Source organism: Trichechus manatus, unplaced genomic scaffold, assembly GCF_000243295.1.
Source record: "Trichechus manatus latirostris isolate Lorelei unplaced genomic scaffold, TriManLat1.0 scaffold00338, whole genome shotgun sequence".
Taxonomy (NCBI): Eukaryota; Metazoa; Chordata; class Mammalia; order Sirenia; family Trichechidae; genus Trichechus; species Trichechus manatus.
The window spans coordinates 109,820-177,644 of record NW_004444274.1 but is presented as its reverse complement, the minus strand read 5'-3'; the positions used below and the strand labels follow the sequence as shown (position 1 = coordinate 177,644).

Sequence of the window (67,825 nt, the reverse complement as noted above, 5' to 3'; positions counted from 1 at the left end):
CACTTTTTATTTTGAAAAAATCAGACAGAAAAGTTGCAAGTGTAGTACTAAGAACGCCCACCCACCCTCCATCTCTATTCAGCATTGTAACATTCTGCCTCATCTGCTTTGTGTTTTGTGTGTTGTTATGATTATTATTTAGCTGACTCACTGGAATGTATTTGCACACCTGAACTCAACCCTTAAAAGCTTCGTCATTCTTTTCCTAAGAATAACGACATTCTTCTATATAATCACAGTACTTTTACATACCTAAGAAAATTATCACTGATTCATCTACTATCTAGTCCATATTCAAATTTCTCAAATTGTCCCCAATTGTCTATTATAACCACTGACCATTCTGACAGGGATCACAATAGGGGGTCCTAGACAGAGCGAGAGGAAAATGTAGAACAAAATTCACATTCACAAAAAAAGACCAGACTTACTGGTCTGACAGAGACTGGAGGAACCCCAAGACTATGGCCCTGGATATTCTGCTAACTCAGAACTGAAACCACTCCTGAAGTTGACCTTTCAGCCAAAGATCAGACAGGCCTATAAAACAAACAGTAACACACGTGAGGAAGGTGCTTCTTAGTTCGATCAAGTATACAAGACCAAACGGGCAACATCTACCCAAAAGCAAAGCCGAGAAGGCAGGAAGGGACAGGAAAACTGGATGAATGATCGGGGAACCCAGGGTGGAAACGGGGAGAGTGCTGACACATTGTGGGGACTGCAAAATATCGTCACAAAACAATTTATGTATACATTTTTGAATGAGAAACTAATTTGCGCTATAAACTTTGAACTAAAGCACGATAAAATTAGAATAAAAAAAAAAAGCCTATTATAGCTGTTTTTTTTTTTTCCCCCCCACACTGAGATCCAGTCAAGGTTCACACATTCCATTTGTCAGTCGGTGTCTTTTCAGTCTCTTTCTAATCTAGAATGTTCTCCGCTTTTGTTTCAAGTCATAAGCTTTTTGAGGAATCTTACCCACAAATTCTCATCTCTCACATTTAATGCCATCTCTCTTGTACTCAGATCCCCATCGGCACTCCGACTTTCAGCTTTCCTCTCCTGCTCCAAGTTAGAAACTTCACTACCGACGGCTTAAACTGTCTCTCCGATGATATGCTTCTGGTAGTCCCAACCATAACAGCAGCCTAGCCCTGTTCTGAGCGCTTCACGTTGACCCTGAGAAGTAGGTACGTTACCATCACCTCCATTTTCCAGATGAGGAAACGAGCTCAGAGAGGTAAAGCTCCTTGCCCCAGGTCACACAGCAAGACTAGGGTCTGAATCCAGGTGGTGTGGCTCACTCACCTGACTGGAGATGTCCTCCTGGCAGGGTCTTCTTGGCCACCTCAGCCAACGCTCCCAGCCCCAAGCCCACGGCCAGTCCTAGGGGGTGAGAGAGGAGGCTGAGTGTCTGCTCGCCTGGGGCGTTCTCCGCCAACCCTCTCTTCTCAGTCTCTAAGCACTTGTCTCCCCGACTCTTTGTTGCCAGCTCCCTGCATCCCTGTGTCCCCACCTCAGTCTCTTACTCGCTCTCTCCTTGCTAGGGGGGCTACTTCCAGGTGAGGCCACTTTTTTCTCTAGCCCTCTCTCCAGGCTTGTCTCCTAAGCCAGCAGTTCTCAGCCCTGGCTTCACAGTGGTCATCTGAGAAGCTTTTACAAGTACGATGCCCAAACCCCATCCCTGAGATGCTGATTTAACTGACCTAGGGCCTGGTAATTTTTTTTTCCTAAGCCTTCTAGATGGTTCTAGTATGCAGCCAAGGTTACCCTGTAGCCCTTGGGTCGATTCTGACTGGTAGCAACCCTACAAGACAGAGTAGAACTGCCCCATAGCGTTTCCAAGGAGCAGCTGATGGATTCAAACTGCTGACCTTTTGGTTAGCGGCTGAGCTCTTAACCACTGTGCCACCAGGGCTCCACGGCTAAAAACGCCTCAAAATGACGCCCCTGGGTCTCTCTGTTGTCCTGTGACTTCTGTTGCTGTTTCCACCTCCGTCTTCATGCTCGTCTCTCCTTCCTAAGTTAGTTCCTTCTCCATCTTGCCCTCCTCTCAAGCCGGCACACCTGTCGAGGCCTCTGTCCCTCCGTCCCTTCCTTTGACATTCTCTCTCCTGCTCTGACTTCCTCGCTGTCCTTGCCCTAAGAACTTCTTGGGCCTCTCTGCCTCTTTTACTGTCACCATCTCTGTAAATAAGTATAGCTGTTGTTTTCTAACTGCTTTCTACATGCCAGGTACCGTTCTCAGTCCCTGAGTTACATGCATTAACTCATTTTATCCTCACATCGGAAACCCTGGTGGCGTAGTGGTTAAGAGCTCAGCTGCTAACCAAAAAGTCGGCAGTCTGAATCCACCAGGTGCTCTTTGGAAACCCTATGGGGCAGTTCTACTCTGTCCTATAGGGTCACTATGAGTCAGAATCAACTCGACGGCAATGGGTTTGCTTTTTTTAATTCTCACATCCTCATGAGACAGGTTTACAGAAAAATGTCCATTTTACAGAAAACGAAACTGAGGCTCAGAGAAGTTAAGTAACTTGCCCAGAGTCACAAAGTGAGGGCTCAGCAGAATCAGACCTTGAACACAGCCAAGTACCAAAGCTCTAATCACTGCACTCCCCTCTCTCTTTATACTGTTAATCAGTATCTTTAAAACTTGACCCATGATCCGTAGTAAAGACATCTGTATCATAACTGGTACAGACTAACGTATATGTAACGTTTCATGAAACAATACTTTCCGTTACTATACAGGTACACTCATATTTTCTATTCCTTTTCTTTTTTTTAAGGCTGGCTGCAACCCACTAAATTATCTCATGCAGGTTGCAACCTAAAGTTTAAACAATCCTGCTGTATGACCTCAAGGCAAGTCACCTCACCTCTGTCAGCCTCCACTTCCTCAGCTACACCATGGAAACAGAGACTCATAGATTCAGTGTAGTGAAATAATGTGCATACGGGGCCCTGCACCTTCCAGTTCTTCAATAAATGTTGATATCATATACATTCCTATTTCTCTTGGCTTTGTGATTCTCTCCCTCTTCTGTCTTCCCATCTCTGATTCACTCTCTCTCTCACTTTGTTCTGTAAATGTTTAGGTCACAGTATCCCCCAGTCACACCTACCCCCAAAGTTGGCCAAGCGGCTGATGCGGGAGGCAGGCACTTTGCGTTCTCGAGAGCGGTCACTCAGCTGGGAAATAAGGGGAAGGTCTGAGGGTGGGAAGGTGGGCACGCCATTCCCCAAGCTCAGGAGGCCAGCAGCCCTCATGAGACTTCACTAGGCTGGGGGGGGGTAGGGGACAATGATACCTGGAGCCGGGGTGTCTTCCTAGGCCGGGCCTCCCGTGCCCTGCGAATGTCCTCCTCACCCAGGCCTCTGCCAGGCCCGTCCTGATGAAACCTTTGGGCCTGACAACCCCCACAAGTCCCCTGTGAGAGACATGAACTTTGGTAAGGACTGGGGGACATGGAGTCCTTCTAGCCCATTGTGACCCCTCCCTTTTTACCCCCAGAAACTTCCCTCCTCTACCTCTTTCTCATGGGAACCCTCCTCAGCCTTACCCACCAGTGGAGCCCAGGCCCCAGGGCCCCACAAGGCAAACCAATAGTACGGCCCAGCTGTCCACAGGTCCCCCGCAGTAGGACCCCCACCTCCAGCCACATCGCCTGAGGGAGAAGAGGAGGGATTATTCAGGTAGGGGGTCTGGGCTGGCCTCCCTGCTCTGCCAGGCCCCACACTCCTTCTGTGTCCACCCTCTGTAAGACTCCCACTCCCCAAAGACTCCTTCTCCGTTAATAGGCCCTACCCCCCAGTTTCTCCTGGCTCCCCCTCTCGTTGCTAGGAACCCCTAGCTCTTCCTGCGCGCCTCCCAAAACCCACTTTCCCCCAGTCCCACCCCGAGCCGTTGCTAGGGTCCTACCCCGTTCCTAGACACCCACAGATCCTTCAGGCTACCTTTCCCCTTCTCTAAGCACCCCCTTGTTGCTAGGAAACGCCTTCCCCCTGTTGCTAGGCACCCACAATTTCTCCCGTGTCCCCCCCACTCCATTACTGGGTACCTGCCCCCGTTGCTAAGCACCCACGCTCCCTAGCTCCGGGTCCGCAAAGCACGGGTGCTCTTGCGCTTCCGGGAGCCTCAGAACACCCGCCCCCTCCGGTCAGCTAGCCAATGGCGGGGCAGAGGCACACTGGCGGGCACGAAACACGCCCCGCTGTGCGGAAGGGGGCGGAGCTGAGGCGCTAGAGCGGGACCAGAGAGTGGGCGTTGGGGCCTGCTGGGAATTGTTGGGACGCGGCTTGAGTACACACGTGACCTTTTATGCCCTTCCAGTCACCTCCAAGTGCCTTGTACGCGGCAGACCTTTCTGTTCCCTACACCGTCCTTTTTGCCAAGATCCCTCTCCGTTGCCAACCACCTTGCTCTTTTTTTTCCTGGCATGCGCAATACCTCTCCTTTGAACGCACACACTTTGCAGCAAACATACCCCTTGCACATGTAGCCCCTCCACTTTGCACACCTACCCTCTGCTTCAAACACCCACATCCTGGTACCCAACCTCTTCCCTTGCCCATATAAACGCCCTGCCTTTCTTTGCCAACTCTCTGTCTCACACCGCTATGTCTCCCGCGTACACTTAGACTCAGCCCCTGCACACTGGCCCCGTTCCCTCATACGCCTTGCTTTCTCTCTGCTCCCCGCCCACCAAGGGGATGGTGTGAGTGGGAGCCCTGCTTCCTGTAGGCCTGACATTTCCCAGAACGCACTCAGCCAAGATTCCCAGTGCTGAGTCAGGAGACTTGGCATCCTAGAAAAGCCGCTTCCAGCCCGACTGGGGGTGTGTGTGTGTTGGGCGGGGGGAAGCAGGGTTAAAGCTTACTCCTCCCACATACAGGCTGACTCACCCCTCTTATCAGTCTGGAATAGAAGCAGCTGGCTGGGGCACCTCTCCCACTGGGAAAGGGAGGAATGTGATGCTTTCCCCAGTCCTCCCCCTCCTTGTTGGGAATCAGGCCTTCCTAAATGTCCCTGTGCTGTGTGACCTCAGATGAGTCCTCAGCCCTCTCTGGGCCTCAGCTTCCCAGCCTATATGATGTGCCAGGGGGCTCCTGCCTCTGAATTCTCATTGGTCTGTGCAGAGATGACTCATTTTATAGCCTTGCCTCTGTACCTGTGTCCTTCCCTGGGTGACTCAGTTTCAAGACAACACCCCCACTCCCCTCCCCGCCGACAGTGAGGGTCTGACTCAGGAGCTGGGTGACACCTCAACCTTGGGAGAAAAGTATATAAAAAGCACCTATGACAAAAACCAACCCGCCAGGGCTGTGGCTGACTGTGCCAGCCCTGGCACCACACACTTCAAATATATGAGGTCATATCAAATAGCCTAGCTGCTACAAGCAAAAGCTTGAGCATGGTAGACCGCTGAGCCTCAGTGTCCTATTCTGTAAAATGGGGCCATGGCATCCCCTCTTGCTCAATGCTGGTGAGAAAGAAGTGAAATAACTTCTGTAAAGAGCTCAACAGAACAAGTGCTCTACACACGAGAGAGATTTCTTACAGAAAATTCATTCCTTTCAAAACTTTTATCAAGCACTGTGTGCATTTTTAGGCGCAGCGCACACAGCGGAGTCCTAGTGGCACAGTGGTTAAAGCAACTGACTGCTGACCAAAAGCTCAGTGGTTTGAAATCACCAGAGGATCCTCGGGAGAAAATGTGGCAGTCTGCTTCCGTAGAGATTTACAGCCTTGGAAACCCTACGGGGTCACTATGAGTCACTATGAGTCACTATGAGTCGACATCAACTTGACAGCAGTGGGTTTTGGTTTGGGGGACACAGCAAGGAACAAAATAAGCAAAAATCCTTGCCCTTGTGGTGCTGGCTTCTGGTGGGAGACACAATGAACAAAATGTTATTGTTAGGTGCCATCAAGTCTGTTCCAACTCAGAGACCCTACGTACAACAGAACGAAACACTGCCTAGTCCTGTGCCATCCTCATGACGGTTGTTATGCTTGAGCCCATTGTTGCAACCACTGTGTCAATCCATCTCATTGAGGGTCTTCCTCTTTTTCACTGACCCTTCTACTTTACCAAGCATGATGTCCTTCTCCAGGGGCTGGTCCCTCCTAATAACATGTCCAAAGTATGTGAGGCAAAGTATCAGCATCCTTGCTTCTAAGGAGCATTCTGGCTGTACTTCTTCCAAGACAGATTTGCTCATTCTTCTGGCAGTTCATTGTATATTCAATATTCTTCACCAACACTATAAACAAAGTAAGTATATATAAAGAAGGTGACAGACATTAAAGAGAAAAATAAAGCAGGGAAAAGGCAGGAAGTGGAGGGAAGATTATGACTTTTAAATAGAGTTGTCAGGGAAGGTCTCACTGAGGAGGTAAACAAAGACCTGAAGGAGGTAAGAATTTCTGGGGGAAGATCATTCTAAGCAGAGGGAATAGCCAGTGCAAAGGCCCTGTGGTGAGAAAGTGCTAGGTATCGGAGGAACAGCAAAGGGGTCAGTGAGTGAGGGGGAGAGAGGGAGGAGATGAGATGAGGTTAGGGAGGTAACTAGGGCCAAACCACAAAGGGTATAATGGACGACAGTGTGGCTTTTAACCTGCGTGGGATGGGAGCCATGAAGGGGATAGTTCTAGCAGAGAAGGGATGTGATATGATTTACAGAAGATACTTCCGGCTCTTCCTCCAACACGCCCCAGCCTGAAAAGCAAGTTATATCACCAAAAAAACCCAAAACCAAACCTGCTTTCATCGAATCGATTCTGACTCATAGTAACCCTATAGGACAGAATAGAACTGCCCCATAGTTTCCAAGGAGCGTCCGGTGGATTCGAACTACCAACCTAGTTGGCAGACGTAGCTCTTAACCACCACGCCATCCAGTAAGGATCAAAAGCCCAGGCTTTGGATTAGACGGGCCTAGGTTGGGGCCTGGGTTCGAATCCACACAGCCTAGAAGTATGATCTTGGACCCTGTTTTGGTCTTTCTGTGCTTCCGTTTCCTTGCTTGTGCTGTGGGGATGATGATCAGCGCTACCTCACAAGCTTTGGGGAATGAAATTATGAGTTCAGTGTTTTCCACAAAGCAATGTGAAAATGTAAATAATTCCCGTAACAACTTTGTGAGTTAGTTATCATTTCTAGCCCCTCTTTACAGATGAGGAAACTGAGTCTCCGAGGGGTCAAGTCTGTTGGGGAAGATCACACAGGAAGTGAGCGTTGAAGGTAGGACAAATTCTTTCACTTCTCCGGGCTTCAGTTTTCCTGTCGGTAGAAGAGTGTGCCTCTTGTGGCATTGAAAATACATTTTTCGAAGCAACTACTATAATGTATTCTCATTTTACAGGTGAGAAAACTGAACCTCGGGCGGGGGGCGGGGGAGGGCAGCGTAAACCACTTGCTCAAAGGAACACCACTAGAAAGTGGCAGAGACCAGACTCCATCTCAACGCCTATGGGATTCCTAAATCCTTGAACGTCCGCCCCGCCACTGCGTGAAGAATGACCGCGCGGTTGGACCGGGGATTGTACAGAGACTGAATTGGTCCCTCGCAGTGTAGGGAAGTTAAATTAGTCACGGGGGTTTAGGGAAGGGTCTTTTGCCCCGCCATCTCCTAGTCCGCGTACGGCCGGGACCCCAGCGACCCCACGCCCTCTAAAAGCCAGTGTCCCCCTCTCCCCGGCATCCCCCTCGACGCAGGTGGGCGGAGCCAGGCTAATCCTCGCCCCGTTTGCGTCACGTCCGGTGGGGCGGGGCCTTGGGGCTTTCCCCCAAGAAGGGGGAGTATCGGTTAACCCCTGCGTGGCCGGGCTGGCCAGAGCTCTGCGGGCCGGAACCCGGGACTCGGGCTCCCCAGCCACACCCCTCGCGGGACTTAAAGGGGCTGGAGGGGCCGGGTCAGGCCGAAGTCCGAACCGAGGGAGCGGGTATGAGGCGCTGCCCGTGCCGGGGGAGCCAGGGCGAGGCGGATGCCGGGTTGCTGCACCGAGCGGCCCGCACGAGCCTGGGACTGGAGGCGCCGCGAGTCGGGCGGTGGTGGCAGCCGAGACAGCAGCGACCAGGGCCCGGCGCTGGGGGCCTGGCAGGACGGCCGGAGGGGGGCGGACCCCGAGCCCGGACCGAGGAGTCTAGCCTCCACACCGAGCCCGAGAAGGCCGGCGTCGGGCCTGAGCCGGAGTCAGGCGGTCATCGGACAGAATCCTGGACGGACGGACAGGCTGAACTGCAGGCAACTGGCCTCGGAGTTGGGACTGAGAGTCCCAGCCAAAAGACCGAACCAGATAGGTTCAGGCTCCTTTCACATCCAGAAGGAAGCAGCCACTGGTCAGAGCTGGAGAGGGCCGGGGGTTGGACGCAGATTGGGAGAGATGGCTTTTGGACTGACCCACACAGGTCTGACTTCCAATCTCAGACAGAGCGGGGCAGTCTCCGGACACAACCAGGGGTTGATGGCCCCTGGGCAGAGCTAGAAACAGATGGGCAGCAGATTCGGCCAAAGAGGGGCAGGCCCTGGGCTGATGGCCTCTGGATCCACCAGAACAGCTCCAGTGCCTTGACTCAGCTAGGGGGGGCCTGCCCCTCAACAGAGCAAAGTGCTGATGGCTCCTGCAAAGGACTGTACACTGATGGCTCCAGGACACAACAGGATACCGAAGGCCCCTGGACAGAGCCGCACACTGTTGGATCCCAGACGCGCTGGGATGCTGAAACAGGCTGGAAACAGCCTGGCCCTGATGGTTTCCCAATACAACAAGATACCGACGGCTTCTGGACACAGCCTGGCACTGATGGACCCTGGACAGAGCCTGGGAAAGACTGTCTTTCGGAAGAGCCCAAGCAGGATGGCCCATTAGAGGAACTAGGACCTGGAGAGTTGGTGACTCACCTGAACCCTCACCTGAGGTGTAGACCCCTGTGCTCTGTGCCCCGCCTCATCATCACCCCTGAGACCCCTGAGCCTGAGGCCCAGCCCGTGGGACCCCCCTCGCAATTTGAGGCAGGCAGTGGCGGCTTCTCCTCTGCCTCCTCTTTTGATGAGTCTGAAGATGACGTGGTGGCCGGGGGTGGAGGTGCCAGCGACCCCGTGGACAGGTCTGGGGTGAGTGGGACCCCCTGCCCCTGAGCCACATCCCCCGACCTCTTGTCCCCCTGCCTGTAACTGAGAAGTTCTCTATCGGTTTCCTCTCAGCTCCCCACTAGTAATTTCATCTCCATCCACTGACTGCCTCTCTCTGACTACCCTGGTTACTAACCGTCTGCAGGGACCCCCCACCCCAAGTCTCTCCTCTCCTTTCTCCCACCCCTTCTAGTCCTGGGTTCTAAAACGGAGGGCCGCCAACCGACTTCAGGGCGCCTAAGAACCCCTGAAATTGTGAGATTGTATGTGCGCACGCTGATTTTTGCAGCAAAGGTCTGTAAATCCCATCAGGCCCTCTGGAGAGTCTGTGACCCCCAAATCGGAAGAACACTGGAATAGGAAGACAGAAAGGGTGCGCTTTCTATCCCAGATTTCTTCATCTAGGGCCTGTGGCTGCCTTAAGGGGCCCAGGAGCCTTCTCCACCTTTTAGCCCACTTCTATGTTTTTCTAGGGAGTGAGCCCCCAGCTTTTTTCATCAGATTCTCAAAGGGCTGTGTGAACCTAAATGGTAAGGGACCCCAGCCTAGGCAGGGGCCATTCTAGTCTCCCCTCACCCCCAGCCCTGGCTCTCTTGCCCAGGTGCCCCTGCAGACTCTTGTTTACGGCCCCCACCCTTGCCCCAGCTTGGGTGCGGTTCTCCCCTGGTGAATCAGGAGGGCCTGCAGGGCGGGTTTTGCCTCCTGTGGGTCTGGGAGCGTTGGCGCCTGCCAGCCTGCTCTCTAGGTCCTGCCATCCTCTCGGGCCCCTCGGTGGAGTCTGCCCTGGACCCCCTCACTCCACATGCCTCCCTTAGGGACCTGTTCACACACGTGGCCATGGACGTGAGAGACAGACCTGCCTTTGCTTGCCTGTGCAGGGGCAAAGGAGCTGGCTCTCCAGGGCTTTCTGCCTTTGCTTTTCTCTCTGTCTACTGTCCCACCTCCTTGGCATCTCAGAACCCCGAGCTGAAAGTGGGTAAATGCTACTGCCAATAATAATAGCAGCTGGCACTCACTCATGCCTAGCCCCGTGCTAAGCTCTTTTAACTCATTTAATCCTCACAGGAGCCCTATGAGGGAGATGCTATTATTATCCCTATTTTACAGATGAGGAAACTGAGGCACAGAGAGGTCAAATTGATAGTCCAGGGTCATACACCTTGGAAGACACAAAACTGAGATCCAAACCCAGGCCATCTAGCCCCAGAGTCCATGCTTTTAAATACTGCACCACTGTACCTTTTACTAACAATGATCATAAAACCAAAAAAAACCCAAACCCATTGTCATCGAGTCGATTCCGACTCCTAGCAACCTTATAGGACAGAGCAGAACTGCCCCATAGGGTTTCCAAGAAGTGGCTAGTGGATTCAAAGTGCTGACCTTTTTGGTTAGCAGCCAAGCTCTTAACCACTGCACCACCAGGGCTCCCTAATGATCATAAAAAAAAAACAAACAAACCTGTTGCCGTCAAGTTGATTCCGACTCATAGCGACCCTATAAGACAGAGTTGAACTGTCCTGTAGGGTTTCCAAGGAGCGGCTGGTGGATTCGAACTGCCAACTTTTTCGTTAGCAGCTGAGCTCTTAACCACTGCACCACCGGGGCTCTTTAGCCAACCTTTATTGAGTGTTTACTGTATACCAGGCTCTATTCTAAGTGATTTATATGTATTCACTCTTTGAATCCTCAGAACAGCGCTGTGAGGTTTAAAAAAAACAAAACAAAAAACTCGCCATCAAGTCAATTCCGACTCATAGAGACCCTATAGGACAGAGTAGAGCTACCTCATAGGGTTTCCAAGGAACGGCTGGTGATTCGAACTGCCAACCTTTTGGTTAGCAGCCGAGCTCTTAACCACTGCGCCACCAGGGCTCCACTGTGAGGTTGGATTTCTATTATCTCCATTTTCCAGAAGAAGTTGAGGCAGAGAGAGGTGAGGTCACTTGCTCAGGGTTGGCCAGGCCGGGTCCGAGCCAGAATTCTGACTTGGTTCTGGCTGAGTTTAAAATCCAGTCATTTTAGCCCCTGCGGTGCGTGGCTCTGTCCGTAACTTGCTTTCTTCCCAGGCTCCCTGTCTCCAGTTTTCCCTCATCCTTCTAGGATCTGCCTCCTTGGCTCAGCTCTGACCAGACACATTCCCTGCTCCGGCGCCTTCCATGGCTCCCCAGGGCCTTCAGGATAGCGGTCAGGACCTTAGTCATGGTTCAGAACCTGCTGTCTTCCAGTTTCTCCCCTCCCCTCCTGACACTCTTTGCTGTCACTAAACCAGAATACACAGTGTTCCTTGAACCCCCTGCTGCCGTCCTGCCTCCACACATTGCTCAAGCCATTCCTACGGCCCAGAACACCCTCGCTTCCTTTTCCTTCTTGCTTCATTTTGAAATGCTGTCCAACCTTAAAGGCCCAGTTTCCTTGCTTCTTTTCCACCTTTCTTCTTTCCTTCCTTCTCACACCCATCCTCTGTACTTCTCATCAGACAACAGTCCCTGAGCCTCTACCATGTGTCCGTCCCTATGTTGGCTTTGCTGGGAACACAGCAGTGACCACGACAGCCCCAATCCTGCCTTCGTGGGGCTCCCGGGCCAGTGGGGAGACAAACATATCAGTAGACAGTGGCAGTGCAGAGTGGTCAGGGCGGGATGGGGGAAGCCCAGGGGGTCGTGGGACTCTGAGGGAATGAGTGGCCAGACCTGGGTATCAGAGAGGGCTTCCTGGAGGAGGGGACATGAAACCATCTGAGAAAGCCCAAATTAACCGTTTGTTGTTGTTGTTAGTTGCTATCGAATTGATTCCGACTCCTGGCCACTCTGTGTGTCCAAAGTAGAACTGCTCCACAGGGTTTTTGAAGGCTGTGTGACCTTTTGGAAGCAGATCACCAGGCCTGTCTTCCAAGGTGTCTCTCGGTGGTTCAAACCACCAACCTTTTGGCTAGTAGTTGAGCACTTAAGTGTTTGCACCACCCAGGAACATCTAGATTAACCATTAATCAAAAACAAAAACAGAACCCATTGCCATATAGTTGATTCTGATTCATAGTGACCCTATAGGACAGAGTAGGACTGCCCCATAGGGTTTCCAAGGAGCAGCTGATGGATTTGAACTGCTGACCTTTTGGTGCACTGAGCCACCAGGGCTCCAGATTAGATCTAAAAAAATAGAGTTGATACTAAATATATTTATGATTAAAAAAAAGTCTCAACTAGCCTCCTTCAATCCAAGCAACATTTTCTGAGCATCTGTGTGTGCCAGGCCGTGTGCTGGGGACACAGTCGTAACCATGACCACCCCAGTCCCTACCCTCAAGAGTTCATAGTCCAACAGGAGTGGAGGGGAAGCCCCAGGACTGTGAGGTAAGATCACAGCTGGAATCCCAGCACTGTGCTCTGTGATGTTAGGCAAGTGACTTCACCCCTCTGGTCCTCTGCTTCCTCTTCTGTAACCCAGAGACAACAATCCTCCTGGGGTTGTGTTTTGAAGATTAAGTCGGTTATGGCACACTGAGTCTTTGTTATTGTGCCTGGAATGTTCCAGGTGCTTAGTAAACAGGAACCTTTATTAATCACCTCCTCCTCTGGGCTGGCAGCCCTCAGCGGGGAGGGACTAGCCCTTCCTGGATCATGCAGTCCAACACCCTGATGTCTGCTAGGCAGCTGGACTCTGAGCGGGTGGGAGAGAAGAACATGCCCTTGATCCTGGGGAGGGGGTGGGTGAGAGCCACACAACTTCCTTCTCTGGAGAAGACCGAAACCCCTTGCCGTTGAGTCCGACTCATAGTGACCCTATAGGGCAAAGCACACCCGCCCCACAGGGTTTCCAAGGCTGTGATCTTTACAGAAGCAGACTGCCACATCTTTCTCCCGCAGAGCGGCTGGTGGGTTCTAACTGCCGACCTTTCGGTTAGCAGCTGAGCGCTTTAACCACTCCAGGGCTCCTCAGAGGAGAGCTACTCTTCCAAAACTTGCTAAGTGCCCGCTATTTGCTTAGGGCAGAGAATGTGCATTCGTGTGTGTGTGCGTGCGCACCCATGAGAATCAGACTAACCTTGTATCAAGAAGTTCTTGGAGAGTTGACGTGATACAACCAGATCCCTGTTTTTATTTGCTTCTCTGGTTTTCTTTCTTTTTTCTCTTTCTCTCTTTGTTATTCTCTGCATCTATACATCTTTTTTTTTCTTTTCTGTCTTTACCTTCTTTGTCCGCATAGCTGTCTGTGTATTTCGGTCTTTGTCATTTAGACTCTGGTGACTCTGTGTCTGCCTCTGTGTTAGTCAGGGTCGGTCAGAATTTGCCGTAGTAACAAACAACCCCCAAGTCTCGTGATTTCGGATACCAAAGGATAGTTTTTGTGTCCACTAACATTTGACCAGGGGTCAGTGGTGGGTGAGGGGCCCTGTTGCATGGTGTCTTCACTCAGGGGCCCCAGCCTAGGGAGGCTCCTGCAAAGGAAAGAACATGGAGAATCACACACTTGGCTCTTACCGCTTCGGCCCAAAGTGACCATTGTGCTTACATTTCATTGGGCAAAGCAAGTCACTGACCTAAGTTCAGGAGGGCAGGGAAGTCCCTGGAAGGGGGAAGAGTTGGAACTATTTGGTGATCAGCACTCAGGACTGTCCCAGTCTTTGTCCCCTTCTCTGTCTTCATTTTGTCACCTGTCTCTGTGGGGCTACCTCCAACCATCCGGTCCTGCCTCTGCCTTTTTCCATGAAAGATCTGAGCTGGTTTAGGGGCAGAGATGGGACTTCTGGCTTTTGAGTGTGTGTGTATTGGGAGAAGGGAGTTGTGATAAGATAAGGAGGTTGTTTGTTACCACAACAAAACTTAGCTTATCCTTAGGCACACACTGGCTCTGAAGTGAGCCAGTGAGAAGGACAGAGATGACACAGATGTGAAGAAAGTGATGTTGACAGAGACAGAAATGGATAGAGACATAAAATCCCCCCTTAGCTTTGCCGAGGCCTTTGGGGGGATCCTGTGAGTGCTGGACCTGGTGGGATCTGACAAGCTTGGGAACAGCAATCTCGGGAAGCCTCTGCCTCTAGAAAGATCCCAGGTCCACTTTTGTTCCGTCTCATGACAGCACCCCAACTCCCATCCCTCCCTGGCTTTGACCCTGACCTCACCCTCCTCTGTCCCACACAGAACAAGCCATGGAAGAGGCTGAAGACAGTTCTGAAGTATTCACCCTTCATGGTCTCCTTCCGTAAACACTACCCATGGGTCCAGCTGTCCGGACATGCTGGTGAGAGCTGGGGGCGGTGGACAGAGACACTTGGGGATGGGGAAAGGGCAGCTCTCTGAGCCTTAGTTTCCCCATCTGTAAAATGGGCTTGGTGACAGTCCCTATCTCATGGGGTTGTTATAGGAAGCACTTAGGCCTGGGACCAGCCTGTCATGCATCAGGGTTGGTCCCTGTTATGCCGGTGTGGTGGGGAAGGGACCCAATTCTGGGCCAGATGGACCTGGGATCAAATCCCAGTTCTACTGTTTGTTTGTGGATGACCCTGGGCAAGTTCCTTTCTCTTGCTGGGCCTCAGTTTCCTCATCTGTATATGGAGATAAACCTTTGAAGGATTCACTGAAGAGTTAAAAACAAAATATATATGGGGACTGAGGCATAGTCCTCTCGTAATTGGAAGTTACCATTCCCTGTCCCCTCCCTGTGCCCAGCACATAGTAGGCCTTCAATAAACTGTGGCTGTAATGGTTTTCCCCTGGGACCTGGCACACTATGTCTAGCACTGAGCAGCAGAGTGCCTAGCACATAGTAGGTGCTCAACAAATGGTATCCCAATTTCTCTTTTCACCCAGAGCTTAGCACAGTGTCCCCCGCATCAGCACACGTTCAATACATTGGAACTTGCCACTTGTTTTTTTTACCCAAAGTGTAGCTCAGCACACGGTAGGTGCTCAGTAAATGAGAGCCTACCATTTCTTTTTACCCAGAGCTTAGCACAGTGCGCAGCACACAGTAGGTATTCAATAGATAGCTCCATTTATCCTCTTGCCTAGACCCTACCAGATGTTCCTGTCACGCTCTTGCGAAATGGCTGGGATTCAGATTTTCTCTCCTTGGTTGGCTTATGGCAGGCACCCAATAAACCCACTGCTGTCGAGTCGATTCTGACTCATAGCAACCTTATATGACACAGTAGAGCTGCCCCATTGGGTTTCCAAGGAGTGGCTAGTGGATTCGAACTGCCTACCTTTTTGATTAGCAGCTGTAGCTCTTAACCACTGCACCACCAGGGCTCTGGGCACCCCATAAGTGGTGTCTAACTTTTCCCCAGTGCCTGACACATGGTAAGAATACAGGTAGCACTCACTGTGCACCACTTCTGTCTCACAGTAACTCTAGGAGGGAGATACTATTGTCCCATCTTTCAGATGAAGAAACTGAGGCTCCCAGAGATGAAGTGATGTGTCCAAGGGCACATAGCTGGCAAGGGTCAGAGCTCGATTTGACCCCAGGCAGCCTGGCTGCAGAGCCCTGGCTCATAATCATTATGCTCTCTTGCCTCTTGAGCAACATCCCCTAAGCAATGCAAATTTTCTTTTTAAAAAGAGCTTGACGGGGAAAACAGGAAGAATAATACCAACCAGGCGTTTGTTTTGTTCCAGGCCCCATGCTTAGTCAGCACTTCCCAAGAGCTCATGTTCCTGTCCATGATGGAAAGTTGCTATAGCATAAGGGCCAGCAGGGGAGACATTAGAACTAATTGGTCTAGGTTTAAATCCACAGTATTCCACTTCCTGGCTGTGTGACGGAGAGCAGGTATCTTAACCCATCTGTGCCTTGGTATTCTGAGCTGTATTATACCTCACTGGGTAAAGAATAAGTAAGTTGGTAGATATAAAGTGCTTAGATCAGCACCTGGCATACAGTAGTGCTCAGTAAGTGTTACTTCTCTGGGCCAGTGACCCTTTGAGGTAGATTTGACTCTGAGTCCCATTTTCCAGATGATGAAATTGAGGCCTGGAGAAGTGGACTCACTTGTGTTGAGTCACACAGCCTGCGTGTAGCAGACCTGGGATTTGGACCCGGATCTAACTCCAGATCCCAACCACTGAATCACTATCCTAAGAGCTGATCTCTAAAGGAGACCTCTGCTGTCATTACTTAGGGAAAATAATTTTGTTCCAGGGACTATAGTAGCCTAGATAACCTTTTAAAAGATTAAATTAAAAAAAAATAAGTAGAAATGCTAGATGAAATATAACAAGCATTTTTAAAAATGCACAGCTAAGAAAGGAAGGTAATCCACAGGGGTCAAAAAATGAAGGGAACTGGAAACAGACTGGGATGCTGACACCAAAGCTGCTGTATGGGTGCCTTCTAGTCTTGACAACCAGGGGCTTAGTTTGCTTGGCCACTGTATCAGTCAGCTGTGCCACGGGAGTGCTGTGTAACAAACCACCCCCACGCCCAGTGCCTTCAAGCAACAGTCACTGATTCTCACTCAGGTACCTGTGGGTTGGCTGGAAGTCAACTGCCCTAGGCTGGGCTGGCTCCAAGTTGAGTGGTGGGTCCCTGTGTGCTCCGTGGGTCTCTTATCCTCCTTGGACCAGCAGGACAGCCAAGGCAAGTTTTTCTTATGGTGGGGGAAGAAATACAAAAGGGTAAACTGAGATGGTAATATCCCACTGGCCAAAGCAAGTCACGTGGCCTATCCAACATCAGTGGGCAGGAAGAATGTCCCTTTTTTAGAGTTGAGGGTCATAGTGAATATTTGCCCTGAGTTTGAATCCTGGCTTTACTGTTTCCTTGCTGGGTGACCTTGGGCAAGTGACTTTCCCTCTCTGGACCTTAGTCTCCTCATCTGTAACCCAGGAAAATCAATACATTGCAGGCACCCAATAAACCCACTGCTGTCGAGTCGATTCTGACTCATAGCAACCCTGTACGACCAAGTAGAGCTATCCCATTGGGTTTGCAAGGAGTGGCTAGTGGATTCGAACTGCCTACCTTTTTGATTAGCAGCTGTAGGTCTTAACCACTGTGCCACCAGGGCTCTGGGCACCCAATAAGTGGTGTCTAATTTTTCCCCGGTGCCTGACACATGGTAAGAATACAAACAGATAGCGCTCACTGTGTGCCACTTCTGTCTCACAGGATGTACCAAGCACTAGAGATAACATGTATGGATTCTTGATGAATGGTAGTTATTTGTGCTGCCTTTGGGCCTGCACAGCATGAAAAACTCAGACTGAGACCTCACGTAAAGCTGGAGCTTTTGAAGGCTATACGTCGGTGAAAAGATAGACCAGACCAGGGGTCAGCAACCTTGTTTCATAAAGGGCTATGTAATAAATCTTTTAGGTTTTGCAAGCCATACAGTCTCTGTTGCAAATTGATTCTGCTGTTGCAGCACAAAAGCAGCCATAAACAATAGGTAAACACATGAGCATGTCTGTGTTCCAATAAAACTTTCTTTACAAAAACAAACAGTGGGCCAAACTAGACAAACTGTGTCCACCAGCAGAGGGAGACAATAAGGGAGCTTGTCTGTCTTGTTCATCCTTAGAGCTGAGTTGGAAAAGGCAAGGCCCCCCTAAGACTGTGTAAACAGGCCTGCCATCTGTATGTGTTCTAGTTACTGTTGCTTTAACGATTATGTCGCTATAACTGTAACTGTGTTGCAATTGTTTTACTGTTTAAAAAAAAAAAAAAAACTCTCAAAACTCAAAACTCAGTGGTTATTAAGGCAATTTAATGGAAGAAAACAACCATTTTATTATCCTCACAGGTTTTATGTCGGGAATTTAAACAGGGCCCAGTAGGGGTGGCTTGTCTCTGCTCCGTGATATCCGAGAACTCAACTAGGACAACTCAAAGGCTGGGAGCTGGAAACTTTTGGAGGTTCATTCACTCATGTGCCTGGCAATTAATAATGGCTGTTGGGGCCTCAGCTGGGGTTTGCAGCTGCAAAGCCTATAGGTGGCTTCTCCATGTAGCTGCTTGGGCTTCCTCACAGTATGGTGTCCTCAGGATAGTCAGATATCTTATGTGGCAGCTCAGGACTGCAAAGGCACATGTGTCTGTCAACAAGGCGGAAGCTTCATCTCCTTTTTATCACCTAGACTCTGAAGTCATGCAGACTCACTTCTGGCACAGCCATCCCAGATTCAAAGGGAGAGGAAGTAGACTCCACTTCTTGATAGGGAATGGCAAAATTCTAGAAAAGCATATGGAACAGAAGATATTGTTATAGCCATCTTTGGAAAATATATCTGAAAATATAATTTGCCATAATAAGAATTTGGAATTCTAATCTACACTATCTGTATGGTTCAGGAAACCCCAGATTTATAAATTAACTTAAATAGACCCCGGTTAGCACCCTGGAACTCCAGGCAGAAGCAAATGCAAATCTGCTCTGAAGAGTCATGCTCTTCACAAAATTCTCACAGATGACCATGAGCTCATCATCCAAAATTACAAAACAAATGAAAACAACCTGCTGTGAACAGGACTCAGTTTAAACAACAGACAAGAAACATAGGCCCTTTCCTCCCCGGCCCTGGCCAAGATCTTCAGAGTTGCAGGGAGAGACAGCATTGCAGAAGGGACAGGAAAGATGTTGGTAGCCAGGACCTGATGCATACAGGGAGACAGAAGGATTCTCTTTCTGATCCAGTTTCTGACCCGCCCATAGGAAACTTCCAAGCAGGAGAGGATGGTCGGATTCTAAAACGTTTCTGTCAGTGTGAGCAGCGAAGCCTGGAGCAGCTGATGAGTGACCCCCTGCGGCCTTTTGTGCCAGCCTACTATGGTATTGTGGAGCAAGATGGCCAGACTTTCAACCAGATGGAAGATCTCCTGGCAGAATTTGAGGGCCCCTCCATCATGGATTGCAAGATGGGCAGCAGGTGGGGTCAGGGGCATTCATGGAGGCAGGAGTGGAGGGTCAGGGTGGGCAGTCTTTGAAGAAAGTGTTAACATACATTTCCACCAGCAGTGTATGCAAGTTCCAGTTGTTCCATGTTCTTGCCAACACTTAGTATTGTGTGTTTTTAAAATGTTAATCATTCTAGAGGGTGTATAGTGGTATCCCATTGTGGTTTTAATTTCTATTTCTTGGATGACCAAAGAAGTTTAGCTTCTTTTCATATGCTACTTGGCTATTTGGAAATTCTCTTTTGAGAAGTGCCTTTTTAAGTCTCTTGTCATTTTTCTGTTGGGCTGTCTTTTGCTTTTTGACTTACAATTCTTTATATATCCTGGATACAAGTCCTTTGTTGAATATGTATATATATATATTTTTACCACTCTGCCATTTCACTCTCTTAAGTGTCATCTGACAAACTACTTTTTTTTAAAACAAAAGTACTTTTAATTTAGTCCAGTTTGAAATTTTTTTTTATTTATAAATAGTGCTTTTTGTGTTTAAGAAATCTTTGCCTACTCCAAGATCATAAAGATTTTGTTTTCTTCTACAAGCTTCACTGTGTTAACTTTCGCATTTCGATGTGGAATCCATCCAGAGTTAATTTTTGAGTATGGTGTGAGGTAGGGTCAAGGTTCATTTTATTTCCACATGGATATCCAGTTGAGTCAGCAACATTAATGGAAAAAGCTTTCCTTTCCCCATTGAATTGCAGTGCCTTCCTTGCCATAAATTGGGTAGATGTACATGTGTCTGTCTGTGGATTCTGTTCTGTCCCATTGATCTATTTGTCTGTCTTGTGCCAATATCACCCGTAGCTTTATAATATATTTTGATATCAGGGTGTGTAAGTCCTCTAGCTTTGTTCTTCATATTTCCCTTGTCACGTCCTCTGTGTCCGCAGGACCTACCTGGAGGAGGAGCTGGTGAAAGCACGAGAACGGCCCCGGCCCCGGAAGGACATGTATGAGAAGATGGTGGCTGTGGACCCCGGGGCCCCCACCCCCGAGGAGCACGCCCAGGGTGCAGTGACCAAGCCCCGCTACATGCAGTGGAGGGAGACCATGAGCTCCACTTCTACCCTGGGCTTCCGGATCGAGGGCATTAAGGTGAGAGCCTGTTGCTAGAGGGCTTGGAGCTAGATCTGAGGCAGAGTTTCATCAGGGAATGGGGGGTGTTGGGGCAAGCCAGAAAGAAGCAAGATCTGGAGATGGCAGGAGACTGCAGATGATGAAAAGGCCAGGGCTGGTGGAGGCCCCGCTTCTCTTTCCCCCACATTCTCAGAGACCTGAGCCCCTCTGACTCCATCTCCTCCTATCTTCTCCTGCCCAGGTCCCTGCCCAGCCTCCCTCAGCCCCTTCACCTATTCTGTCCGTCTCTTTCCCATCATCCAGCACAGCAGCTGGAGGGATCTTGATTTTCTCCTTATGGGGGAAGTGTTTTTTTTTCTTTTTTATTCCTTTTATTTTTGTGGAGCCCGGGTGGTGCAGTGGTTAAGCGCTTGGCTGCTAACCAAAAGGTCGGGTTGGCAGTTTGAATCCACCAGTTGCTCCTTGGAAACCCCATGGGGCAGTTCTACTCTGTCCTGTAGGGTTGCTATGAGTCGGAATCAACTTGACGGCAATGGGTTTAATGGGGTTTTTTACTTTTGTCAATTAAATTTTGAACTGGTATTCTTACCAGTCCCTGGGTGGCGAAAACAGTTAAGCACACAGCTACTAACATAACCCACCCAGAGATGCCTCAAAAGAAAGGCCTGGCGATTCACCTAGTCCAAAAGCCAAAACAATATAAAAAGGTACACGTTGAGAAATCTTGCTGTCAACCCTGCTGCTGTCCTTCCCATTCCATCCCTACACCCCACCTGTCCGCTCACGGGAAACCACTTAGATTAGTTTCTGATATTTCTTTCTGCAAATACAAGCAAATGCAATTGCGTATCTTAAGTAAGTTTTTTCTTCACTTTTGTACACAAAAGGTAGCATAATACACATACTGATTGATGCTTTGCATTTTTCACTTAACAGTAATATCCTGGACAGTTCTGCATATCATTTCATAAAGAGCTCTTCTTTCTTTCTTTTTCTTCCTCTTTCCTCCTCTCTTCTTCCTTCCTTCCTGTCTCTTTCTCTTCTCCCTCTTTCCCTCCCCTCCTCCCTTCTTCTCTCTCTCTTCCTTCCTTCCTTCCTCTCTTCATCTGTGTAACACCCTCTTTGTGGATGTACCACAGTGCCCTATAGATGGACACTTGGATTGCGTCCATATTTTGCCATTACAAGCAATGCCTCAGTGAATAACTTTGTATGTACGACATTTAGTCAGTGAGCAGTTTTGACTGTAAACTAGATTCCTAGAAGCAGGACTCCTGGGTCAAAGATTAAACATGCTGGTAATTTCGCTAGAGATTGCCAAACTCCTTTCCCAGGTGTTGTACGCTGAGCATCCCACCAGCAATATATGAGAGTGACTGTTTCCCCACAGCCTCGCCTGAGCTATCTTTCTAAGTTGCAAATCCAGCTATGTCCAGCCCTTCCGTGGCTCCCTAGTGCCCTCAGGAGGAGTTCTAAGGCCTAGAGGGCTCTCTAGGGTCTGGCCCCACCCTCAGCTCTCTCTTCTTCCTCGTCTGTCTTCAAGCCACAGTAAATGCTTTCATTTCCTCCAAAGTGTTCTGCTCTTACCTGCCACAGGGCTTCTGCCCATGCTGTTCCCTCTGCCAGGAACGCTCTTCCCCCTGCTGTTCCCCTGGTTGACTCCCAGTCATTTTCCTGTCTCCTTTTAAATTTCACCTCCTCAAGGAAGCCCTCCCTGATTTCCACCCTACCTGATCAGGGCCCCCTCTTCACCTCTTCAGAGATCCCTGTACGCCTTCATTCTCCTTCTCTTTCTCTGTGATTATTTTATCCAGTGTCTGCCTCCTTCATCTGATGTAACATTACCTCCATTTTACCAGTGCCCACACAGCACCTGCCAGAGTAGCAGAATGCGTTAGGTGGCTTCTCTGAAAAATAATAACATTCATCTAATTTACTGAGTACCTGCTTACTGTGTGCCAGGCTCTGTGCTATGCATCCTATACACGCAATCTCATCTCATCCTTATGCCAGTTTAGGAGGTAGATACCAACACAATTCCCATTGTCCAGATGAGGAAACTCAGGCCAAAGCAGGCGAAGTGACTTGCTTAAGGCTGCCCAGCTCGGAAGCAGCTGAGTCACAATTCAAAGCCCATCCGCTCCCCACAGCCCCCTTGGCTAGAGTGGCTCAAAAGGACCAGTTGCTCAGGAATGTGACCTGGGGCTGGGTTGAGCTGGGCTGGTGGGCTGATTTCCCCTGAACAGCAAGCAAGCCTTGAGGAGGGTGGGTAGCCCGGGGAGGTGCCTGAGGTTGCTTGGTGTTGAGGGTGGGAAGGAAAAGGCATGACACTGCCCCCCACCCCATGCCCTGCAGAAAGCTGATGGGACCTGCAACACCAACTTCAAGAAGACACAGGAGCTGGAACAGGTGACAAAGGTGCTGGAGGACTTTGTGGACAGAGACCGCAGAATCCTGGTGAGAGGGACCCCATACCGTTTGCATCCGTTAGCTTTTGCTGTGTAGCAAACTACCCCAAAATGTAGCAGCTCAAAACAGCCACCATTTATTATTGCTCCCAAGTTGGTGGGTCTCTGCTCTGGACGGGGATTGGCTAATATGGACTGACTCTGCTCATGTATCTGCAGTCAGCGAGCTGGTGGCTTGGCTAGGGTTGGCTGGTCTAGGATGGCCTCATTCACATGGCTGGCTATTGGCTCAGTGTCTTGGCTCAGGACTTGGCCACATACCGTTTATGATCCAGCAGGCTAGCCTGGGCTTGTTCTTATTGTGGAAGCAGGGATCCAAGAGAATGAGCAAAAAATACAAGGCCTCTTGATGCCTAGGCTCAGAAGATCACCCTCATTTCTGCCATGTTCTACTGGCCAAAGCAATGACCAAGCCTAGGTTAAAAATCAACAACCACAACAAAACAGTTGCCTTCGAGTTGACTCTGACTCATGGCGACCCCATGTGTGTCAGAGTAAAACTGTGCTCCACAGGGTTTTCAGTGGCTGATTTTTCAGAAGTGGATTGTCAGGTCTTTCTTCTCTGGGTGAACTCGAACCACCAACATTTTGGTTAGCAGCTAAGCACATTAACCATGTGTACCACGCAGGGAGTCCAAGCCTAGGAAAGGGAAACAGACCCCACCTCGTGATGGGAGGAGCTGCTAAGAATTGTGGGTCTCTGTGTAATCTACCATACTGTGTCCCACCTGATACATTCCACCCCCTCTATTTTCCTCCTGGCTCCTCATATCCCATCCTGCCTGGGGCCTGCCCACTCCTTTGAGATGGGTCAAGGTCAGATCCTGCAGTGGGTAGGGACCCATCAAGTCCCTATGCTAACCAGGAAACCCTCCCTCTCACACACAGAAAAAGTACGTGGCCCGCCTAGAAGAACTTCGTGAAGCTCTGGAGAAGTCCCCCTTCTTCAAGACCCATGAGGTGTGAGCCCTGACCGCCATGGGAGCTGGTGGGAGAGGGGATTGTTGGGGGGCCTGAGTGGCACTGAGGGGAAACCGCTGACAGAGTCACAGTCCAAGGCTATGAAAAGGAGACCCCAAGCTTTGGGGTTTGCATTGTTAGGGTTGACAGCAGAGGGGACTTCAGGGAAGTGGAGCAGTTAGGAGCATGGACTGGAGCCGGGTGGCTGGCTCTGCCAGTCACTAGCCGTGTGACCCTGGCATGTGGCCTGCCTCTCTGGGCCTCAGCTTCCTCCTCTCTAATGGGGGAAGAACAGTCATACTTTCCCTGTAGGGCTGCTGAGGGCGTGAGATGACTGTCAGGTGATGTTCGGAGCATGGAAGCACATGTAACTCTACTCGTAAACAATTATTTTCTAATCACACCACCAAAGGGAAAAAAACCCAAACCCACTGCTGTTGAGTTGGCTCCAACTCATAGCGACCCTATAGGACAGAGTAGAACCAAGGCTGTAAATCTCTACAGAAGCAGACTGCCACATCTTTCTCCCACTCAGTGGCTGGGGGGTTCGAACTGCCAAGCTTTTGGTTAGCAGCCAAATGCTTTAAGCACTGCGCCACCAGGGCTCCTTTTTAAAATCATAATTATTGATAATTTTTGTTACGTGTATCATGTTTGATGGTTCTTGCCCTTCCCCTTTGGCCTGTCTCTTTGGAAACATTTCATCTCGCTGGGGCTGGCTGAGGGGATTCACTCATGTAGATCCTCTCCTCTCTCCAAGTTTTCTGTCTCCCCCTCCATCTGCTCTCATCTCCGCCCCCTGACATTGCTGACTTTCTGAAAGAGCACTGAGCTGAGAGTCAGGCTGACGTGGGTTCGAATCTACATGGATTCACACAAGCCTGGGCAGCCATTCTAGGTGGCCTCAGTCTCCTCATCTGTAGGATGGGAGCGCAGTAGCACAGGCATTGTGAGGGGTAGATGAATTAATGCAGTAAAAGCCCGGCCCATAGTGACCCTCCGTACGTGCTGGCTGGTACGTTAGGTGTGTTCTTATCAAGTGTCTCTGTCGTCATCATTGTTGAGGAGGCCTGGGGTCCCCGTCCTGTCTGTCCTTGGATTTGGTTTTGCCTGCCTGGTAACTTGCCACTTTCAGAAACGTGTTGCCACACATTTAGACCCTGAGAGAGGCTTCCCACCACAATCAGGACCTCCACATTCCTTGACAGGTTGGGAGACATGGCAACATCTTGCCAGGTACCAATGCCATCCAGAGCAGGGCGGTGCCTGCCTCTGATAGTGACCTGCCCACCTGTCCTGGATTCCATGTTTTCCAGGCCAGTGATATTTGAAACCGACTTAGAAAGAGGGAGGGGCTTGCAAACCCAGAGGTGGATGAAGGAAAGGAAGCTACTAATAGAGAACGGCCTCTGCGGATGGCTGACTGTCTGTGAAGCATGCAAGGTACTTTACGAGTGTGTGGCGTATGGACTGCTAGCCAGGAGGAGGGGCTGTTACCATTTTCCCCACTCTATAGACAAGGAAACTGAGGCCTGAAGGAAGCCACTTGTCCAAGGTCACCACCAGCAGCCCCTGGGGCAGGGTAGTTGCTGCCCTTTTCCGTGGGAAGGGCATTATCCAGTTCCTTAGTTCCCATTGGGCTTCCCTGATTTATTCAGGATCCTACAGACATTTGAGTTTGTACTCCCAGCTTCAAAAAGGGTAACATTTGTTCTGTGCCAGGCACTGTTCTGAGTGCTTCACAGGATGGATTCAGACATATAATATGCACAGCCACCTTGGAGATCAGTGCTGCCATTACCCCACTTTACGGATGAGGAAGCTGACGCAGAGAGGTTAAGTCATTTGCCCGAGGGCACACAGCCAGCAAGTGACAGAGCCAGGGTTTGAACCCAGACACCCTGGCTCCAGGGTTCGTGCTGTCGACTACCCTGGTCTGCTGCTTGCCGAGGAGGTGACCTGACCTCCCAGCCTCTCTCCCCGCAGGTGGTGGGCAGCTCCCTCCTCTTTGTGCACGACCACACTGGCCTGGCCAAGGTCTGGATGATCGACTTTGGCAAGACGGTGGCCCTCCCTGACCACCAGACGCTCAGCCACCGGCTGCCCTGGGCCGAGGGCAACCACGAGGACGGCTACCTCTGGGGCCTGGACAACATGATCCGCCTCCTTCAGGGGCTGGCGCAGAGCTGACACACCCGCCCACAGCCGGATTTATTTATTGAATGGTGCCAGTCTGGCTAGAGGAACCCCAAAATGCCGTGGAGGGCTGAGGTGGGCAATTGGGGAGCTGATCCTGGGGACGGGAGAGGTTGTGTTGCACACCACTCAAGACCACTGTGGAGGCTGAAGGGCTTCGGAGATGAGGTGCCCAGGCAGCACCAGCCCTTCTGTCATACGGGGTTGGAAAGATCCGAGCAGGGAGCATGACATGGCCGAGTCTCACAATCAATCAGCAGAAGCAGAACTGGGTCTCCTGACTAGCCAGGGAGGTTCTGAGGGGCTGCCCTCAGAGAACACAGTTCAGATGTCATGGGGTGCAAGTTTGACACCGGGCCTGACTGCAGCGTGAATGATGTAAGCGGCTCCCTGAGGTCGGCAACTGGGCTTGGGTTCCTCTTTGGTTCCCCAGAAGACCAGGCGTCATATGTGAACACACGCAGAAGCTGCATGTCTGCCTGAGGAGAAACGGTTACGCCCAATCTCCTCACCTGGGGGCTGCTGGCGTGCTGAGTGACGGGCTCTGAGGAAGGTGGGATGTTGCCCACAGGCCCATGCATGCTGCCAGTGAGGGGGACACAGTCCACCACCACTCCTCCCCTTGTGTGACCCCAGTGGGTCCTCCCTGCTGACCTCCTGCAGACCAAAGCCACAGCCCCATCTGAGCCAACACTGTGACCAACAGCCCTGTTCCTGGGTGCACCGCTTCCAGCCTCAGGTCTTCCTCCTCCCGCCCGACCCCACCCCTGCCGGCTTTTCTGTCTCCTTCCTGGAAGACTGCAGTGGCAGGAAGACGTTTCAGAGGCAAGGGAGCGGGCTTCCTTGGAGTGGAAGCTGCCCCTGTGGAGGACTCTGTCCCGTCCCCGGCCCCTGCAGCACAAGGAGTGCCAGGCTGGGGCTGGGGACAGGGCTGGCCGTGACCCTGGGTTCGCAACCCAGGCCAAAGACTCTGGACCCGTCATGTAGCAAACGGCCCCTCGGCCCCTTTAACTGCCCTCTCTGGCCCTTGAGGGTGGCCTTGGGGAGGACGGGCACCTACCTCTAGCCTAAGCTGAACCTCTAACATTGTCTTCCAGGGCTGAGGAGATGACCTCCTTTTCTAGTGACCTTTGTACTTATTTATGAAAGAGATAGTTGTTAGGTGGGGTGGCACTGAGGCAAAAAAAAAAAAAAAGGCAAAATGGCTTCGCAGTGCCTTCCGCCCACATGACGCCCCAATAAATAGAACATTCAGAGTCAGCTTTGTGGACTTGTTTCTTTTGCATCTGGGGTGTGTGGGCTCAACTCTCATAGCCTGAGCATTAGTGCTAGGGCGGATGGGAGGGGGAAATAATGGGATAATGACCACTTCAGGGTAGAGAGGTGGCTCGGGGTTGGTTGGTTCATTTACTCAACACTCACTCACGCCTGGCTCTGTGCTGGGCGGTGCAGGGACAGTGGTGACCAGGAGGGCTCCAAACCTGGCCCCTCAAGGACTCCCAGCACAGTGCACAAGGGGGTGCTACCCAGGAGGGGTTGGACCAGGATAGGGGAGGCTTGGGGGTCAGGTGGGATGGGGAGGCACAGGCAGAGGGCTGAGGTTGGGGTGGGAGATACTCCTCTTTGCTACCTCACCCACCCATCAGAAACACCACCCTGCACACTTCCCCTAACTGGAAACGGGGGGCTACTGGGGACACAGCAGTGACACAGACGGACCCGTTCCTCCCCTTTCACAGCACCCAGTCCAGTAGGGCGATACCAAAGAAACCAAACCCACTGTCGTTAACTCGATTCTGACTCATAGTGACCCCGCAGGACAGAGAACTGCCCCATACGGCTTCCAGGGAGTGGCTGGTGGATTCCAACTGCTGACCTTTGGGTTGGCAGCCACAGCTCTTAACCACTGTGCCGCCAGGGCTCCAGTGGGGCGATAGGTGTTCATTAATGAAACCATCACACACACTCGTGGATATACACGTGTATAGACAGCTAGGAAGAACACCGTCTGTGATGGGTGCTGTGATACGAGGGGGGGAGGTGGTGCCAGCCCCACTGCTGGCCTTTGGGCCCTAAGTCTGAATCCTGGGTCAGCCTATTGGCTGCCACGTGACCTCAGGCCAGTAACTCCGCTTCACCAGGCACCTGTAAAGTGGGGAGAATCCCGTGCCGTCACAGGGTTGGAGAATTGAGGGGTTACCGTGGGCAAAGTGTGAGCACGGCACAGAGGGCGGGGCAAGGGCCTAGCCTGGGCTGAAGGAAGCTTCCCTGAGGAAGTGATACCTGAGTTGAGCCCGGATGGGAAGTTAAGGGGCTCTCCTGGTGAGGGGGCAGGTGAAAGGTCCCAGGAAGGTGGTATGACACTTTAGGGATGGAAAGACCAGCCTGACTGGAAGGCAGAAAGCATGGGGGCAGACAGGTGAACTGCGGTCTAATCTCTCGGGTCTTGCAGATCACGGGACTTAGTCCCTGGGCTGGCAGCAATGAGGAGCCCCCGTGAGAAGAGACTGTGGGGGCGGTGGGGGGCCGAGTGAGGAGGCTCTCGCAGATGCCCAGAGAGATGAAGGTGGGTTCTAAGAGGGTGACCAACAGCTAGAGCTGACACAGGTGCTCAGTAGTGGGGTGATGGGCTGGGGTGAGGTGGGACAATGCTCTGGTTTCTGTGTTGAGGATACACGGAGGGGCGGGGGGGACCTTATGTGAGGAATCGCTGGGCTGGAGACCCTCAGAGATCCAGCCCAAAGCCCTGGCTGTTCCACTGAAGGAGAGGCAGGGGACACTCGTCACAGGGTGACAGAGCCAGGCTGCGGCCGGGCCAGGTCAGTCCGGGCTCAGGGCTCAGCAGGCTAGCGGCTAGCATTGTGCAGTCTGAGGAGCAGGGCCTGGCCGCAGAGGCCAGACTGCAGCCCGCCAGCAGGCACCACGTATGACCAGCCATCGGCAGCCCGTGACGGCGAGAAGTCTGTCAGCTGCAGATTGCTCTCGCGGACCTGGTCATAGTCCCACAGCTGGTAGTGCCAACTCTTGCCCTGCTTGGAGAGCAGGTAGATGGTGCCGGGGGAGCCTTCCTCTGGTAGGGGTGGCGGCTGGCAGGGTGTGCTGGGCACCGGGTGGAACAGGCCTGCCAGCTCAGGGTCTTCAGCGTAGCCGAGGCTTGGCACGCCTGGCACCCCCAGCAGGACCCCTGGGAGGAGAGCAGCAGGTGACTGAGTGCGCTATGTTGGGCTGCACTGAATTCCCCCCACAGCCCTCCAGGGTTACAGGTAGTCACCAGAGGTCAGGGGTCACACAGCTGGGCTGGGATGTGGGCCTGGGAGTCGGAAAGGCCAGCGTGAAGCAGAACCGCCACCACTGCCCAGTGACGTCCAGTAAAGACATGTTCAGAGAGGAGCCCTCAGGCTGCAGCCCCGAGCCAGGAGCTAGGCCAGGGCTTCCTGACAGGCACAAACCCTACCTCCTGACAGGCAGGTGGAGTGACAAGGACAGTGTACTTAACACCTGACACTGACTGGGAGCCCTGGTGGCACAGTGGTTAAGAGCTAAGCCAACCAAAAGGTCAGCAGTTGGAATCCACCAGCTGCTCCTTGGAAACCCTATGAGGCAGTTCTACTTTGTCCTGTAGGGTCGCTATGAGTCGGAATCGACTCAACAGCACAGAACAACAACACTGACTGAAGATGTGTAAGGGCCAGGCACCATCTAAGTGTTTCACATACCCTGACCCTGAGGTGGGTGGGCACTATTGATGCTGTTATTGAGTCAGTTCTCACTCACAGCAACCCTCTGGACAACAGAACGAAACCCTGCCCGGTCCTGTGCCATCCTCACAATCGTTGCTATGCTTGAGCCCACTGTTGTAGCTACTGTGTCAATCCATCTTGTGGATGGTCTTCCTTTCTTTCAGTAGCCTGCTACCTTACCAAGCACGTTGTCCTTCTCCAGGGACATCTTGATAACAAGCCCAAAGCACGCGAGACATAAGTCTTGCCAACCTTGCCTCTAAGGAGCATTCTGGCTGTACTTCGAGACAGAGTTGTTCTTGTAGCAATTCATGGTTATGTTCAATATACTTCACCAACACCAACTACTATCACCTCCATGTTCCAGATGGAGAAATGGAGGCCCAGAGAAGTGAAGAGACTTGCTTGGGGTCACAGAGCCCACAAGCTGCTGGGCCAGGCCTGGAGCTCAGTCTGTTGGATCCCGAAGTCTGTGCTGTCAGCTCGTGTGGGTGGAAACCCTAACTGGCAACCACACCACTGAGGCACCTGCTGTCTGTCGGGTCCCGTGCTAAATGCCCTGTGTGGGCAGGACGGCCTGCTCCTGTCCCTGCCTCAAGAATGCAGGGCGAGAACGTGGGGGGAGGGCTGCCCTGGGCCTGGAGGGGCTTCTACCCACCTGTGCTGACCGCCCAGTGAGCCTTATGGCCCTTCCTCTGACACGGCTCATGGTTGAAGTCCTCATCGTAGCTGATGCTGGCGTTAAGGTCACAGCTGTGGTCTACAGTGTGGCCCAGAGACCCTCTGCCACCCCACCCCACCCCCTCCCCAGGCCTGGGATACGGGATGAGCAGGGGGTGTCCGGCAATGAGGTGCTGCAGGACGCGGTCTCTGTTGGGACCGCCCAGGCCGCCGCAGAGCAGCTCCACTTGGCAGCCCAGTGCCTCCTGAGCCAGCCTACCCATGTCAGCCACTGCAGGGTGAGAGCCGACCGAGAGAGGGCTGACTGCGTGCCCAGCCCAGTCTCGACGGGGCTCCAGACCTCTAACCCTCACCGCTCTCGCCAACTCCTTTGCACAGATGCAGAAAATGAGGCACAGAGAAGGTGATCGGCTTGCACCAGGCCATGCAGCAAGGAGGTGGCAGGGCTGGGCTGGGCACCCAGTGTCCGCCTCATGACCACTCTGCCCTACTGTGGGAAAAGGGCCTGAGGAATGGCATGAGAGCCTGTCCCGCACCCAGCAGTGCTGCCCCCAGCTCCTCTGAGTGAAGACCCAGCTGGAGACCCTCCAACGCCCAGCTCACCAGAGAACATCTCCCCCTGGGCGGTGTAGCCTCTCTCCAGGGCCACCTGCACAAGTCTCTCCAGGGGGACACCGCTGGGGGGCGCTAGGAGAGTGCCTGCCATCCACAAGGCCACCAGCCCGCACCTGGAGAGAGACAGGCAGGGACCCAGCCCCTCAGCCCCGAAGTCACTTTGTTACTGGGCCTCCTTTGCCTGGAAGCTGGAGTGAGGGGACCAGGTTTGCTGCCTTGGGGGGGTTCTCCTCCCCTCTTCTAGGCCAGATGGGTAGACCTGACTCCCCACCATTGGACAGAGAATGGCCAAGGCCTGAGCCTAGGGCTGGAGGGATGAGGGGGAGGGCAGGGAGAGATCACATGGGCTTCCTGGGGGAGAGGGTGCCAGTATGCAGTTAGAGAGAACGGACCCGGTTCATCTGTTCACACATCTGTTTGTTCATTCACTCACTCATTCATTCCAAATCTCTGTTCACTACGCATGCACCCAGTACCCTGTCCTGGCGGGTCCCCCCTTCCCTCCCCAGTCCACCAAGGCCTTCTCCCAGCCTCCCTCTGGAGTGCAGGGCAAGTGAGGGGCTGGCGTCCTGGGTCAGAGTACGTACTGAGGGCCTTCTTGGATGAGGGAGGGCAGGTCGGCACAGAAGAGGATCCACTGTAGGTCACTTCTGAAACTGAATCAGAGCCACACTCGGGTCAGGTGGGAACAGCTCTGAGAGCCCCCCTCGAGGTCTGGGTGGGGGCAGAGCATACAGGGCTGGGAAGGGAACACAGGCCTGGCCATCTATAGCCCCAGAGCGGCTCCTGGCTGCATCACTGACTTCCTTCTCCCCCACGGGGCACTTGCCCTCATCTGGCCAGTGGGCATCTTCCTTCCCCCTGCCTGCTCCCTGCTCCTTCTCAGTTATTGAGGGGGCGAAGAGCAGATGTGCAAAAGTCATGCAGTTAGGAGCCAGAGACAGATTAGAGAAAATTTTTCAAAGGGGCGTCGCTACAGTTAAACTGTTAAAACAAAACAAAACCTGTTGCCTTGCGGTCGATTCAGACTCATAGAGACCCCACAGGACAGAGCAGAACTGCCTCATAGGGTTTCCAAGGAGCGGTTGGTGAATTTAAACTGCCGACCTTTTGTTTAGCAGCCAAACGTCTAAACTGTTAAGTGGGGTGAAAATCCCTTAACATAGGTGAGAGTAAAAGGCCAACTAAATCTGGAAGAACTTAGGCTGGTGGCCTAAAATAACGAGTCCCTGCAAGCCTGACCAGCCCCCCTGCTTGGGGAGGACGTGGAGACAGTTCTGGGGATCCCAACCTCCTCCCTTCCCCCCAGGGCCCAAAAGAAGGCAAGGCATCATGCTCTTTATTTCCATCTCAAAGTCAGTGAGAGGGGGAGGCTGAAGGGGAACGCAGGGCTCCTGACCGAAAGCGGATGATGTTACAGCACAGTGGTTAAAAGTGTGAAGCCATGCTGCGCAGGTTCAAATTGGGCGCTTCCTGTTAATTCTACGGCTCAGTGATTTCATCTCTGTGAACCTGTTTCCTCATCTGGAAAATGGAACAATAACAGCTACCTCATTAGGTTGCTGCAAGAATTAAATAAGTTAATACTTAAACACCCTTAGAGAAATGCCCAACATATACTAAGCACACAGTAACCAGAGAATGTCATTTGCCTTAAATTAACCTCACTGTGGTCAGGGCGTTTAGGACGGATTGTAAACTTCTGAAGAGAGTTGAAGTTCCTTCTGAGTCTGGGAAAGTCACTTCCCTGCTTCTGGCCAACCAGGCAATCATTCAGCTGGGTTTTCTTCTCCTCCTTCCCCTCCCCACCGCCTCATCCTGGTCCAGTCCCCTCCTCTCCAGTATAGGTCCTCCAGCTTCCTCCCTGGGCTCTGACTCTAGTCTCGCCACCTACGACGCATGCCCCACAGGTAGCCTCATCCTGTGTAGGCAGCTCTTCCATGGCTCCCCAGAGCCTTCAGGACAAAGTCCAGCCCGCGTACCGTGGCCCACCATGCTGCCTCATGCGTGATCTGGCTCCCGCCCCCCTCTGCCACTTCCCTGTCATGCACAGGAAAATATTTGCAGTTCCTTGAAAATGACATGCCCCGATTTAACTCTGGGCCTCTGCACGAGCTGTTTGCTCTTCCTCATCACGCATCCCTTGCACAACTTGCTCAATAGCACTCAGGGTTCCCCTCCTCAGGAGGTATCCCACCCCCACCCCTGCCTCCAGGCTGGGTCAGGTGCCCCTTCTGGGCTCCCCCATCACAGCCCTGACCACTCTGGGCTGTCACTGCTTGGTGAAGGGGGAGGTCTGCCTCCTCCACTGGACTAGGCGCTTGTGATGGCAGGAGCTTTCTTCAGTGATGGAGGCACACCACCACTAGAGGACTCAGGAGGGGACTGAACCAATCAGGCTGCTGGACTTTGAGGAAACGGGAAACCCCAAGAAGAGAGGGGAAACCCCAAAAAGAGACAGGCTGAAGCGATCTGGGACAGGTAGTTTGGTGAGATGCCTGGGGGGGGGGGGGAGTTGGTGAGGTGGGCATCCTACCGGTCCTTGTGCAGCTTCAGAAGCCTCTTCACGTCCTCTCTGCCCGTGGGGACTGGGCCAGACTTCTCCAAGGCCTCCTTCAGCAGCTGGCTCTTTTCCATGCCGAAGACATGAGGGGTAGCAGGCCCCAAAGCAGGGGGTGGAGGCGGCAGTGGGGGTGGTGGGGGAATAGGGACCTGGAGACTCGAGGGAGTGGGTAGAAAAGTTAAATCCGGGGAATTTGGAGGCAGGGGAGGTGGAATGGAGGCCTGGGATGTAAGCGCGCCGGGAGGAAGGGCTGGGGGCTCTAGATGAGAGCATGGAGAAGTCATTTTGGAGTCTTTGGGAGGAGCTGGGTGAAAATGGGAAAGGGAAAGATCCTTCAAAATGGAGTTGAAGGTTGGCCGCAGAGATGGGGAGTATGAAGGTTTGACAGCTGAGTCCCAGAATGGGGGAGCAGAGCAATGGGAAAGAACCAGGTGCACGCAGGGTTTGGGGCTGGCTCACACAGAAAGATCGGAGTTAACAGGGTGGGGTCTTTTAATCCCACATTTGTAGTATGGGGGGCTGGGGTGGGTGGGTTGGTTTGCGAGGGAGATTAGGCATTAACTTGTCTAAGTCAAGATTTGGAAACCCCCGTGTTAATTTTGGGATAAGCGGGCTCAGTCTTGGGATATGGCGACTAAAGAGTAGGATTTAGGGGTCTCGAGCTAAGGATTGGGGGAATTTAGACTCTGTTCCCCACCCCTACTCCCCACAGCCCAGGCTGGAGTTCGGAACCTATGAGCTGACCTTTGTGTCGACCTTTGATCCAGAGGTCAAAAAGGATACCTGGCAGGGAAAACTGCCTAGTTGTGGAGAAGGTCCTGGAATTACTGAGAAACAGGAAAAAGTCTGTGGGTTGCGAAAGGCTCAGATATGGGACGCTAGAAGGAGAGGCGATCCCCGGGAATAGAAAAAGGAGTTAATGGAACAAAACTCTCCTCCCCTTGCCGCAAAATGGCGGCTGCCGGACACAAGTTCCCTCACATCACGTGGTAGGATTCGCAAGTTGTGTCCGCCCCTTTCACAATCACGTGGCAGAAAATACTAGGGTGAGCGGAGAGGCGGGGCTTTCAAAGGTCGCACGCCGGAAGAGACTGCAGAGCGAGCCGCGTTCGATTGGCAAGAAGCGCGTGAGGGGGCGTAGCCTTCACTGATTGGTTCGTAGGCCTCGTCGCAGCTCGGGGCGGAAGAATTGCACAGGCTGGGGCGGGGTTTTTCTGCCTAGGCGGGAAGCCTAGTGTCGTTTTGATTGGCAAGCCATTGGTGGGGGAGGTGAAACTTACTCTGATTGGCCAAACTACGAGGTTTCCACAAGGAGATTGGCTTGCAGAAAGGCAAAGGCGGGGCCAAGAGAGGAAGCTTTGTCGTCCAATCGCAGGAACTCAGGAGACGCTACTTGGGGGAACTGCTCCTCTGTCGGTGAGTAATCTCGGGCGCAGGTGGTCATCGGCGCCAGGCGGATTGAGCGGATGGAGCTCAGACCTTCCCGCATCTCGTCTGGAGAAACTTTCCTGCTGCATGAGGCCAGGACGTCCCAAATTTGTCTCCTCTTCCTTAACTGGTTTTACGTCCGGGTGTTTTCTTCTGGGCCTCCCTTTGGGGTCCTGAGCCAATAGGAGTCGCCACTTAGGACGCTCCACCTACTGGGTCGCGTATAGCATCCTGGGACTCGTAGTAAACCTCTCGAGATTTCCCTCAGCACGCGGGGAGGAGAAGCGGCTTTTACCTCCGGCGCGTTGTCCAAATTCTCTGATTTCTTTCTGGAAGGAAGATCCCTGAGCAGTTTGTTAAACCAGCCTTGGGACAAAGGATTTAGAGAAACCAAGGGTTAAAGTCACCTTTTTCCTTTTTTCAGCCTTAACCTCCGCACCTTGCTCCATGGCAGTTCCCGAGACCCGCCCCAACCACACAATTTATATCAACAATCTCAACGAAAAGATCAAGAAGGATGGTGAGTTCTTGAGATGGCCCAAGCGCTAGGCTGTACCGCACGAGCTGGCCCCTTCCATCGCCAGCATTTCGCTTCTCTACTTTCGTCTCCTCCAGCGTGTTAGAGCTAACTCCTCGGTCTTTGCACATGTTGCGTCCTCTTGACTTTTTTTAACACTCCCTCAGTTCAGCCACACTCTGCCCGTTAACCTGGGCACTGTCGCTCGTCCTTCAGGTCTCAGCTCACAGGACCCCTCCTCCGCCAGGTGCTTGTCTTTGACTTCTCATAGGCCCGAGACATCAAGCCCTGATCACTCTGGGCTGTCTCCCAACCGGCCTGTGAGTTCTGTGAGGGAAGGGACTGGGGCTCTCTTAAGTCACTGTCATGTTCTCAGTGACCAGCCCACAATGAAAATGTACAATAGTAACGATAGCTAACGCTCTGTATCGATGGCTATCACTCTGTACCGGGCGCTGAGCTATGCATTTTTATATACGTTTTCATTACATTTAATTTCCACAACAACCATACAGGAAGAAGCTATTGTTATGCCCATTTCTTAGATTAGCAAATTGAGACTCAAGTATGACTTGACTTGCCTGAGGTCACACAGCAGGGAGAGTGGCTGAGACCACCAGTTTGCTATTGTGCTGAAGAACATACTTCATATAGACTCTTCCATTTTCTTGAGCAAGTTATCACCTTTACTGAATCCCATTTTCTATATCTGAAAATTGGGCTAACCCCAGAACCCCCATTGCCGTCGAGTTGCTTCTGACTCATAGCAACCCCATAGGACAGAGTAGAACTGTTCCATAAAGTTTCCGAGGAGCAGCTGGTGGATTCGAACTGCCAGCCTTTTTGGTTAGCAGCCGAGCTCTTAATGACTGCACCACCAGGGCCCCTAAAATGGGGCAAGATCATAATTTTGTAGGGATTAAATTAGCTAAATCTCCATGCAGTGCTTTTTATGGTACCTGGCTTTAAGAGCTGGATAGGTGTTAGCTGTTATCACCAAAGAAGTTGCTGGAATTAAATTTGAGGTTTCTAATAAAGTTGCTGTTGAAGAAAACAAAAACAAGGAATGTAAATTTTGCACAAAAACATCATGCCCAGCCTTGCTAGGTGGTGAGGTCCTGGGGACACAGTGGTGAGCGAGTCAGCCCTGGCCCTACCCTGATGGAGCCACAATCCAGTGGAAGAGACAGACCCATCATCCAACTGTGACAACTCACATGGTCAGGGCCATGGTGGGGAGAGGCACAGGCGGAGGGGTCCGGCCAGGATGAGAAACGGGTGGGGATTGGGTGCCTAGAGGTACAGGGATTCATTCAGCTTCACAGAAAAGGTGAAATTTTGGAGAAGCCCTCCAGCTTGAGGAAGCAGCATTTACGTTGGATGAGGGAGAAGGGTGTTCTTGACTTTGACCAGCATGTGTAACTATCCAGGAGCAGAAGAGCCTGGGGCATTCTGGGAACCACAAGTAGTTTTGTGGGACTGAAGCCTGTGAGTCATGGAGAGGCTTCTGGTGAACAGTGCACTGCTGGCTCTAGGGGCCTTACAAGCTGAATGAGGTGTTGAACTTTATCCCAAAGGTGTTGCAGAGCCAGGCAAGGGATACAGTCAGTTGTGAAAAATCCTCACAGCAGAGAAGGGTGAACTGGAGTGCGTGGGTTGGGAGGCTAGAAACTGGGCAGTGGTCCTGAGTCTAGTGGAATGCCTGGGCCTTGAACAAGGTGCATGAGGATGGCGGGTAGAGACGAAAACCAGGAATGTCACAGTGGATTTCTGGCTAATTGCTTCAGAACACCCTTACTCCCACCCTACCCCCAACAGGTACACACACGTTTCCTTCTTCCTTTGTCTAGTATTTGTTTCACCAAATATCTCTTGCATAGCTACTTTATTTGCATAAAATACGTTTTTCAGGCCTGGATGGGAAGACCGGTCCTTCCTTTGTTGAGCTTAAATCCTGCTTTCTGTCAAGGGAGGCAGTTTGCTTGAGGTGGTGGTGCCAGCTTTGGATAGACTTGGATCCTGGTCCTGGCTCTGCCTTGTCCTTCTCGGTACCCTCAAGACACTTGCTCGGGACCAGTGACTCCTGTCAAAGCCTGTTTCCACGTCAGTGAAATGGAAACGTTATGGGGACGGTCCTAGTTGCTTTTTCAAGGGGTTGTTGTGAGAATTGAGTGAAATTATTTCCATAAAGCACTTAATGGTGTCTTTATTCATGTAAACATGGGCAAGTTTGTGTGTTGCAGGCTGCACCAGGCATGTGGCTACTGCCGTAAACGAATTGGATGGGCTTGTAGTTTTTCGAAGGGAGAGACAGAATAAGTAAACATGCTGTCAGGAGGTGGAGAATGCCGTGAAGAAAACCACATAGGGTGAGGGGAGAGGAGGAGAGACGGATGGATGAGAGCGGAGTCCATTTGGACGGTGTTTGGGGCGGGGGGGCTCTCTGAGGTAGCCTCTCTTTTGCTGAGACCTGGATGACTAGAAGGAGGCAGATGTGCAAACATCAGGCAGAGGGAACAGCCAGTGCAAAGGCCCTGAGGTGAAATTACCATATTTTTACACAAATAACGCGTGACTTACAAGTTTGCAAACCACACACACCCCCCACCCCTGCGAGGTGTTTTCATGAGTGCACTATGCTCATTTTCTTTACAGCAACATGTAAAAAAATTAGGCGTATTGGTGCTTTCAGAAATACCTTTTGGGGAGGGAGGGTGTGGTTAGCAAACAAGTGTAGAGGGCACATGTTATTTGTGTAAAAATAGAGTAGTCGCCTGAGAAAGGGCTGCAAAGCTAGTGTGGCTGGAGAGACCAGGGTGACATAGAATGGAGGGGGACAGGGCATTGAGGAAGTCAGTCAGGACCAGATCACACAGGCCTTGTATTGAGGTACTAGTGACAGAAAAAGAAGCACTTATGTTTGCTGATCATTTATTGGGTGCCAGGTACTGTTCTAAACCCTTTGTACACATCAACTCATGTTCTGCGTACAGCATCCCCGTGGGGTAGGTGCCATCGCTCTCGGCATCTTAGGGAGCAGTGCCCTGGGCCCTTGCGTGGTTTGTGGTGGCATTCTGGGTGCTCTGTGAGTTGACTGATGAGCTAAAAAAGGGAGCTCAAGCTCCAGGGCATGGCACCCAGGTCTCTGGTCACCAGTGGGTCTTTCCTCCCTGCTGCAGAGCTGAAGAAGTCCCTGTATGCCATCTTCTCCCAGTTTGGCCAGATCCTAGATATCCTGGTGTCACGGAGCCTGAAGATGAGGGGCCAGGCTTTTGTCATCTTCAAGGAGGTCAGCAGTGCTACCAACGCCTTGCGCTCCATGCAGGGCTTCCCCTTCTATGACAAGCCCATGGTGAGCACTGTGGGTGTGGTGAGTGCATGTGTGCGCGTGTGCACATGAAATACTGGGGGAGCCTAGGGGGGCCGGGGGAGGGGGGGCCAGGGTATAGATGACTGCTCCTGTCACCTGTAGCCCAGTTCCCTAAGGGCCGGGGTTTCTGCTCCTGCTGTCCTGACAGTCTGGGGGCTCAGGGAGGGCTTTCTGGATGAGGTGAGACTTGAACGAAGAGAAGAGTTAGCTGGGGGAGGAGAGGGAGAACCTTCCAGCAGGGGACGGTGTGGATAAGACTCAGAGATTACCCAGAGCATGCATAATTGGGGAACTAAGTCCAGTTCCTTTGGCTGGAACACAGGGTGAGAGATGGTGGGGAGGGTGTGGCCTGGAGAGCATATCACATATCAGGCTAGGGAGCTGGATTTTGTCCTGAAAGTGAACTTTTATCTCAAAGGTGCTGGGGAGCCATGAGAGGGTTGAGGAGGTGCCCCTGGCTGTGGGTTAGAGGGGGGAAAGTAGGGTCTAGTCGCCAGGGTGAGGCTGGGTCAGGCTCCCGGGTGGGAGGGGGCGGGGCAGGGCCAAGTCTGGAAGGGATGGGTTTCTGACACTCAAGAGGCCCAGTGGGCGGCCGAGGGGACTGGTCTGTGGAGGTGAGGAATGGCTTAAAGTCCCTGCCCTGAACTAAAATACTTGGCACGTTGCCGGCGGGCATCTCTGGTTCTTTTGTTGGGCCTTTTCCCCCTTGTCTCCCAGTCAGTTTTCGGGTTTTACCGGGTTGGACTATGCCTCCCTCACCCAGCTCCCTTGGGAAGGTGACAGCCTGTCTCAGTGCCTGGAGGTCCTGGGTAGGTGACCTCAGTACGGGAGGCGATTGTGTGGAAGCAGCGGGCCCAAGGACAGCTGGGTGGCCGCCTGTTGACTCCAGCCTGCCGTTGTTGCCACTGGGGGTGGAAGCCCGAGTTGCCATGTCTTCCAGTTGCTTTTCATGGGCAACTAGGAGTTGGCATTTTAGGCATAAAAATCAAACTTGTATTTTGTCTTGTCCTCCCCACTTGGCCCCAAAATCACTGCTTGGACCATTAGGCCCGTCTGAGTTCTGTCAGGAAGCCCTGTCAACTCTACCTTCCCCTGTCTGCTGCTGCTCGTCCTTCCACTGCCCTGAGCTGGTCCCAGCCACCAGCCTCCCTTGCCAGGACTGTGGTGGCAGCTTGCTCACTGCCCCCTGCTTCTACCCCTGCTCCCCACAGGCTGCTCCCCACCCTACAGCCAACACGCCACTGCCCTGCTCAGAGCACTTGTGCTCTTGCCTTTCTCCAGAAGAGACGGTCCTCACCATGGTCCTGCAGCTTCCGTCCCCTGTGGCCTGTCTGGCCTCGTTTTCTCCCTCTCACCCACATCGCCTCCTTGCGGTTGTTGAAACACACTGGGCACACCTTAGCTCGTGGCCAGGCTGCTCCCTTTGCTGAAACATTCTTTCCCCACGTGCCCACATGGCTCCCTCCTGGAGTGCATCTGCACAGATGTGACCTCAGTGAGGCCTTTCCTGCCCACCCTATCTGAAAATTTCAATTCTTCCCAATGCTTCACGTTCCTCTTCACAACCCCAGATCTTTTTAAATCTTTTTATATTCCTCACTGAATGAGCTTCCTTAGGGCAGAGACTTTGGTCTGTTCCGTTGACTGCTGTTCCCCAGAGCCTAGAGTGGGGCCTGGTGCTGAGTGGGTTCTCCGTACACAGCTGGGAGACTTGCATGACTGGAAAATCTCCTGGCTCCGCAGGCTTCTGCCCTTGGCTTGATCCTCAGAGCTGTCCCGTCTTCCCTTAAAAATACCAACAACCCATTCACTGAGCACTTGCTACATGTTTTAACTTTCGCCCTGACAACAGTCTTTTGACGTGGGTAATATCACCCCCATTTTATGAATGAAGAAATTGAGGCCAAGCAATTTCCATAGCATTACTCAGCAAGCTTGGGGGGTCTGATTTTGAACCCCCGATTTGACTCCAATGCCGACGCTCTTGACCCTTCTGCTTTCGGTTCTGTAGCGAATCCAGTACGCCAAGACTGATTCTGATATCATTGCCAAGATGAAGGGCACCTTCGTGGAGCGGGACCGCAAGCGGGAGAAGAGGAAGCCCAAGAGCCAGGAGACCCCAGCCGCCAAGAAGGCCGTGCAGGGTGGGGCAGCTGCCTCTGTGGTGGGGTCCGTCCAGGGGCCTGTCCCGGTAAGCCAGGGCCCACAGATGTTCCCACCCTCGGGCCTTCCTCAGCCACGGGGCCTGGCCAGGTCAGGGTCGGGGAAGCTCTCCCCTTGGGGATTCAGACCCCTGCCTTCCATTTGCTTACAGCGATTGTGTGTGTGTCTCAGGTGGTGGAGTGACTGGATGATGGTATCTCCACTCTGAAATACCTCGAGATCTTTCCCTGTGGCTCTCTTTCTTGGTTTCTCACTCTCTCTGCTTGACCCTGGTTTTACAATCTGTGCCTTTTATGTCAGTGTACATATAGAAAATCCAGAGAAATGTATCCAGCAACTGTTAGGATTAGTAAGTGAATTTAGGAAGGCTGCTGGATGTAAGGTCAATGTGAAGAAATCAGTTTTACATCTCTATGTTAGCAACAGACAAGTAGAATTGGAAAAACAAAACACAGCACTCTTCACAGTAGCAACTAGGAGTGGATCCAACGAAAGGTGTGCAGGCCCTCTACCCTGAAACCACAGAACATTGCTGAGAGGAATTGGAGACAACCTGAACACATGGATGGTGAGTCCCGATGTTGTTAAGATGTCAGTTGTCCAAGTGGAGCTATAGATTCGATGCAGTTCCCATCAAAATCCTAGCAGGTGTTTTTGTGGAAATTCACGGGCTGTTTCTAAAATCTTTGTGCAAAGGCAAGGCCAAGGCAGGCGAGAAGAACAAAGCCAGAGGGCCTGCGCTACAAGTGGCAAGCCTCTTTCTAAAGCTAAATCACTGAAGGGGGTGTACGGTTGGGACGAGGAGGGAAGATAGACCAACGACACAGACCGGAGTCCGGAAACAGATCCACACGTGTGTGGCTACTTGACTTGTGAGAAAGGAGCCGCTGCAGTTTGGTGTGGAAGGGGCTTTTTTTCTTATTAGATGATGTTGGGCTAATCAGATGCCTGTAAGGGGAAAAGTGAGCCCAGCCTTGTACTAAATATAAAAGGTAATTTGAGATGTATCACAGACCTGAATGTGACTGCTAAAACAGTAAAGATTCTAGAAGAAAACAGGAAAATGCCTTAATGACCTTGGTGATGGCACGAAAATGAAACATCCTGTTTTCTAAACAGGATACAAAAAGCCCGAACTATAAAAGAAAAGATGGATAAGCTGGACCTCTCGGTAGGCCTGAGTGTCCATGTTGGGCTTGCTGACTGGGTCACACTTTATTTGTTCACCTCCACCGTGACCAGCTTGTGGGTCCGACGCGCTCTGGGCTTCTCTTCTGGCTTCCCCGCCGTCTTCACTGTTCCTTCTCCTTGGCCCAGCTTTCCGTCAGATTGATGTATGTGCACATTGGACTCTTCAGGTTATGAGTCCAACTCTGGACGCCCCATTGCCTCTGCTGTGTGCTGTTAGGCTGCCTCCCCCCACCCCCATCCCCTCACCACCATCACCCCTCCCGTTTCTTCCCACCATCTTTCCTGATCATCCCTATCCATCTCTGATTCCACTGCCTTTTTTTCTCAGTAGGTCTTGGTCTTTTTTTTTTTTTTCCTTTGATTATTTTTTTCCCCTTAAAGTTTTTTTGCATTGGGTAAATTTGCTGCAAAAGATCTCTTTAAAAGTGTTGATAAGCAAAGATGTCACCTTGAGGACGGAGGTATGCCTGATCCAAGCCATGTATTTTCAGTGGCTGCACATGCATGCAAAAGCTGGACAATGAATAAAGAAGACCGAAGAAGAATTGATGCCTTAGAGTTATGGCATTGGGGAAGAATATTGAATATACCATGGACTGTCGGAAGAACAAACAAAGCTGTGTTGGAAGAAGTACAGCCAGAAGCAAGGATAGTGAGACTTTGTCTCACCTACTTTGGACATGTTATCAGGAGGGACCAGTCCCTGGAGAAGGACATCATGCTTGGTAAAGTAGAGGGTCAGGAAAACAGGAAGATCCTCAACGCGATGGATTGACACAGTGACTGCAACAATGGGCTCAAACAACAACGGTTTATGAGGATGGCGCAGGACTGGGCAGTGTTCTGTTGTACGTGTGGTCGCTGTGAATTGGAACCGACTCGACAGCACCTGATAACGTTTTTTTTCTAAAAACAAAAGTACTGCTTACTCATTATAGGAAATATTTTCAGCCCTCTTAAGTTAGCGATTGTTGGCATTTTGATTGTTTTTCCTTTTTTTTCTTTCCCCTATTCATGTATCTATAAGCAAAGCTAAGTTGCATTGATTCATTTTCTGTCTTACTTGTTTTTTCACTCTGGATCTCTTGCCCTGTCCATCTCTCCCCGGGTGTCCTGTGTCTGCTTATTTTTCCTCTTCCCGAGCCTGGGTCGTCCTCCCTGTATCTCTCACCCTGAGTTTCCCCTTGTGACCTTGTCTTCTGCCGACACCTTTAGCACGCCTTCTCCCACTGCCAGCTGAGTCTCAAGTCCTGCCCCGCTCTCTCTGCAGGGCATGCCGCCGATGACGCAGGCACCCCGCATCATGCACCACATGCCAGGCCAGCCTCCCTACATGCCTCCACCAGGGATGATCCCTCCGCCTGGCCTCGCACCTGGCCAGATCCCACCAGGGGCCATGCCCCCACAGCAGCTTATGCCGGGACAGATGCCACCTGCCCAGCCTGTAAGTGTCTGATCCTCCAGGGTCTCTGGAGAGTCTTGGTAACCATTGTGTGTCATATGCCCACTCTGCGAGGCTCTGAGGATAGAAAGGGAACAGCTGACCTAGTCCCTGGTTTCTTGAGCTCTTCATCCTAGTATGTATGGAGAGTGTGTTGTTAACAGGTAAAAAGCGCTGTGAAGAATCACATATAAATTGTACAGGAATTGGAAGGGACTTTGGGGGGCCCTGATGTAGAGTGGGTGGTCTGGGCAGGCCTCTGAGGCCGTGATATAGGGGCAGAGCCCTCGGAATGATGAAGACATAGCGGTGGGGTAGGGCCCTGGGGCGGGAGAGGAATGGGCGTGTTGGCTGGAGGAGATTTGGAAGGTCAGGGCCAGGCTGGCGCGGCGGCCGGCACTGGGATGCCCTCAGTGGAGTGCCGAGCACCTGCTGATACACCAGCCCTGTTCTAGGGGCACAGCAGTGACCAGAGCAGAAACATCTGTCCTCCTGTTGCTTTTGGTTTAGTGGAGGCTAAGCGCTGGGGACAGACAGGCAGCAACCTCGAGTGTCAACAACCCATTGCCATTGACTTGATTCCAACTCAGAGCGACCCTATAGGACAGAGCAGAACTGCCCCGTAGGGTTTCCAGGGAGTGCCTGGTGGATTCAAACTGCCAATCTTTTGGTTAGCAGCTAAGCTGTTAACCACTTAACCACTGCGCCACCGGGGTTTCCACATAGTGTCGGGTGGTGGTAAGTGCTGGAAAAGAATTCAAGCAGGGCAAGTCATCAGCAAGAGGGGGCACTGGGGATGCCCCACTAGACCCCTGTGCTCACAGCCCGCCTCCCTCCCCTGCAGCTTTCGGAAAACCCACCAAATCACATCTTGTTCCTCACCAACCTGCCAGAGGAGACCAACGAACTCATGCTGTCCATGCTTTTCAACCAGTAAGTGGGGCCTGTGGCTGGGCCAGATAATGGCCAGGAGGTGTCACCATGGGAACAGGCCTCAGGACTCAGCCCTGAGCTGGCTTGGGCTTTGCAGGAGGGGTGGTGACTGAAGGGGTGGGAGGGGGCTGTGGCTGGGCCCAAAGGCTGTGAGAGCTGGGGTGGCTGGTGAGGCCCAGAGTGGTCAGCAGTGGCTGGGCCTGCAGGGCCTTCCTCAGGCTTCAGGGCAGGTGGGGGGTGGGGGGAGTCCAGGCTTAGCCTCTTTTTTTCAGTCTTTAAAACGGAGCCAGGCAGGAGCATGTAAAACAACAGTGAGATAACGCTGAACCCTGGTAAAATCAGCACTTGCAGAAACTGGGGGTGTGGGGCATGAGGGTGTGGAACCCTTGTGCCCTGTGGCTAGGATGTAGATCATGCATCATCGTGTAGGGTAACTGGGCGTTCTTCAGTGAAGTGGAGGAGTGTGCGTTCTGGTGATTCGGCTTCTGGTTGTGTCTCCTGTACTGTGAATGGAGCATTTATCACACTGGTTTGGGCTGTGAGTTGGAGGCAGCCTGGGAGAGTGGAGGAAGAGAAAGCATCGTGGATGGTTCTTGGCTGAGAGGAAATTTCCAGAAACTGAATAAAATAGAAAAACAATACTATACATATACCGTGTCAGTGAAACAGTACACACTGTTAGAACACTGACTGGGGTTGCCTCACGGAGAAGGAAGTAAGGAATAAGAAGAGGGAAACTTAAGGAGCAGCGTGGCATAAAAGTGAGGGTGGTGGTTATTTCTGGAGGGGACAGTTTTCTCATTCTTGGTCTGGGTGGTGGTTGCGTGGATGTTTATGTTGAATCGTGTTCATTAAAGTATGTTTACATTGTATGTATTTGTCTGTTTATATTAGGGTTTTTCAACTCAGCACTAAATACATTATGGGCTGGGTAATTCTCTGTTGTGGGGCTGTCCTGTGCATTGTAGGATGTTCATTAGAATCCTTGGTCTAGATGCAGTAGCACTACCCTGTTCAGTTATGACAACCAAATACGTCTCCAGACATCGCCAAATGTCCACTGGAGGGCAAAATTGTTCCTGGATGAGACTTGTTGGTTTATATCACGTCTTATATAATGTGTCCAAATGTTAGGAACGCAATGGTGAGGCTGGATCCTGATGTCTCTCCTTCCTTTCTCTCAGGTTCCCTGGCTTCAAGGAGGTCCGGCTGGTCCCAGGGCGGCATGACATCGCCTTCGTGGAATTTGACAATGAGGTGCAGGCGGGGGCCGCTCGCGATGCCCTGCAGGGCTTTAAGATCACCCAGAGCAATGCTATGAAGATCTCCTTCGCCAAGAAGTAGCACCTTTCCCCGTGTCTGTCCCTGTCCCTATTCTTGCTTGGCTCGCCCTTCCCCCCTTGGCTCAGCCCCCTGAAGGTAAGTCCCCCTTGGGGGCCTTGTCCGAGCCGTGTGTGTGAGTGAGTGGTCGCCACACAGCATTGTACCCAGAGTCTGTCCCCAGACATTGCACCTGGCGCTGTTAGGCCGGAATTAAAGTGTTTTTTTGAGGTTTTGGTTTCTCACAACCATTTCTTGTGTTTCTTTTCTTCTATTCTCCTCCCTCCACATCAGCTGTCTGAGTTTTGGGACCTCATAACATGTTAGGGTTTGCAAACTCGGAAAAACATAATAGTGTCAAATTAGTGTCCAATCTTAAGTCACCTTTACTACTTTCTCAGTTTACTATTTTGGCTCAATCTGCGTCAGAGCAGGAAATGGAAACTCAGGTCGGCCATGTACAGTTGGGCAAGTGGTGAACTGCACAAGGATGCTACCTTTCAGGGCGCCCCAAACCATTCACTTTGTAGACTTGTATGTTTATTCCAACAATTTTCTAACAGATGATAGAGTGTCTTGAGGAAGAAGTTTTTCTTCATCTTTTTTTACTATACACGAAAGTGTCTTATATCCTAACAGCAGTCCCATACAAACCATTCTAGGAATTTCAGGTGGAAAGGGATTTAATACAGGGAATGGGATGCCCATGCAATCGTTGGAAGGACAGGAATGGCAGCTGGGTTTGAGGCATTTAGTTCAAGTTCACAGGCCCTGATTGAACTGCAATGAAGAGATGAGGAAGATGCCACTGGTGCTGCCAGGACAGCCCAGACTAACTTGATCGCACAGGGCAGGTTGGAGCTGCCAACCAGATGCGAGTACAAGACGTGTGGCCACCTCAAACCCAGCTTATCTGACCTTGCTGGCTAGCTCCCAGCCAGGAGCATCAGGAAGGTGGCTATAGCAGATTCCCCTCCAGTACCCTGTTGGAGTAACGGTTAAGCCCTCAGGTGCTGACTGAAAGGTTGGCTGTTCGACCCACCCAGCAGCTCCATGGGAGAAAGGCCTGGGGATCCGCTTCCATAAAGATTACAGCCTAGAAAACCCTATGGGGCAGTTCTACTCTGTCACATAGGGCCACTATGAGTTAAAATTGACTCATTGGCACCTAACAACAACCCTAGCTGTGAGGGAATCCAGGAAAGGTAGTTTCTGGCTGGGCAGCCTTGTGCCCAGCTGAAGTTATGAAATGAGATAGAGTGAGGGGGAGCCCTTCTTAGCAGTCTCTGTCACACATCTGTCCTCAAAGTGTTTAAATTGACTCATAAAAACATAAACACTTCGGACCCTTTCTAACACTGTGTAAGTTGAGAAACGGGATCATTTGCCAGAGGTAGAAAATAACTACCAAAAATAAATACAGTAAAACAGTCATGTTAAATTCTCTCTGGACATTGCCTACCAAGGCTCTAAGCTTGAAGCCTGCTCTGTTCTCTTGGTTAAAGGGAAATACCGACAAGCGTTAGAAGTGTTAAGACACGCAGCACCAAATGCAGACTCCCTCCCTGTATCCTTTGCAGTTGAAAGGACAAAGGGCTTGCCTTCCTCACCAGATGGTGCAGGGTTATTGCAGACAGTAAGTGGAACATCTTGCCCTACCACACGGGCAACCATGGGCCTAGCGGTTAAATACGTGGGTTCTGGGGTTGGAGGATGCTGGTTTCTACTTGGATTGTTGTGACCCATGGGCAGTCAGTGTCCCTCCTCTGAGCTTTAGTTTCTTTTGTTTATCAATACTGTGTTGTCTGTCCCTCTGTCCTACACGCACACATGCACTTAGCAAGCACTCAAATTCAGCAAATATTTGCTGAGTACCTATTACGTGCTAAATACTGTTTTAGGCACAAGATAAGCAGTGACAAATAAAATCAGTAAGGTAATTTCAGATACTGTGGTCTGATGAAAATAAAACAGTAGGATGTGATGGAATGCTGGGCATGGATGATCCAGGAGAGCCCCTCAAAGAGACCGTTGGAGTAGAGCCTTTCCACGTCTTCATGTTGCTTACTGCTAGGTGCTGGGTTTGTAGAGATAGCTCCGGCCCACTCTTTGCTCCTGGTGAGCCCTGACCCAAGCCTGTGTGTGTCTAATGTCTTCCCCCTAAAAAAAATTGGTCTGGCCAGCCCAGAGGTGAGAAGGCCTGGGAGAAAGGTGGATCCTCTGAAGGAGGATCCTTGCTGGTGTGGATCTTTGAAGCACGGCTTTGAAGGTGAGGTGTGAGTTTGAATCCTCTGCAGCTTTCTCATTCTGGACTCTGCTGAGGCTCAGGTTCCCTCAGCAGCGTGGAAAATCACAGCTGAGGGGACAGCATTTCAGAGGGGGTCCAGCAAAGATCAGTGCTGCAAAGGTGATGTTTGAGCTGAACGACCTGAAGCAGCCTGCCACGTGAGGGTCTGGGAGAAGTGCAAAGGCCCCGAGGTTGACGTGAGCTCCGTGTTTGAGGACCAGAAAGAAGGGAGGCCTGTTAAAGCTCTGCATGCTGCATAACTCCAGGGGACGCCAGTTACATGCTTAATAGAATTATGCTCCTCAGTGGCCCTGGCTGTGTGGCTGGAGTACTGGGGGAGAAGGATACAGGGTGCACTGCAGGGGTTGACATGGCCAGTCCATGGAAGTTTGGATGTGGTAAACGGCATCTAAGATGGCCCCCAGTAATCCCCACCCTCTGGTATTCCCACTCTTGTGAAATCCCCTCTCTGAATGTGGGCTGGACCTAGTGACTTGCTTCAAATGTATCTAGCAAAAGCTATGGTATGTCATTTTCAAGGTTAGGGTTCAACGATTGGCTTGCATCGCACTTGCTCTGTGGGAAGCCAGCTGCCATGTCGTGAGCTGTCTGCAGAGGTGCACCATCAAGGGGCCTAGGGCGTCCCCCAGCACAAGCCAGGGTGGAACAGGCCCTCCTTCAACAGCCCACTAGGAACTGAATGCTGCCAGTAACCACGGAGGGAGCTTAGAAGTGGATCCTCCCCTGGTCCAGCCTTCAGATGATACTGCAGCCCCAGTCAACAAATTGTTGCAGCCTTGTGGGAGGCTTTGAACCAGAGGCACCCAGCTAAGCCACGCCTACACTCCTGACCCAAAGAAATTGATAATAAATGTTGGTGGTTTTAAGCCGCTAAATTTTGGAGTAATTAGTTATGAAGCAATAGATAACAATACACTGGGTTTTGGCAAGTGAGGTCACTTGTATATTTTGTTGCCCCATCAATATGGGGGCCACAGTTCCCGCAGCTAATATTTATTGTGTTCTCATTTCTAAGTATCTTTGGTCCTTTATGTGTTATCTCATCGACATACCTGATAAGACATTTGTTTCCTGGTTAATTGTCTCCCTCACTAGAGGGCTTTAGGCTTTGTTCTTTGATGAATTTCCAAGGACTAGCATAGGGTATAGGAGCCCTCGTGGCACGGTTGTTAAACCCATGGCTGCTAACCAAAAGGTTGGCAATTTGAACCCACCAGCGGCTCCACGGGAGAAAGATGTGGCTGTCTGCTTCCGTAAAGATTACAGCCTTGGGAACCCTATGGGGCGGTTCTACTCTGTCCTCTAGGGTCACTTTTAGTGGAATTGACTCGGTGGCAAACAACAGCGCCTCAAACATACATTAGAAGAAGAATGGTACACCGAACCCCCATATTCCCTTCTACCAGTTTCAGCTATTATCAATTTGTGGTCAAATTATATTTCATGCAAGCCCCCACCGGCTTTCCTCCCTGCTAGAATTGTTTTGAAGTAAATCCCAGAGGTCCTATTATTTCAGTATCAGGAGAGATTTAAGTTTATCTCTAAAAGATAAGAAGCCCTGATGGCATAGTGGTTAAGAGCTCAGCTGCTAACCAAAAGGTCTCCAGTTCGAATCCACCAGGCACTCCTTGGAAGCCCTATAGGCCAGTTCTCCTCTGTCCTATAGGGTGGCTATGAGTTGGAATCGACTCGATGGCAGTGGGTTTGGTTTTGATTTTTCTAAAAGAGAAAAACAGCCACAGGACCATGGTCCCACCTTTAAAAACAACGATGCTTCAGCGTCACTGAATATTCGGTCAGTGTTCAAGTTTTCAGTATTTTTATACATAAATTTGGATACAGTTTGTATGAATCAGGATCCAAATAAGGCCCACACATTGTGACTAGTTGATAGGTCCCTCGAGTCTGTTAATCTGGAACACTCCTCAATCTCTCTTATTTTTTTCCATCTACTTTGCAGTTTTTTAGAGAAATCAGGATGGTTGTAGAGATTCCCAGTCTGGATTTTGCTGATCGCATCCTTGTGATTCACTTAAGGTGCTTCCCTGTCCTCTGTGTTCTCTCTAAGTCTGTTGGATGGGTGTGTTTAACTCTTACAAGAGCCCTTTGAGGCAGGACAGCATAGTGAAGGGTGTAGCTCTGAAGCCAACTCTAATCCCTCCACTTTCTAGCTGTGTAACCTCAGACAAATTCCTTAATTCCCTGTGCTGCTGTTTCCATGTAAAATGGGTTTATAATTGCCCCTCACGGGGGTGGTGCAGAGTATCCATTTGAGTTAATAAAGCCAAACATTTAAAAACATGGTGAATGTAAGTATTAGGATTTATTATTATCCCCATTTTACAGATGAGAAAAGTGAGGCTCTGAGAGGAGAAATATCCCAGGTCACCCAGTCAGGAGGTGGCTTATGAGGGCTAATAATCAGAGTAGGACATTGCCTAGCCTCAGGCCCAACATACAATAGTCTCTCAGTACTTGAGAACTACAGCGGACTATTAACCTGAAATCAAAGGGCTCCTTGTTCCCCTGCCGCTCAGCACAGGACTTTCCAAGGTGGCTTTCCATATTGGCTGCGCTGCTTCTGTTCCTGGAGGGGACAGTAGGGGGGCCCAGCTACCTAAGCAGACCCAAAAGAAGACGAATGGAATATCTTAACCTGCCTGTCTGGGCCTCTCTGATTGTTGAGGGGGTGGCTGTCACTTGGAGTGGCCTGGGCTGCTTTGGGCCTATCTGAGCATTTCTTTGGGCTACCAGCCCTCACCCTGTCCTTGAAATGGTTCTGGCTGGGTAGCAGCCCCTAGGTGGTGTGGGCAAAATTTGGGTCTGGTTTAGGGCGGAGACAAGATGGAGAACACAGGTTTCTTTGTGATGCTGGAGAGAGGGAGGGCAGGAGGAAATCGGAGACCCCGTTCCAGGCTGAGTTTCTCTGTTGCTCACAGTCCACAATGGCTTGGTCCCCAGTGATCCTTGGTGTCATCATCTTGTCTGCCTTCCCAGGCCCTAGTGCTGGGGGCCACCCCATGCCCAAGCTGGCTGACCGGAAGCTGTGTGCTGATGAGGAATGTAGCTGTAAGAGTCGGCAGGGGGGATTGGGGACCGGGGTTGCCAGCTGGCCTGTGTGTGGTGGGGGCTATCACTCCCTTCTATTCCTTCCTCAGACCCCATCTCCGTGGCTGTGGCCCTTCAGGACTACGTGGCCCCCGACTGCCGCTTCCTGACCATATATAGGGGCCAAGTGGTGTATGTCTTCTCCAAGCTGAAGGGCCGAGGGCGGCTCTTCTGGGGAGGCAGCGTGAGTCTTGGGAGAACAAAAGAGGGAAGGGGGGCTGGTGGGAGAGGGCACCCCAATTTTCCACCTGAAGAGAAGATTTGAAGACGTGAACTGAAACAGACTGAGACATTTTGGGGGATATTGTGACCTACTTCATTTTCACTTTGTTTGGCAATCATAGGGCACCCGCTCCGGTGCCAGGTTCTGTTCTAGACACTGAAGATAAAGCAGCGAACAGTCTTTTATTCTAGTAGAGGGGGATGGGCAATAAGTAGAGAATTACTATAAAGTGACTGGGTGGCTACTTTGTATAAGAAAGTCAGGGAGGGTCTCCGGGTAGGTGACATGTAAGCTGAGATTGGGATGACAAAGCCAGCCATGTGGAGATCACAGGGAAGAGAGAGTGCAAAGGCCTTCAGCAGGAACCAGCTTGCCATCGCCGGAGACCTCAGCTTTGAACTCCTCTTCCTCAGGTTCAGGAAAATTACTATGGAGACATGGCGGCCCGCCTGGGCTATTTTCCCAGTAGCATTGTCCGCGAGGACCATACTCTGAAACCTGGCAAAATCGATGTAAAGACAGATGTGAGTGTCCTAGTGGAGTGGGGCAGGATCTGGAGGGAGGACGATTGCCATGACGGGTGATTACCTAGCTGTGTGTGCTGGTACAGATTTCTTCCCCTGCCTCAATTTTCTCACCTGTAAAATGGGGAGGGATGGCTAAGCCCCGTTCCAGGTGGGAGGTGCAAAAATTAGAGGGCGCTAGGCTAATTTGCATAGCACTAGCGAGGCGAAACCTGCCCCCTACGGCTACAGCCTTTGATAAAACCGCTAGATCCGTTGTGGTGTAACGTCTGGTTTTCTCTGCCCTGTTTCCCCTTTCTCTTTTTCAGAAATGGGATTTCTACTGCCAGTGAGCTCAGCCTACCACCGCCCCTGCAGTCTTCCCTCCCTGGCTTTATGCAAATAACATCAGCCGATTGCAAACTCCGGATCTCTGTGGTCTTTGGGGTGGGGCAGGGATGTACAAAGGAAATGTTTCTCCGGTTCCTGAATCTAGCCAATCAAGCCACTGAATATAGTAACGTTAATGGTTGCTAGGCAGATTTCCAAAGGCCCTTTGCTCCAAGCTGGGTACCCGAGGCGGGCTGCTCCTAAACTTAGACGTCGGACACAAGCAAATGAGAAGACGGAACAACCTTAACGGCCCAGTTAGACTACTGTATTGTCCTCTCTACACCAATGGGAGGGAGTTGAACTATTGGGAATGAGTCAGACCATGAGGACGACATAAATCGCAGAACAGAGGTTTCTTTTGGAAGGAAGATTCGCAAAGGGAGATGAGAGCCTGCGCGTATACCTCTAATTTTTGTCTTTCCTGCTTTTGAACTCAGCAGTTGTACCGGCCAGCTCAAAATTCGCTCCTCTCTCAGGCGCTTTCGGTCAATCCTGCCCCTGACCCCTGTCTTTGCATTCGTATCCCCTCCCCCAAGTCCTTTCCTGCCCAATCCGCAGCCTCGACTCTCCCCCTAACTCCTGACTAAATCCGTTCCTCGGCTCAGCGAAGCCTCTCTGCACCGCCTACTCCAGCTGGTTCCTCCAATCCCTGGTCTTGGTCCCGCCCTTTTCGACTCAACCCCTCTCACGCCACCAATCCGCGTCTTTTGTCCCGCCCACTGCCCGCTGAATCAGCCAATCTTTCCCTTTGGGAAGCGTGGCCCGGTATCCCGCAGCCCTAGCGGGTCGCGACGGAGGGGGTAGAGGCGGAAGTGGCGGCGCCGGCTCGGGGAGTAGGAAGGAGCCGGGTTGCAGCCGGAGTGGAGTGGCTGCCAGCTGAGGACCAGGCGCAGCCGCGGCGCCATACTGAGGCCCTAAGCGGCCGATACCGAGTCATGGCCGAGACCTACGGTGAGGGTGGTGGGTCGAAGCTGTGGGTCTGGGGGCTGGTCCCGGAGAGGATGCGGCCTGTGGGGGGAATGGGGCGGGGCTTAAACGTCAGGGGGCGGGGCCTTGTGTTATGGGGCAGGGCCTTGTGGATGCTGGGCGGGGCTTGGTGTGTCTAAGTCTGAGCTTAATCAATTTAGGGGGAGCCTAAAGGTCTGGTACAGGGTTAAATGGAGCTAGGGGCGGGATTTGAAGGAGGCCGTCAGGATGGATCCAGCCTAGACCTTGAGGGAAAGGGTGGCCTTAATATATTGGGGCGGAGCCTGAGTGGATGGGGCGGGGCCGACTATGTGAGTGGCAGTAGTTGGGCTTAATCGAATAGAGTGAACCATGAAGGGATGCTCTGGACCCTGGGGCTGATATCGTTTAAGAGGTCTGGAATGGGGTTGAGCCCTGGTGGGCTAACCAAAAGATTGGCAGTTCAAATCCACCAGCTGCTCCTTAGAAACTCTATGGAGCAGTTTCACTCTGTCCTATAGGGTCGCTATGAGTCAGAATCGACGGCGATGGGTTTGGTTGGAATGGAGTTGGAGATGGGTTGTCCGTGAGTTAGGGGTGAGACTCAGTGGCAAGGGGTGGGGCTTGCTTAAACTTGAGGAAAATAGGCGCAGGACCTTGGGCTGAGGGAGAAAAGGAGAGGTTGGGAATTGGAAAATCAGGGTGAATGTACAGTACGAGTTGGGGGCAGGGTACGGTAGGAGGAGCACTGGTTTAGGAGTCAGAGCTACGTTCATTCAACAGATATAGAAAGGCAGAGGGAACCAGCTTTCATTTCCAGGGAATAAAATGAAGGCCAAGAACTATATTGGAATGAATGAGTCAGAGAGTGGTGGAGATGAAGTTGAGAGAGATGAGGGCCAGATTGGATAGGACCCTTATTGTCCTTGATAAAATGGCTTTCAAAAGGCTTTAGCAATGCAGTAGTTAAGATCTTGACCCTGGAGCCAATTGACCTGGGTTCAAATCCCAGCTCTGCTAGCTACTTCCTAGTTATGTGACCTTGGATAAGTCAGTTAACTTGGCCTCAGTTTCCGCATCTGGAAAATGGGGATGATTATAGTATACCTCCCCATAGTTTTCCTGAGGATTGAGTGAGCAGTTGATGTAAGTAAAGAACTTCAGAACAATGCCTGGCACATGGTAAGCATTATATATAAGAGTATCTGCTACTGTTATTGTGTATTGCTCTGTTTCTGTTTGTGTCCATTTCTCTCCAAAACTGTAACGGTTCCTTGGTTTCCATCATTTTCTCATATCTTTCTCTTTCTGTGGGTATGCTGTCACTGGCTCCATCTTCCCAGACTTCCTCTTCAAATTCCTGGTGATCGGCAGTGCAGGAACTGGCAAATCATGTCTCCTTCACCAGTTCATTGAGAATAAGTGTGAGTTTCTGGCTCTAGGAGCTGTGGGCATGGGCATGGCATAGGCAAGTGGGCAGCTGGTGGGGGTGGGCAGGGCCAGGGCTGGCCATAAGGACAACCCTAGAGCTGGCTGCTTGGTTCTTGCCTTGGTGTTTGCTCCTTGCTGGGTCCTCCTTGAGCCTCAGCCAGCCCAGCAATGAGAATGGGTTTGTAGAAGCTCAGGATACCTCGGAGGGCAGGGATCCTCTGAGCCCTGGCACTGTCTCCTCTCTCCCTCCGACTCCCAGTTAAACAGGACTCCAACCACACCATTGGCGTGGAGTTTGGATCCCGGGTAGTCAACGTGGGTGGGAAGACTGTGAAGCTTCAGATTTGGGACACGGCCGGCCAGGAGCGGTTTCGGTAGGTGGGCACTGGGTGGGCTGGACCCTCAAGGAGAGAGAGAGGGGGAGAGAGAAGTTCAGAGTCACTCGGAGACACGGCAGCAGGAGCAAGGAGGCCCTGAGATGGCAGACAAGGAGACGGGGAGAGAGATACGAGGCAGGATTAGCAGATATGTAAAGTCAAGGACAGAGGGAGTCCAGGAGAGACAAAGACAGTGAGAAAAAAGAGCAATAGAGAAAGACACACAGACAAAGAGTGACAGAGCCAGGGAAAGTCAGACAGACACCAGGGGACCCGATGATAGACCATGTGGTCAGAGGAGTGGAGACATATTACTGGGAAGAAAGGAGACCTGACAAGAAAGGAAGACTTGGAGGTTAAAGGGAGAGACAGAGACGGGGAGACTAAAACAGAGAAGGAAACTTGAAAGAGAGACATGCATACTCACAACAGCAGAGAGAGAGCTCGGCAGAAACTAAAGAGAAAAGAGAGAGGAGGAGAGCCAGAAGCAGAGGCCAGTCAGAGACAGAGACGGGGAGAGGCTTGAAGAGTTGGATGGGTCTGTCCAGAGATGGAGAAATGGATGTGTCAGGGAGAGAGAGACATGTGAAGGCACAGCAGGGCCCTCAACAAGATGGACTGACATAGTGGCTGCAACAGTGGGCTCAAGCATAACAACGACTGTGAGCATGGCGCTGAACTGGGCAGTATTTCGTTCTGTTGTACATAGGGTCGCTATGAGTTGGAACCTAGTTGATGGCACCTAACAACAACAACAGCACAGAGTAGATCTTCAGAAAATGTCTGCAGAGAAGTAGGGAGACACACAGAAGCTGGAAGAGAGAGTCAGAGAGATCAAAGAGTGAGAAAGGAGTGAGTCCAGTCCCTGGAGAGGTGTGGTCCCTGGGCAGCCCTGAGTAGCTGCTAAGTTTGTGTGTTGATTCGCTGCATGAGGTGCACAGAGCCCAGAGACAGGAGGGGCGAAGGAGAGACGGGTGTATGGCATGGGCTGCGTCTGCAGGAAGTGCTCAGCAGATGCTTGTGGAGTGATTCCCTGAGCTGCCGAGGGACCCAGAGTGGGTGACACAGGGAGATGCAGAGTCGGCCACACTGGGGAGAGGAGACATCCCCTGGACAAAGCAGGAGGGGGGCAGACGGATGGAGCTACATAGCACTCAGCCAGGCTTGGGTGGAGGGGAGATACTCAGAAAATGTTGGATGAATGAATGAGAAGGTGACACGGCAAGGATAAGGGACAGAGAGAGCCAGAGCCAGAGAGAACCAGAACAGAGTTAGAGACCCACACAAGAGAGAGAGAGAGAGAGACAGAGAGAGACAGAGAGAGAGACAGAGAGAGAGACAGAGAGAGAGAGACAGGGAGAGAGACAGGGAGAGACAGGGAGAGAGACAGGGAGGGAGAGAGACAGGGAGAGAGACAGGGAGAGACAGAGAGCAGAGAGAGAGAGAGGCAGAGAGAGACAGAGACAGAGAGACAGAGACAGACAGACAGAGAGACAGAGACAGAGACAGAGAGAGACAGAGAGAGAGAGACAGGGAGAGACAGGGAGAGACAGAGAGCAGAGAGAGAGAGGCAGAGAGAGAGAAAGCGAGAGACAGAGACAGAGAGAGACAGAGAGAGAGAGACAGAGAGAGAGACAGACAAAGAGACAGAAACCAATGAAGACACAGACAGGGAGTGACTCAGAGATAGGCAGACAGACAGCTAAGAGAGAGAGAGATTGAGCGAGGCGAAGGGAGAGGCTGCGAGATAGAGAAATTACAGTGAGACAAGACCACGGCCAGGTTTTGGGGATGGGCCAACAGTGAGGGGGGGCCTCTGAAACACCAGTCTCTCTCCGCAGAGGGGGGCAGTCTCGGGGTAGACCCCAGCCTCAGGGGTGACTGGGTCCCCCTGGCCCCACAGGTCGGTGACACGGAGTTATTACCGAGGGGCAGCTGGAGCCCTGCTGGTGTACGACATCACCAGGTGGGTGCACAGAGCGGGTGGGCGGGGCAGGGGCAGCCCCTCTCCTGCGCCTGCCTCCCTTCTCTCTCCCTCCTGTGCAGCCGGGAGACGTACAACTCGCTGGCCGCCTGGCTGACGGACGCCCGCACGCTGGCCAGCCCCAACATCGTGGTCATCCTCTGTGGCAACAAGAAGGACCTGGAGCCTGAGCGCGAGGTCACTTTCCTGGAGGCCTCCCGCTTTGCCCAGGAGAACGGTGAGGGCCTTGTGGGCGCGTGGGGGGCCTGTCCGCCGGCCTCTCTGTGGGTGTCTCTGCAGGGGAGTGTGGAGGTTCCGAGCTCTGGGCTCATATCCGAGCATTGCCATCCATGAGCTGTGTGGCTGCACTGGTCCTCAGTTTCTTCATCTGTTAAATGGGTTTCACAGCGTGTCTACCTCACAGCGTGCTGTGGAGGTTAAGGGAGGCCGTAGGTGGGAAGCCCTCAGAGCACTGCTTGGCTTGTAGCGGGTGCTCGGCAAACGGTTTTCTGTGTCCATGGGGAGGCAGCATAGGGTGTTGCCAACGCAGGTGGCCCCAGGGGACAGGCACGTTTTGTAAATAAAGGAGGTAGGACTGGAATAGACCCCAAGGCAGAGACACTGGCACCAGGAGGAGTGGACAGGACCGACAGGACCCACAGGCTGTGTCAAAGGTACAGAAATATAAGTTCATTGAAAGCATTGTGTTGGCCAAACCACCCACATCTGCTGGTTTGGGATCAGCTCATGGTCCCCCAGTTGCAACCTCCAGGTTCTGAGAATAGGTTTTGCCGTCAGAGAGATGTGGATTTGAATCCTGGCTCTTTCTTACTGTGAGGTCTTGGCAAGTGGCTTCTCGGTGGATGATGGTGGGACTGAGATGAGACTATGCTACGTGGTTCTCGGGACACAGCCATGAAGATGGCCATGTACCCAGACCTCCTGGGGCTCACATTCTGGTGGGGGTGGGGGAACAGGCCCATTTTCTCATAGAGACAGCCAAGAGGGCCTGGACAAGGGAGGCATGGGTAGACGGGTCAGAGCCAGGACGGGGGAGGCGCAGGAGGAGGTGTCAGGGCTGAGACGGGAGAGGCACAGGTAGAGGGGTCAAGGCTGGGATGGGGGAGGAATGGGCAGAGGGGTCAGGGCTGGGATGAGGGAGGCACGGTGAAGGGTTTGGGCAGGGATGGGGGAGGTACAGGCAGAGCAGTCAGGTCCGGGATGGGGAGACATAAGCAGAGGTGTCGGAATTGGGATAGGGGAAGCCCAGGGGTTTGTGGGAGCCCAAAGGAGGCACCTCACCCAACCTAAGAGGTCAGGGAGGACTTCCTGGAGGAGGGAACATCTGAACTGAGCTCTGAATGAAGAGCCAGGCGGGTATATGGGAGAGGGAAGGGCAGAGGAACAGCACACGCAAGGGCCTGGAGTGGGGCAAGTGTGGAACGTTTGAGGAACAGAATGGGAGGCAGCAGGTCAGCGTTGGGTGGAAGATGAGGACTGACTGAGGCCCTGACCCTCCGAGTGTCTGCCCCTCCAGAGCTGATGTTCCTGGAGACCAGCGCACTGACGGGCGAGAACGTGGAGGAGGCCTTCCTGAAGTGTGCCCGGACCATCCTGAACAAGATCGACTCAGGTGAGGCCCCTGACTGGCCAGATCGGGGGGTGAGTGGCTGGGCCCAGGGGTCTCCCAGGGACCAGGCCTGACCTCTCCTCCCCGAACAGGCGAGCTAGACCCCGAGAGGATGGGCTCGGGCATTCAATATGGTGATGCCTCTCTTCGCCAGCTGCGGCAGCCTCGGAGTGCTCAGGCAGTGACCCCTCAGCCCTGTGGCTGCTGAGACTTAATGGAGCCAGGTGGGACGCTGGGGCCTGGGGCTGGCAGGGGCACTTCTTCTGGGAAGGGGGAGCATGGAGCAGAGATAGAGGTGCAGAGAAGGAGAGATGACGAGAAACAGAGTGAGAGAGATAGATGTAAAGACACCTGAGCTAATCGAGCCGTCTTCTAAGCCACAGGGATCCCTGGTGGTGCAGTGGTTAAGAGCTGGGCTGCTAACCAAAAGGTCGGCAGTTCGAATCCACCAGCTGCTCCTTGGAAACGCTATGGGGTGGTTCTACTCTGTCCTGTAGCATTGCTACGATTCAAAATTGACTCAACGGCAGTAGGTTTGGTCCTTTATTTTTGCTATTCCTAGACAGCTCTGTCCCCGAGGTCTCTGGCCCTCCCATTTATCACGTATTTATTGAGCGCCTACTGTGTTCCAGGCCCTGTTCAGGGCACTGAGGACGCAGTAGTACACAAAACAGGCAAACAACCCCTGTCTATGAGGAGCTGATGGTAAACAACATCCATAAGTAAACTGTAGAGTTTGCGGGATAAGAACCGTGGAGGAAAAGAAAGCAGGACAAAGAGGGTTGGGGAAGGTGGAGGAGTGGAATTTTAAATAGGATGATGAGGAAGGGCCTTGGTGAGGAGGTGACATTGGAGCCAAGGCTAGAAGGAGGTGAGGGAGGGAGCCACGTGGGGCTCTGGGGGAAGTGTTCTAGGCACAGGCAACAAACAGCAAGTGCAGAGGACCTGAGGGAAGGTCATAACCAACGGAAGAGGTTATGGAAGAGTATGAGTATGGAGGAGGCCAGTGTGGCTGGAGTGGAGTGTGTGTGGATGGGGGTGGGGGATAGCAGGAGATGAAGTCAGGGGTAGGAGGAAAGCAGATGAATGAGGGCCTGTGGGCCAGGGGAAGGATTCTGGCTTTTACCCAGAGTGGGATGGAACCATGGGAGTGTTCTGAGCAGGGAAGGGATATGACTTGACTCTGGCTAATGGGTGGAAAACAGACTGTCACGGGCAGGGGTGGGTGCTGGGAGACCAGTGAGGAGGGCCCTACAAAGTCCAGGTGTGAGACTGTGGTTCACAGGACCAGGGAGGGGCCAGAGCGGGGGAGGTTAAGAAGCGGACAGGTTCCGTATTCTCCCTGGCCTGTCTCCAGACTCGTCCCCTCTTGATGTAGCTACCTGGATCTTTCTAAAACACAAATTTGATCCCGTTCCTCCCTTGTTTAAAACTGTCCATGGCTCCCAGGAGCTCCTCAGCCTGGTGACTCCTCATAGGGACTGGCCCCTGCCAGCCTTACCAGCTTCAGCTCACACCACGCCCCGCCTCCCAGCCTGTTCCAGCCACACTGACATTCTTTCCGTTTCTCTGAGCTTTTGCTCATGCTGTTCCCTCTGCCAGGAACACCGTTTCTTCTCTCTCTCCCCAGTACATTGGTTTCCTACAGCTGCCATACCAAAATGCCACACTTTGTGTGCCGTATAAGAACAGAAACGTATCATCTCACAGGTCCGGAGGTTGGCAGTCCAAGACCAGGGTGTCAGCCTTGTTGATTCCTTCGGAGGCTTGAGGGAGAATCTGTTTCGTGCTTGTCTCCTAGCCTCCGGCTCCTCCAGATGTTTCTTGACTTGCAGCTGCAGCGTCACATGGTGTCCTTCCTCTGTCTCCCTGTCTCTGTGTCTCTTCTCCTCTTTTATAAGGACGTTAGTACAACCAGTCAGATGGAGCAAATGGTTAATCGCTCGACTACTAGCTGAAAAGTGGGTGGTTTGAGCCCACCCACAGGCACCTCAGAAGACAGTCCTGGCAATCTGTTTCTGGAAGGTCACAGCCTTGAAACCCTATGGGGCAGTTCTACTCTGCACACATGGGTTCGCCAGGAGTCGGAATTGACTCAGTGGCAACTAACAACAACAACAACAGTGGCTAATTATCTCTATTAACCAATGGGATCTGAAATATAAGGACACCAGTCATACAGGCTTAGGACCTGCCCTACTCCAGTATGACCTCATGTTAACCTAACTGACATCTTCAAAGACTCTATTTCCACCCAGGGTCATGTTCACAGGTACCAGGGGTTAGGACTTCCACATATCTTTTTTTCTTTTTTTTTCCTGATGGAAGCACATGAATTCAATGGTTTTCCAGATTTTCAAGATACATCATTTATAACAAGGATGTTAAATTTCCCATACATTCCTCCTTTTTTTTTTTTTAATTATATTTTATTGTGTTTTTGGTGAAGGTTTACACGATAGTTTAAGTTCAACAATTTCTGTGCAGATTGTTCAGTGACGCTGGTTAGGTTCTTCACAATGTGTGAACATTCTCATTTCTGTTCTGGTAGTTCCATTTCCATTAATCTAGTTTCTCTGCCCCCTTACCTTCTCATCTTTGTTTTAAAGTAATTGTTGACCATTTGGTCTCATATAGATGATTTTTTAAAGGAGCACAGTACTCATGGGTGACATTCTTTATTTTGTGAGCCAATCTGTTATTTAGCTAAAAGGTGACCTCAGGGGCTATTTTTGGTTCAAGGTTTAAAGAATGTCTCAGGGCAATAGTCTCAGGCAGTCCTCCAGTTTCAGCTTGTCCAGTAAGTCTGGATTTTTTAAGAATTTGAGATTCTGTCCCACATTTTTCTCCCACTATATCAGGATCCATCTGTTATGGCCCTGATTAGAATGGTCAGTAGTGGTAGCTGGGCACCATTTAGTTCCTCTGCTCTGAGGGTAGATGAGGCTGTGGTTCGTGTAGACTCTGTCCTGTAGACTACTTTCTTCTTTGAGTCTTTGGTTTCCTTCTTTCTCTTTTCGTCTGGATGAGTAGAGACCAATAGTTGTATCTTAGATGGCCACTTACAAGCTTTTAAGACCCCAAACACTCTCACCAAACTAGGATGTAGAACATAAACTTTATGCCAGTTGACTGAGTTGTTCCATGAGACTATGGTTCTCAGCCTTCAAACCCAGAAAGCCAATCCCATGAGGTGTTTGGTTATGTCTAAGAAGTACCTGGAACTATGCCCCGTATGTGCTTTATTGTATATATGAGTATATATGCATATAGACACATATATACATATATACACACACACACACACACACACACACGCATATGCCTATATACACACATGCATACTCACGTGTCACTTTAAGGACTAAGGTGCACCTGACCCAAGCTATATTGTTTTCAGTCACCTCACACGCATGAAGGACATCATGCTTGGTAAAGTGGAGGGTCAGCGAAAAAGAGGAAGGCCTTCAACGAGATGGATTGACACAGTGGCTGCAACGATGGGCTCAAGTATAACAATGATTGTGAGGATGGCACAGGACCGGGCAGTGTTTCATTCTGTTGTACACAGGGTCACTATCAGTCGGAACTGACTTGACAGCACCGAACAGCAACATATGCATGTGAACGCTGGACAATGAATAAGGAAGACCAAAGAAGAATTGATGCCTTTGAATTATGGTGTTGGCTAAGAATACTGAATATACTGTGGACTGCCAGAAGAACAAACAAATCTGTCTTGGAAGAAGCACATGCTCCTTAGAGGCAGGGATGGCGAGACTTTGTCTCACATACTTTGGATATGTTATCAGGAGGGTACAGTCCCCGGAGAAGGACATCATGCTTAGTAAAGTAGACAGTCATTGAAAAAGAGGAAGACCCTTGTCTTAGTCATCTAGTGCTGCTATAACAGAAATACCACAGATGGATGGCTTTAACAAAGAGAAGTTTCTTCTCTCACAGTCTAGGATGCTAGAAGTCCAAAATCAGGGTGCCAGCTCCAAGGGAAGGCTTTCTCTCTGTGTCGGCTCTGGGGGAAGGTCCTTGTCATCAGTCTCAGTGCAGGGACGCTGGGTCCAAAGGACGTGCTATTCTCCTGGTTCTTGTTGCTTGGTGGTATGAGGTCCCCCTGTCTCTCTGCTGGCTTCTGTCTTTTATATCTCAAAAAAGATTGACTTAATACACAATGTAATTTTGTAGATTGAGTCCTTCGTCTTTAATGTAACTGCTGCTAATCCCACCTCAGTAACATTATAGAAGAATTTACAACACATAGGAAAATCACATCAGATGACAAAATGGTGGACAGTCACACAATACTGGGAATCATGGATGAGCCAAGTTGACACACATTATTTTTGGGGAACACAATTCAAGCCATAACAACCCTCAGTGAGACAGATTGACACAGTGGCTGCAACAGTGAGCTCAAGCATAACAACGATTGTGAGGATGGCTAAGGACCAGGCAGTGTTTCTTTTTCTTGTACGTAGGGTCTGATATGAGTCAGAACAGACTCGACGGCACCTAACAACAGCAATAAGTCTTTCACATCCCTGAGTAAAATTTATTCCTAGGTATTTTATTCTCTTAGATGCTATTATAAATGGAGTTGTTTTCTTAATCTCTTTTTCAGATTTCTCATTGCTGGTGTATAGAAACCCAACTTATTTTTCTGTGTTGACCTTGTATCCTGCAACTTTGCTAAATTCCTCTACTAGTTCTAGAAACATTTTAGTAGATTCTTTGGAATTTTCTATATATAGGATCATATCATCTGCAAATAGATAGTTTTACCTCTTCCTTTCCAATCTGGATACCTTTTATTTCTTTTTCTTGCCTTACTGCTCTGGCTAGTGCTTCCAGAAAAATAGTGAATAGGAGTCGTGAGAGTGGGCATCCTTGTCTTGTTCCTGTTTTCAAGGAAAGTTCTCATTCTTTCTCCATTGAGTATAATGTTGGCTGTTGATTTTTTATAAATGCCCTTAATCATGTTGAGAACCTTCCTTTTATTCCTATCTTGTTAAGAGTTTTTATCCTTTGTTCTTTTAATGTGGCATATTACATTGACTGATTTTCTTATGTTAAACCAAACTTGCATTCCTGTATTAAACCCCACTGGATCATGATGTATAATTCTTTTAATATTCTGTTGCTTTATGTTTGCTAGTATTTTGTTGAGAATTTTGACATTTATATTCGTAAGGGCTATTGGTGCCTTTGTCTGGCTTTGGTACCAGGGTAATGCTGGCCTCATAGAAAGAGTTAGGGAGTATTCCTTCCACTTTTTGGAAGAATTTGAACAGGATTGTTGTGTTGTTGTTAGGTGCCATTGAGTCAGTTCCGACTCATAGTGACCCCATGTACAACAGAACGAAACACTGCCTGGTCCTGTGCCATCCTCACAATCGTTGTTATGCTTAAGCTCATCGTTGTTTTTGAGTGCCTTCCAACCTGAGGGGCTCATCTTCAAGCACTGTATCAAACAATGTTCCACTGGTATTCATAAGGTTTTCACTGGCTAAATCTTTTCAGAAGTAGACTGCCGGGTCCTTCTTCCTGGTCTGTCTTAGTCTGGAAGCTCAGCTGAAACCTGTCCGCCATGGGTGACCCTGCTGGTAGTTGAATACTGGTGGCATAGCTTCCAGTATCACAGCAACACGCAGGCCACCACAGTATGACAAACTGACAGACGTGGGGAATTGAACAGGATGTTCAATTTATTCTGTAAATGTTCGGTAGAATTCCCCTGTGAAGTTGCCTGGTCCCAGACTTTTCTTTGTTGGGAAGCTTTTTATTATTGACTCAGTCTCTCCACTTGTTACAGGTCTGTTGAGGTTTTCTACTTCCTTTTGAGTCAATTTTGGTAGTTTATGTGCTTCTAATATTTTGTCCATTTTGTCAAAGTTATCCATTTTGTTGGAGTATAGTTATTCATAGTATTCTGTTATGATCCTTTTTACTTCAGTTGGGTCAGTTGTAATGTCTCCGCTTTTATTTTGTATTTTTGTTATTTTGTTTGCATCTTCTCTCTTGATTTTTTGTCACCCTAGCAGGCAGTTTGTTAATTTTATTGATTTTTTCAAAGAACCAACTTCTGGATTTGTTGATTCTCTCTACTGTTTTTCTGTTCTCTATTTCATTTATCTCTGCACTGATCTTTATTATTTCTTTTCTTCTAGTAGCTTTAGGTTTAGTTTGCTCTGCTTTTTCTAGTCCTCCAGCTGTAGAGTTACACTGTTTATTTGAGACCTTTTTTGTGTGCTTTAGATGAAGGTTTAAAGAGCAAATTAGTTTTTCATTAAATAATACACATACTGTTTTGTGACATTGGTTTCCAACCCCATGACATGTCAACACTCTCCCGTCCTCGACCTTGGGTTCCCCATTATCAGCTTTCCTGTCCCCTCCTGCCTTCTAGTCCTTGCCCCTGGGTTGGCATGCCCATTTAGTCTTGTTTTGTTTTATGGGCCTGTCTAATCTTTGGCTGAAGGGTGAACCTCAGGACTGACTCAGTACTGAGTTAAAAGAGTGTCCGGGGGCCATAGTCTCAGGATTTCTCCAGTCTCTGTCAGACTGGTAAGTCTGGTCTTTTTTTGTGAGTTAGAATTTTGTTCTGCATTTTTCTCCGGCTCTGTCTGAGAACCTCTATTGTGATCCCTGTCAGAGCAGTCGGTGGTGGTAGCTGCCACCGTCTGGTTGCGCTGAACTCATTCTGGTGGAGGGTGTGGTAGTTGTGGTCCATTAGTCCTTTGGACTAATCTTTCCCTTGTGTCTTTGGTTTTTTCATTCTCCCTTGCTCCAAATGGAGCAGGACCAGTGGAGTGTCTTAGATGACCACTCGCAAGCTTTTAAGATCCCAGATGCTACTCACCAAAGTAGGATGTAAAACATTTTCTTTATAAACTATGTTATGCCAGTTGAGCTAAATGTCCCCCAAGACCATAGGCCCCAGCCCTCAGCCCTGTAATTCACCCCCTCCCCTTTTTTTCTTTTTCAATGTGGTCGTTTATTGCTACAAATTTGCCTCTGAGGGCTGTCTTCACTGCATCCCCAAGTTTGTGTATGATGTATTTTCTTTTATCCCCAGGTATTATTTTATTTCATTCTTCATTTCTTCTTTGATTCAATAGTTATATTTAATAGCGGTATTGTTTAATTTCCATGGATTTGTGTGTTTTCTAGTTTTTCTTTTGCTGTTAATTTCTAATATTCCTTAGTAGTCAGAGAAGATACTTTGTATAATTTCAGTCTTTTTAAATTTGTTGAGTCTTGTTTTATGGCCTAGCATATGGTCTATTTTGGAAAATGATCCGTGTATACAAGAGAAAAATGTGTATTGTTCTGATGATGGGTAGAGTGTTCTATATATGTCCATTAGGTCGAATTGACTTATGGTATTATTTAAGTCCTTGATGTCCATACTGATCTTCTTTTTAGATGATTTGTCCAGAATTAAAGGTGGTATATTGAAGTCTCCAACTATTACTGTGGAGTTGTCTGTTACTCCTTGCGTATCAGTCAGTGTTTGTTTCATATATTTTGGAGCGCTGATGTTAGGTGCATGTATATTTATATTTGTTACATCTTCTTGATGAATTTACCCTTTTGTTATTATGTAAGAGGAACCCTGGTGGTGCAGTGGTTAAGCGCTCAGTTGCTAACCCAAAGATCGGAGGCTCAAACCTACCAGCCATTCCACGGGAGAAAGATGTGGTCGTCTGCTTCTGTAAAGATTACAGCCTTGGAAACCCAATGGAGCAGTTCTACTCTATCCTATAGGGTTGCTATGAGTTGGAAGTGAGGTGACAGCAATCCATTTTTGGTTTTATTATTATGTAATGTCTTTTTTTTAATCTCATATAATAGATCCTAATTTAAAGTCTATTTTATCTCATATCAGTATGAACACCCCTTCTCTTTTTTGGTTACTACTGACATAGTATATTCTTTTCTCTCCTTTTAATTTCAGTCTGTTTGTATCCTTGTGTCTAAGGTGTGCCTCTTGTGGGCACCATAAGGATGGATCATGTTTCTTTAAACCATTCTGTTACTCCCTGTCTTTTGAATGGGGAATTTAAGCCATTTATACTTAAGCTAATTACTGAAAACAAAGTACCTACTTCATTCATTTTGCTGATTATTTTTTGTGTGTATTATATCTTTTTTGTCCCATTATGCCCATATTACTGTTATTTTTTGTTTAGGTGCTTTTTTGTGTTGAGTGTTTTTGATTTCTTGCTTCCCTTCTGTGTATTTTTCTAAGTATTTTCTTAGCGTTTACTGCAGATATTACATTGAAGCACTTACAGTTGCAGCAACTTAATTTTAGCTAGCTGCCAACATCTGACACCCAAACAGCAAATAACATAAACATTAACATACTAAAATGCTATTCCTGTTTTGCTCCTCCCTCCCCCCTTTCTGTTGTTGAGTATCCAGTTATATCATTATATGTCCTATATCTTATAGGTTTAATATATACTTATTTCTTATGCACTTGATGTTGTTTTGCTTGTGGAACTTAACTATTGAGCTTACTCCCTGAAAATATGGTATAGTTGCTCCTTGTATTTGCCCGTGTCGTTAACTCTATCGGAGATCTCTCTCTCCCTCTCTCTCTCTCTTTTTTGTCCTTTTCCATGTGCAGATTTGAGTATTTGTTTAGTGTTCTTTCCTTTCCATCTGAAGAACGCCCTTAAGTAATACTTGCAGAACAGGTCTGGTAGTTAACAAATTCCCAGAGCTTCTGTTTATTTGGGGATATCTTGATTACCCGCTCATTTTTTAATAACTTTGCTGGGTAAAGAATTCTTGGTTGACAATTGCTTTCCTTCAGTACTTTATATATGTTGCTCCATTGTCTTCTTGCCCCCAGGACTTCTGAGGAGAAACCCACACTAATTCTTATGAAGGACCCTTGATATGTTATATTGTGCTTTTCTTTTGCCGCTTTCAGAATTCTCTCCTTGTATTTGGTTTTCATTAATTTAATTACAACGTATTATGGTGGAGACCTCTTTATAATCCTTCTGGTTAGAGTTCATCCAGCTTCCTGGATTTGCAGGCTCATTTTCTTATTCAGGTCTGGGAAATTCTCTGTGATTATCTCTTGGAAAATTCTTTCTATGCCTTTTTTATTGTCCTGTTCTGGAATTCCGAAAATCCTAATGTTCGATTTTTAATGAATTCCACGTTTCCATTTGACTCCGTTTCCTTTCCTCTGTTCTT

General features: G+C 50.6%; 6 protein-coding genes across 7 annotated transcripts in view; 4 read left to right on the top strand and 2 right to left on the bottom strand.

Annotated features, from left to right (window-relative positions):
• Positions 1-4,079, bottom strand: part of COQ8B (coenzyme Q8B) — a 20,255-nt gene extending 16,176 nt beyond the window's left edge. The window contains exons 1-5 of the mRNA XM_004390865.2: positions 4,071-4,079; positions 3,573-3,677; positions 3,321-3,440; positions 3,135-3,201; positions 1,315-1,392 (exon numbers count right to left, since the gene is read on the bottom strand). Coding sequence (XP_004390922.1) covers positions 1,315-1,392; positions 3,135-3,201; positions 3,321-3,440; positions 3,573-3,674 — 367 coding nt within the window. The 5' untranslated portion in view covers positions 3,675-3,677; positions 4,071-4,079. The remainder of the gene's footprint in view (positions 1-1,314; positions 1,393-3,134; positions 3,202-3,320; positions 3,441-3,572; positions 3,678-4,070) is intronic.
• A 3,880-nt stretch (positions 4,080-7,959) lies between these two features.
• On the top strand, positions 7,960-26,419 carry ITPKC (inositol-trisphosphate 3-kinase C). Its single transcript, XM_004390849.2, has 7 exons — positions 7,960-9,129; positions 14,292-14,391; positions 18,806-19,019; positions 19,941-20,145; positions 22,483-22,584; positions 23,484-23,555; positions 25,542-26,419. The coding sequence occupies exons 1-7, from the start codon at positions 7,960-7,962 to the stop codon at positions 25,743-25,745; spliced, it is 2,067 nt and encodes a 688-aa protein (XP_004390906.1). The 3' UTR covers positions 25,746-26,419.
• A 2,178-nt stretch (positions 26,420-28,597) lies between these two features.
• On the bottom strand, positions 28,598-33,809 carry ACTMAP (actin maturation protease). Its single transcript, XM_023725624.1, has 6 exons — positions 33,324-33,809; positions 31,375-31,443; positions 30,776-30,900; positions 30,314-30,443; positions 30,150-30,220; positions 28,598-28,935 (listed from the first exon to the last, which is right to left on the bottom strand). Exons 1-6 carry the CDS (start codon positions 33,632-33,634, stop codon positions 28,598-28,600), a joined length of 1,044 nt encoding a protein of 347 aa, XP_023581392.1. The 5' UTR covers positions 33,635-33,809.
• A 619-nt stretch (positions 33,810-34,428) lies between these two features.
• SNRPA (small nuclear ribonucleoprotein polypeptide A) lies at positions 34,429-45,961 on the top strand. Its single transcript, XM_004390847.2, has 7 exons — positions 34,429-34,766; positions 35,203-35,298; positions 38,475-38,647; positions 40,677-40,856; positions 43,290-43,463; positions 44,305-44,393; positions 45,578-45,961. The coding sequence occupies exons 2-7, from the start codon at positions 35,226-35,228 to the stop codon at positions 45,735-45,737; spliced, it is 849 nt and encodes a 282-aa protein (XP_004390904.1). The 5' UTR covers positions 34,429-34,766; positions 35,203-35,225; the 3' UTR covers positions 45,738-45,961.
• A 4,969-nt stretch (positions 45,962-50,930) lies between these two features.
• Positions 50,931-52,278, top strand: MIA (MIA SH3 domain containing). The gene is made up of 4 exons (XM_004390846.1): positions 50,931-51,090; positions 51,180-51,313; positions 51,766-51,876; positions 52,185-52,278. Exons 1-4 carry the CDS (start codon positions 50,967-50,969, stop codon positions 52,206-52,208), a joined length of 393 nt encoding a protein of 130 aa, XP_004390903.1. The 5' UTR covers positions 50,931-50,966; the 3' UTR covers positions 52,209-52,278.
• A 757-nt stretch (positions 52,279-53,035) lies between these two features.
• The window catches only part of RAB4B (RAB4B, member RAS oncogene family), a 19,082-nt gene continuing 4,292 nt past the window's right edge, over positions 53,036-67,825 (top strand). Inside the window, exons 1-8 of one of the 2 annotated variants that reach the window (XM_023725634.1) lie at positions 53,066-53,199; positions 54,537-54,617; positions 54,884-54,998; positions 56,905-56,967; positions 57,048-57,202; positions 58,502-58,597; positions 58,687-58,818; positions 61,995-62,049. In XM_023725634.1, coding sequence (XP_023581402.1) covers positions 53,184-53,199; positions 54,537-54,617; positions 54,884-54,998; positions 56,905-56,967; positions 57,048-57,202; positions 58,502-58,597; positions 58,687-58,802 — 642 coding nt within the window. In that variant the 5' untranslated portion in view covers positions 53,066-53,183 and the 3' untranslated portion in view covers positions 58,803-58,818; positions 61,995-62,049. Of the gene's footprint in view, positions 53,200-54,536; positions 54,618-54,883; positions 54,999-56,904; positions 56,968-57,047; positions 57,203-58,501; positions 58,598-58,686; positions 58,819-61,994; positions 62,050-67,825 lie in introns of those variants that run through there. The other variant, XM_004390845.1, reaches the window with a different exon arrangement.

What these genes read in the sequence shown, in the direction of transcription:
- SNRPA (XM_004390847.2), top strand. Translation starts at nt 35,226, where the DNA reads ATGGCAGTTCCCGAGACCCGCCCCAACCACACAATTTATATCAACAAT. An exon ending in CGAAAAGATCAAGAAGGATG is followed by an intron (nt 35,299 to 38,474) that starts GTGAGTTCTTGA and finishes TCCCTGCTGCAG; the next exon opens with AGCTGAAGAAGTCCCTGTAT. An exon ending in AGATGCCACCTGCCCAGCCT is followed by an intron (nt 43,464 to 44,304) that starts GTAAGTGTCTGA and finishes CCTCCCCTGCAG; the next exon opens with CTTTCGGAAAACCCACCAAA.
- ACTMAP (XM_023725624.1), bottom strand. Translation starts at nt 33,634, where the DNA reads ATGACTTCTCCATGCTCTCATCTAGAGCCCCCAGCCCTTCCTCCCGGC. An exon ending in CTGAAGCTGCACAAGGACCG is followed by an intron (nt 31,444 to 33,323) that starts GTAGGATGCCCA and finishes GCTCTGATTCAG; the next exon opens with TTTCAGAAGTGACCTACAGT. An exon ending in CCAGGGGGAGATGTTCTCTG is followed by an intron (nt 30,444 to 30,775) that starts GTGAGCTGGGCG and finishes CTCACCCTGCAG; the next exon opens with TGGCTGACATGGGTAGGCTG.
- MIA (XM_004390846.1), top strand. Translation starts at nt 50,967, where the DNA reads ATGGCTTGGTCCCCAGTGATCCTTGGTGTCATCATCTTGTCTGCCTTC. An exon ending in GGCTCTTCTGGGGAGGCAGC is followed by an intron (nt 51,314 to 51,765) that starts GTGAGTCTTGGG and finishes CCTCTTCCTCAG; the next exon opens with GTTCAGGAAAATTACTATGG. An exon ending in AAATCGATGTAAAGACAGAT is followed by an intron (nt 51,877 to 52,184) that starts GTGAGTGTCCTA and finishes TCTCTTTTTCAG; the next exon opens with AAATGGGATTTCTACTGCCA.
- ITPKC (XM_004390849.2), top strand. Translation starts at nt 7,960, where the DNA reads ATGAGGCGCTGCCCGTGCCGGGGGAGCCAGGGCGAGGCGGATGCCGGG. An exon ending in ACAGAGACCGCAGAATCCTG is followed by an intron (nt 22,585 to 23,483) that starts GTGAGAGGGACC and finishes TCTCACACACAG; the next exon opens with AAAAAGTACGTGGCCCGCCT. An exon ending in CCTTCTTCAAGACCCATGAG is followed by an intron (nt 23,556 to 25,541) that starts GTGTGAGCCCTG and finishes CTCTCCCCGCAG; the next exon opens with GTGGTGGGCAGCTCCCTCCT.